General features: G+C 43.9%; 1 protein-coding gene across 2 annotated transcripts; it reads left to right on the top strand.

Annotated features, from left to right (window-relative positions):
- Nucleotides 1–1773: 1773 nt before the first annotated feature.
- Nucleotides 1774–56838, top strand: igsf21b (immunoglobin superfamily, member 21b). 2 transcript variants are annotated; one of them, XM_018750593.2, is made up of 10 exons: nt 1774–2066; nt 34570–34682; nt 37598–37719; nt 47948–48066; nt 50191–50306; nt 51907–52372; nt 53139–53224; nt 53855–54047; nt 55388–55426; nt 56415–56838. In XM_018750593.2, exons 1-10 carry the CDS (start codon nt 2000–2002, stop codon nt 56489–56491), a joined length of 1398 nt encoding a protein of 465 aa, XP_018606109.1. In that variant the 5' UTR covers nt 1774–1999; the 3' UTR covers nt 56492–56838. The 2 variants fall into 2 exon arrangements, with proteins under 2 accessions (XP_018606109.1, XP_018606110.1); XM_018750594.2 differs by lacking the exon at nt 34570–34682 and having other exon boundaries at nt 2026–2066.
- Nucleotides 56839–57778: the final 940 nt, after the last annotated feature.

Here is a 57778-nt window from a genome sequence, read left to right as displayed (position 1 = left end):
TAATAAGAGAAACACAGAGCGTATGAAAAGCACAGATAATACCAGTAAGAAAAGGGCCGTAATTACTTAGGAAAGGGAATTACAAGTAATAAACTTGAACTAGGTGAGAAAATTGCAAATGATGCTTGTTATTTTTTTTGACATGTACGGTATCCTTGAAGATTAATTCAGATAAATTAGCACCGCACTGCCGTACATGATGAGTCGAAAGAAAGTACAATGCAGCAGTTAATGCGAGATCAAAGTATTGACAAAATGACACTATTAGCGAGAGAGCAGCGAAGATGCTGGATAAGGGCTAAGAACGTCGGAGTGGAGGTGAACCAGTCCCGCGCTGGTGTGCGAAGAGGCAGGACGTCCACAGGTGCCTCAAAGTCAGGAAACGGGAAATGGACCCGATGTCTGTGAGGATGAGGATGAGTGATGCTTTTCCAAGCCCCTGGAAAAAAGCAGGCGTGAAGTAGACAGCCAGAGGCAGAACGTAGGTTCTGTGGAGGATGGTATGGAGAGATAAAACTTGAGGCGATGAGTAGCAGAACCACGTAGGGAGCTGAAGGTCAGGCGAGAGTCTTGAACTGCGTTTTAGAGGCAGAGAGAAGTCAACAGAGAGACCAGAGTGGAGGAACAGTACAAATGTAGCGAGGAGCAGGAATACACCAGACGGACAGCAGTTTTCTGGAGAGTCAAACAGGACAGATTGCAGATGTAGTTAGACCCGCCAACAGCAACTTGCAGCAGTCTAGGGATTTGAAAGTCAGAGAGAACAAGAGCCCGAGCAAAAAACCCGAACGGCATAACTGATGAGGAAAGCACGAATTTAGCAGATGTTGTAGAGGAAAAAGCAATATGACCTGGTCTGTGAAGAGATGCCCTGACTCTAGGTGTTTCTCAGGGTCACGGTAGGTTAAAATGAAAGGGTGATGTTTCAAGAAAAATGGTGAAAGTAATACATGGGGCAGGAGAAGGAGAACGGGGGGGGGGGGGGGGGGGGGGGGTATAGGGGGATCAAATTTTGGTGGGCTGATTTTGAGATAATGGTCATTCATCCATTCTGCAATGGAGAAGAGACCCCTGGAGTATCAAGGTCCAAAATCTGAGGTCTGAAGGAAGGAAACCTGATCTGGCCAAAAAGGTGATGAGGGATGCCCTGAGAGTATCGAAGAAACAATGTAAAGGTAGAATGGAAGCGGTCCTAGTACTGACCCTTGAGGCACACCTGTGGACAGTTTCTGAGGAGAGAGCCAAGAGACCACACAATAAGACCAGTCGAGCCTTACTTTCGAGTAAAAACTTTAAAAACAACCGGTGGCAGGGGGCTCGGAGGGGAACGGTTAGCGCCGTACGCCTCAGTTTTTGTGAGTTTCAATGAATCTCCTTCTTCTGCATTTATCTTCTTTCCTCTGACACTACAAAGTCCTGCTAGCGCAGCCTAGTAACATAAATGTTCTACATTCTCAATTCAGAAGAAATCAAGTAAACAATTCCTCAAGATAACAGTTTGCTGGCAAGGAAGCTTAGGAGAGGCTACAAGTTAAAAAAAGACAAATATTACATTTTTACAGGGAGCAATTATTCCTTAATATTGTAACTACTGCATGAAGCTTATTTGTGGGATAGTAGAGCAAAGGCAAAGTGGTTGCAATGGGATTAACTAAAATTCATTGCAATAAAGATAAACTGTCTATGCCAGTGTGGTGTGTGGTTAACAGAGAGGGGGGGGGAGAGAGAGAGAGAGAGAGAGAGAGAGAGAGAGAGAGAGAGGAGGACTAGCAGTGCGAACTGCTATACTGTGGTACTGCCGACTGTTGCAGGGAAAAATCTTCCAGCGCACTTTGATTCATCGGCCCGGATCACTTATGTGTCTCGATGTAAAAGTGCCCCCCCGTTATTCGAGCCGTACAATGAGCAGCTTGTGCGGACCCCCACGTTTCCCTCCTTCGCAGTGGCGCGCGACGCGCGGCCAAAGAATGGAGAGCAATTAAAGGATTGATTACAAAATATGGAGAGGATGATTGCCTGGTCTGTATGGCTCCTCATGTGTGCGGACCTGCTGGACAGCGCAGTCGGTGAGTGGAGCAGTTTTTTTTTTTTTTTTTTCTGTTTTTGTTTGTTTTGCGTTTTTTTCTCCCCCATTTTATTTATTTTTATTTTTAATTATGGTAATTCTTTTTGACTGTCGCCCGCGCCTTTCTTCCCGGCGAGGCGAGCGAGAGACGCTCCGAGAGATAATAAATGTATCCTTGGAGGCGAACGCGCTTTTGAAAGTCGCAAAGACGCGTCGCGAGAACAAGTCCGTTTTTACCCTCGAAATTTCCCGTCTTGTCACTTGGTCGCCGCGCCGTTTACGCGGACGTGTAGTGCCGTCAACTTTTACCCCGCTTTACAGGCTGGTAAAAGGATGGGCTGCGCTCGCTGGGCAGGGAGAGGGAGTCGCTGCGGGGATGCGATGCGCGGTGGGATCATCTCGCAGTGATGATGGAGAGCATCGCTTCGGTGCTCGTTATGTGCTGCTTTCGCAGGAGGAGGGAAGGACGAGGAGAAGGAAGGAGAAGGAGAAGGAGGGAGAGGGGGGCTCTCACTGGCACTGGGTCCGGTCACCGCGTACCATAGTATACCAGAGTGCGCCGCGATGGACCATACTGTACCATGATGTACTGTAATGTAGCACAGTGATGCACCCTAATGTAGCGTAATAATGTACCATACCATAGTTACCCACGACGTACTAATCGACCACAATTTACCGTACGGCGTAATGTGTCATGGCATGATGTGCCGCCCTGTACCATAGTGTACCAAACAAAGTGTACCGTGGTGAATGGTGATTTACCACGGTCTAACATAATGTACCTGAAGAAACCACGAAAACCGTGATGCGCTGTCGTGTGATGATGTACCACAGTACCAACGATATTATACCGTGGTGTGCCGTCACGCACCACACATCGTGTACCATGGTATACCATGATTTACCTTGGTGCACCACACAATGTTTAGTCATCCATCATGTACTGTTATGTGCCGCCGCGAGGTGTCCCGTGGTGTAGCCTGATACCATGATTTACCGTGATGGACTATAATGTACCTGAGCTAACATCATACCGTAATTTGCCGCCCCTGTACCACAACGTACCGGGATTCACCGCGGTCGACGTGTCCTGCCGTGGCGGGCTATACCACGTTCTACCGTGCTGTACCAGTGGCGAGGACGCGCTCGGCTACACTGCGGTACCGGCCGAGTGACGCTGTTGCTCCGCTGCTCGCAGTTCTGACGGAACCGCCACTTGGCTTCGTGAAACACATCGATCGGGCGGCTCCTTTGGTCTGGGCTGGTGGCGCTCGCTCAGCTGGGGGTCCGCTTTCGCTGAACCCCCCCCTTTGATGTGCGATCTCCTACGGGTTACACTTGTCGTGGGGCAGTCCGGGGACCGTCGCTGGGCTCCTGGCTACGGTGCTCCCGGGTCCGAACCCGGGGTGTGAGGAGAGAGGGGCTAAACAGCGCCTCCGGCCCCCCGGGGTGGTCCGCACCGGGGTTGCTCCCCCTCCATACACACACCCGTGTGATCAGCACGAGCTGCACGTGCTGGCGCTTCCTCCGTGGCCTGTGCGCCTAGGGACACCTGTAAATAATCGATCAGCTGTTTGTCCCACACCTTCATCCACATCCACGTGCTGTGGGTCACCTAGTGATCTTACTGGGTCAGTTCACTGGAAGTACCTTGATCATGGGTTCTGGAGCAGGAGTGGGATTCAGACCAACACACTTCAGGCTACCAGTCAAGGCCCTAACTGCTGCGCCATTCTTCAACGCCCACGCTGGGGTATCTTCTCAGCGTTTCTGTGTGTAACAGGGATAAAACAAAGTGAATGTGCTGTCAAAGTATATCAAGGGCTTATCAATGAGCTGTTTTTGATTAATTGCCAGTCCTAATAGAGGTAAAGTCATTTGGATGGATCAGCTCCGCTCAGCCCATCCCCTGTTTTCGTACCTGAGCCCAAGAGAGCATCCTTACAAAACGAGGATCTCGCAACAACATGTGTGCCCCCCCCCCCATTTATTTCCAGAAGTTTTTCTTGCAGCAAAGAGGCACTTTGCCCTGAGGAACAAGCTATCCTGCTAGACTTTGTGTTGTGCAAAACTAATTACCATAATGTCACCGTTTGTTTGAAAAAAAGAGAGAAAAAAAAACGCGCAGCTTTATTGTACTTTATTAATTTCGACATCACCGCCTTTGCTATTTTTTTTTTTAGCTCAACAAGTGTGAACATGTGGGTGGGGGCAGGGCTCCACAAAAGACACTTATTGTTCGAATCTATTATATAGTCATTTCCAAAACAACATCTATCAATACCACTTTTTATTTAAATTAATAAGAATGAAATTTGAAAGGTCACATAATTCTGTTCAATATAATAGAAGTTGCTTCATTTGCAGGACAATTTCTTTTGTCTGGACTCAAACTGATTTTTGCTGCATAAATGTCACTTTTAAAAGCAAAACACGTGGATTTCCTATAATGGAGTTTGCTGTAGATTTCGCAAGGGTGCGAGCAGCCTGGGGCTTGACTGACAGCTCCATGGTATCAGGCCTGGAAAAGCACTGCATGAGGTTTCCAGGACCAAGATAATGTCATTTTACCGTGTTTAATCAAGCCATGTAACATGTATAATCTTTAATCGCCCTGTGCCAGGTGTTTGTACCATTCATGTGTCTTATGTCAGGTGTCTGCATTGGTTAATCACCCCTTTTCGTGTGTTTGTTAATATTTATATTCATTCATTTACTGGATGCTTTTCATAACAACTTAGTGTTAATCTGGATGCAATTGTTTACCCATTTATACAGATGGGTAGTTTTTACCGCATCACTGTAGGGTGAGTTCCTTGATCAAGCGTGCTACAGCAAGAAGTGGGATTTGAACCTGAGTCTGTTGAGTATGAAAGGAGTGTTCTTAACCACTACGCCACCTGCTGACTAAATTCATGTGCTCTCTGTGAGGTGTGTGTAGTATTTTAGCATACATTGCCTGGTGTGTGTTGTGGAAGGGCAGATGGATTATTGCGCAAACCCACACACACATCATCTGAAACCGCTTGTCCCATATGGGGTCACGGGGAGCCGGAGCCTAGCCCAGCAGCACAGGGTGCGGGGGACACACCCAGGACGGGACGCCAGTCCATTGCAAGGCACCCCAAGCGGGACTCGAGCCCCAGACCCACCAGAGAGCAGGACCCGGTCCAACCCACTGTGCCCCTGCGCTCCTGCGCCCCCCACACCGCCCTATTGCCCAAACCTTTCCTTAAAATTGGTAGAGACTAGTCACTGAGGTCAGAAGCCGTTTTTGTGCTATTGCTTACTGTATTTCCACCAGATTGAGAAGTGACCCCAAAACATTCTGCTCTCTGTTTAGTGGAGGTCTGTGAATAGGAAGTGGCTCCCGATGCAGTTTGGTTGTCCTTTTCTGTAAGTCTTCAAAACTAAATCCACGTAATTTCTGCATTTAGACAAGGGATTTATGAACTCGATCAGCACACGTTCACATCCAGTCTTTTGCATCCGGCTGAACCTCTGTGTGATTTTGAGGAAACTTTCACATTTACATTTATTCCCCGGGGCAATGAAGAAGACTTACAATGTTAATACCTCAGTGACCTCCCCCTTTCACTCAGAACTGCTGAATCCCTGACCACATTTAAAAAGGGTCTTAAAATTCACCTCTTCCGGACTCACTTCTCCCATGATTTTTTAAGTTCTCCTAAGTAAGGTGTAAATGTTCATGCGCTATAACTTTGAGATAATAACTGTTGAACAACGGGTAAATCTTCATGCGGCTCCTCATGTAACGTCATGTAAATGTTTATATATATTAAAAAAAAATGTTATTAGGAATGTGATCAGGAATCGTCTATATTCTGATAACGTTTTATGCAACTACTCGTGATGAATATTGGTTCATATGGTGGAAAGAAACTAACTGCACTTTAGAATCATGCGCCTGCATCTAAGTCTCTCTTTCTGCTAATGTAACGAACACATTGTATTTTCTGAGATGGAGGAATTTAGGGTAAGTACCTTGATCAAGGGCACTGGAGCAGGAGGCAGGACTGAAACCTCTAACCGCTACGCCACCTGCTGCCCAGTTACCAGTTAGGTTTACCAGTTAGCAATGCACCAGTATCAATGTCACCCTTCTCACGACTTACATAAACAAAATTACTGCGCCCTTCTGGAAAGAAGGGCTGCGCTTTGTCCTTATATGGCAGTTCATACATAAAACATCGCACTCGCTGTAATTTTTAAAACCAATTAACAGAGTTTGAGGACTCACACAAGTGCGCAGATAAGAAGAGTGGAGTGTCACTACTGAAACGCACTCTGGCAGAAGTCTGAACATCCTAAATATGAGGCATTCACCATTTTTTCCTATTATTATTTTATTTCTTTCTTTTTTTTTATTATTATTATTAAGGCACCCTCTGCCCAAATAGAGACTATTTTCTTACCGATACGGAAACAGCTGACAGCAAGTTTCCCGAAAACTGTTGTCACGGGAAGCCGGGAGCAGTTCGGCGTGAGCAGAGGAATTCAGTGACTCACTGGAACAGCAAATTATCATTTTGAACAGCTTGTAAGCCCCTGACAGAATGTGGGCAAAGCTGCGAGGCTATTGGAGGCAGATATGACTTAGTGCTGCGAGCCGGCTATTCGTAGAAGATAAAAGATTCCGGACGTTATGGCCCGGAGTGGCGTAATGTAGCGCAACAGTTTACTGCAGCTGCAGTATTTTACATAGCCAAACACGGCGTCAGTCACAGTGCTCGGCGAATATTACCGCTGACGTTAACTCTTAGTCGGACGAAGGGATTCGGCTTCTTTGGCCCTTTGTCACCGTGCCTGTCTCATTCGGCGTACGGTATGAAGTGTGGCTATACTGATGGAGGGCAAAGTCGGGGACGGGTGCTGCATCAACAGGCTGTCTCGAGTGCCAACCGAACGAGGTGCGGGGATGTTTCCTCATGGGCTCTTTCCCTTACCGCTACTGCCTGAGAGCCACCCGTTCATTTTTGTCCTCTGGAGAGGACATATGTTTTCAAGCCGGTCTCCCAAACTGCACGTGCAACAATTGCTGAGTCCTGTTGCATCACATAGAGGACGTTCTGGGGAGCTGGTAGCATAGCGGTTAGAGCTTCGGACCTCAAGGTTGCAGGTTTAATTATCACCTCTGGCTGTAGTACCCTTGAGCAAGGTACTTAGTGTAAAATTATGCTGCTGGATAAATAACTATAGGTTGATTAATATTCTAAGTCGCTTTTTCGAAAAACGTCGGCTAAATGAATATAACGGTCTGTGATTTTGCATGGTGCCACTTTTGGGGCCGGGGCTTGGACAAGTTGCCTGAAATAATAGAAATAAACTCCAAGAAACTTGCCTTATTTTTTTTCGGGGTCTCCGGGGGACGCGGTGTTCCAAAGAGAGAAGAGGTTGTTGGCGAAGCCCGCTTCGAACAGACTTGAGGTATCATTTATAAAACGGTCGTGCGCACAGATCCAATGATAACTGCGCAGATTTGATCACTGCCACAAATCTAAGTCAGTGTCGAGCTTTAAAAAATGTTTGAAAGTGGTGTGGAGAAAGTGCTTACCTGTGCTCTAACCGCAGACTCACTGTCTAAACCCTGCCTTACTGTACTGCATGCTCAGCACTCAGATGTTTTCAGATGTGATGCTGAGATTGATGGGGGTTATACACAAGAATTTGAACAGGCTCGCCGCGGGGGTGTCCAGCTTCAGCAGTTCCGGTGGCTCCGGCTTTAGGTTGGATGGCACGGATCCCCCCGGCGTCAAGGCTGAGCCAAAGGCCTGAAACACAAGCTGTGATTGTTTGAGACCTATATTCAAACCCCTGTCAGATGACACGTGTTTTATCGGTGCTGTGATCCAAATAAATGAGATTGATGCCCATTGGCTGGCTCAGGGTTTGGCTGCGAGAGGCAAGTAGGAGCTCATTAAAATTGTGCGTCTGCTGTGCTTTTGTCAAACTCTGGAGGCAAAGCAAAAGTTCAGTGGACTGGTCAGCTAATTGTATGGAACGCCAGGGGACGGGAAGTTGACTGCGCCTGGATTCAAATTCAAATTATCTGTCCAAGAAGTGAAAGCTGTACGCTAAGAGGATCCTGCCACCGCGGCGCAGTTCTTGAACGGATCGTCCGTGTTACAGAGCTCTTCTCTGGGTTACAGGTCCACCTACTTAAATGTCCTTACTGGGTCCTTGACACCAGTGTGATGCTGTGATTTCAGCTCCCGAGAGCGAGTCCTGCAGGTATTTTTCATTACTGATGCTCCTGGCCTCAAAATACCCAGGTGCTGGGAAATATGAAAATAACTGACAATTATTTTGAGATTGCCTTTAGGATTAAAATCATTACATTGAGTAATACACACACACATTTTCAGAACCGCTTGTCCCATACGGGGTTACGGGGAACCGGAGCCTACCCGGCAACACAGGGCGGAAGGCCGGAGGGGGAAGGGGACATACCCAGGACGGGACGCCAGTCCGCCGCAAGGCACCCCAAGCGGGACTCGAACCCCAGACCCACTGGAGAGCAGGACTGTGGTCCAACCCACTGCGCCACCGCACATTGAGTAATAAAATATTTAAATTAATTTCATACCAAAAAAGAAGAAGAATACTGTATGTGTGTTGGCCGGTGTTAGAGATCACAGGGTACCTCTGGAAAACGGTTTCCACTGTACGTCAAGGGGTGTTTAACATCAACACATCCAATTTTGTAATCACTAAACTGGAAAATAATCACACGTAAGATTTAGTGTAATGAAGTCGCATGTTGTACTCCAAGCAGAAATTAACAAACAAGCAACTGAACGAGGGAGCGGCAAGGAAAAGCGTGGGAATGTGGGCATCGATGATGATCTTTTCCACCCCCATTAATATTCATAGACTTTGCTCATCAAGAACTGTTGGGCACCTGTGGTGCTTGGAAACTCTGGCGCTATCTGCTTATCCCTGTCTCCGTGCATTTTCTGCGACACGGTTCTTCTTCCCCCGCCGGGAGACGGCCAATAATCCAGTTATTCCGAAATCTTGAGCTAAATTAACTCCATGGGTCGTGTGTGCTGCGTGGAGGACAGCTTGACAGGGGTTGGCAAATTTAATAAAATATTCCTAATGTTTAATAAATCACCATATCAACATGGTGCAGAATTCTCATTGCAGTGGCTTTCAGAGTATTTCAGTTTGCTTTCGCCGAAGTCTAAAGGTTAATTGTCTATATGCAGCACATGTAGTATTTAGGTAGTCTTTATACAAATAGAAACCGATGTTATCTTGGAAGTGGCGGTGGCATAAATTAGTATAAAATCCCTTTTATTCATCATGGTTTGGCATAGATGTCTGACTATAATATTTAAATTTCAAGGACTGGTACTCATTAAATTGGCACAAATTGTGAGATTCAATAATTATACAGCAAATGTGACAAAAATGCTGTATGTAAAAATTCTGGAAAGGGACATTGTTATACTCTTGGGAAGTGACTTAAATGTGATCAGACGGAGCTGAACGAATCATTAAAATATTTATTCGCTGGGAAAGTTGATTTTAATGAAACTTCTTGTCGGAAAGCTGCAAATAGCGTCGCTGGGGGAGATTCCCCAGTTAAGGGCCCGAACGTAAGGAAACTTACATCCAACAAGATCCCTATGGCTGCCGATCCAGATGTGCACTGCGAATTCCGCTTTTGAGCAAATCCATATGACGGGACACACACAGCAGAGGTGACGATAACCCTACCAACGTCGCTTCGCTGTCTCTGTAGATCCTCTTTTCTGTCACGCACTTTTTCACTTCGTGCGGGGCGAGGTGGGGTGGGGTGTCTTCGGGTGGCGGTGGAAGGAGAACATCTGCACTGCGACTGGAAAAGGCCCGACGAGCCCGAAAGACGGAGATAATGACTGACCTGTGGTGCTTAGTGGCGAGGTTCTTGGAGCTCACGAACAAGGAGGCCGTGCCGTGTCCTTCCCACCATTGCACAATGCCTTCACGTTTACATTTACATTTATTCATTTAGCAGATGCTTCTCTCCAAAGCGACGTACATCCCATAGAAAATACAATGTGTTCGTTGCATTAGCAGGAATAGAGACTTAGATGCAGACGTGTGATTCTTAAGTGGAGGTAGTTTCTTTCCACTATATGCACCAATGTCCATCACACGAGTAGCTGTAGAAAACTTTATCCGAATATCAACGATTCCTGATCACCTTTCTAGTAATTTTTTTTTTTGAGATACATATTAACATTTACGTTAAACTACAGGAGTAGCTGCGTAAAGACTTATCCGGGGATGATCTTAAAGTTATAATGCATGAAAATTTACACCTTACGTGAACTTAAGAGATCATGAGCAAAGTGAGTCTGGAAGAGGTGAGTTTTAAGACCCTTTTTTAAATGTGGACAGGGATTCAGCAGTTCTGAGTGAGAGGGGGAGCTCGTTCCACCACAACGGAGCCAGAACCAAGAACCTTTGTGCTTTACTATTTGTGCGTAGGACCACCAAGTGGGCAGATTTGGAAGAGCATAACAGTCTGGTTGGGGTGTAGCGGTTGAGCAGGTCTTGTAGACATTGTAGCTGGGAGCAGCTCTATGGATGCATTTGTAGGCTATAACCAGGGTCTTAAATTTGATCCGGGCAGCTGTAGGAAGCCAGTGCAGAGAAACGAGTAGAGGCGATACATGGGAAAGCTTCGGCAAAACATTTATTAATTTAGTGGACATTTCTTTGCACGGCGATGCACATCTCAGAGATAAATACAATGATATACAATGAAATACAAAAGGGGAGATTTGGATGCAGACACGTGATCCTAGAGTACAGTCCATTTGTCCCATTCCACCGTATGAACCAGTGTACATCACACGAGTGGCTGCATGAAGGTTTATCCATTATTGAACAGTTTCTAATCACAAAATTACTAAACGTAAACATTTACACGTTTATCACACACTTAATAGATCAGGGGAGAAATGAATACGAAAGAGCTGAGTTTTGAGACCCTTCCTGAATGTAGAAAGAGATTCAGCAGTTCTGAGTGAGAGGGGGAGGTCATTCGACCACATCAGACCCAGAACCGGAAACCTTTGTGCTTTTGATTTTGGATCTTTTGTGCGTGAGACCACCAAGCGGGCAGAGGTGGAGGATTGTAGCTGTCTGGTTTGGGTGTAGCGAATGATCAGGTCTTCGATATTGGGGAGCAAATAGTTGATGGTCTTGTGGGCCGTAACCACAGAGTTGAATCTGAAAATACATTTGTTGATTTAGCGGATGCTTTTCCCCAAAGTGACTTACAGTAACGCCAGGATCCTCAGTTCTTCTTTCACGTCACCTCTGGAGAACCTCATTTTTCTCCCACACCTAAGTTAGGGCTGATGGCTTAATTTTGAAATGAGCTGATTACAGGTAGTGTGGGTGGTAGAAGGTGTTTCGCTGAGCACCCAGGCTCAAAGACGTGGTGTAAACAGACGAGTCCTCATCTAAATGAAATGCAGAAAACCGTGTCCTCAAATTTACATTGATTTCCTCCCATCTTTAATCCCCCCCACTTTTTCCTTCTTTTTATAGGAAATAACTGAGCGCTGAAGAGAAAGCATAAGGACTTATCTCGGATTCTCAATAGCAAACAAGTATCCGCGTGCGTGTCTTCCGTGAAGTTTGTAAACCCTCGCTCAATCGTCAACGTTCATCCGTAATTTAAGACCAATTAAAATGAGGCAAATCAAAAGTAGAGGAAGTATGAAGAAAAAGCAAAGAAATCTATCAAATGCATTTCTGGGCAAGTGAACTCACAAGAACCGGGGAGTGGAAGAAAAAAAAAAAAAAATCTGTGATCTAAACCATTTTTTCTTAGTTAAAACTTTACTTCCTCAAGCTTTTTCTCTTTTAAATTAATGTTCACCTAACCTTTCGCAGGCAATGCGCACGACAAGAGTTAAACTCCCTGAAATAGATCTAAGAAAAAGTGTCACTGAGCGTCATTTAAATATAGAAGTCATCCATTGTACGGGCAAAAGTGGGTTGACTCAAAATGTCAGAATGAAGTGACAAGTTTACTATACCCTTTCTTCACAGTGTCACCATGTGAGCGGGAAGCGAGACACGGGCAAAAGGAAAATGTCATATCTTTAAACCGTTGCAATTAGCAGTGTCACCAAAGTGCTGCGTAATTTACTTTCTTGAAGAACTTAAGGCGAAACACTGAGATTCTCGCAGTATTCGTCTTAAATTAGCAAGTCATTATATCAAACGCAGACGAATAATTATGGAACTTATGTTAAAATTTAATTCCGTATTGGCAAATATGTGGCATGCTGCGAAAACGCTGCTGTTATAATATTGATAGGCCTGTTGTATCTGCGCACGTAAATTATATTATCGTGAAGGAAAGTGCTGCTTCTGAAAGGCTGAGAAGGTTTCGCATGGGCTGCGATGATGTAATGAAATTATGACCTTGGAATTTACCTGAATTAAATAAAATGCCTGAAGCTGGTGATTTACCCTGCAGTCTTCAGAGTAAAAGCAGCCAGAAGAGCTTACTGTGCTTTTTGGCTTGGAGAAGCAGACAGCGCTTTCATTTCTTTTTTTTTTTTTTTTAAACTTACTTTCTTTTTTTTTTTTTTTTTTTTATTTCTTGCCACCACATGGTTCTGCTGAGATTATGAGCAAATATCTCCAGGGGCATCTCTCTCTGCGGAGACTTGTTGTGCCTGGAGCTCGTCTCTGGGAAGCGTGGCGCAAAGAAAGAGCAACAGAGGAGAAGAGCAAAGGCTCATGGGAGTGTGTCGGGATTCCCGCTGGGTTGTTTACACCTCTCACCAGCTTGAAATATGACTGCTGCGCCGTTGCAGCCCTGCCGCTCCGGTGCTGCGTGGGGCCCTTTCCAAGCAGTGGCGCTGTTGGGGGAGGCCCCCCCCCGCGCCAGCCAGAGGAGCGCGATCGATAGGCCTCAAGCTAAAAGGGCATCCCAAACTCTACAGGCTGGAACTTCTGGATCTTTCTAGAACCTGGAATTGTACCAGTATTTAGAGACATGTGGTTAAGCAGCAATCAAAATTTTGCATGCGCGATGTCCTCAATATTTCATTGGTCTCCCGAGCGGCAGAGCTGCAGGAGGAGATACCGGAGAAGGTGTCGGTGGCGCGTAGACGTCGTCGGCTCTGCCGGGCACCGGCGCCACGTGAAACGGAAGAGGAAAAATGCGTTCGCCGTGCTCCGAAACGCGCCAAAAACGCATCTGCGTCGAGCGCCGACCTGCTCGCTTTGGGGGCCGGATGCAGGCATGCGGTACGGTTGCTAACTACGGCAGCCAAACAGGTGTGTGCTCTCTCCACAGGTCAGAACGACACTGTTATCATTTCACGCGGCAGATTATTATGCCCCCCCCCCCGCCTCCATTGGCTCTCACCGTGACATTTAAAGACGATTTTTGCTGCCTGCGCTCGGACCATCATTCCTACCACTTACCCATTATGTTATCTATCAGCCTGAAACAAGCGGCCCAAAAAAGCCACATGATACCGAACACATCGAAGTCGCCGGAGTCTCATGTAACCGGTCGTGGATTATTAATATGTCGTACAATTAAACGCAATTGTGCGGTGCGAGAAAGGCTGCTGTACATTCTGGCAGCTGCGGATTTATCTGCCTGATTAGTTTTTAATTGCAGCTGGCGATGGCACCTCGGATGAACGGGCATCCTGTCGTTAGGGTGATCCATATGACCCGGGAGACAATGGCAGCCCGACGGCAGCGTGGCAGAGCCCCCCGCCCGGTCCCTCCCCAGTCCTCCCTACCCACGTGCCACGCGTTGGCCTGCCGCCAGGTTGCTAAGAAACACCGCAAGGTGTTCGAAATGATGCCCGGGGATGATCTCATAGCGCCATTTGTTTCCAGTTGTTTACCTACCAAAGCAGAAAGCACAAAAATGACAACTGCCTGGGGACACTGTCCTATCCCGCACTCATTTATGTTTTTGTGGGCTTTTATTTACCGGTAAGCCATTTCATATTCCGCGGAGCCGGTCCGCTGCATATCCATTGACAAGTTCCAGATCATTTTTAATCAAGCCAGTCCCCTTGTCGCAGCTTTATCAACATTACAGATCTAATTTCATCTCCTCATGATATTGTTATCTACACTGACCGTATTACATCTTCCCAAAATGACTTCATTTCCTTCCTGGTATTTAAGCTGACCTTACACATTTCATTAAATTTATGCGCAATTCCTGCACAATGATGTTTTTTTAATGACTTACATTCTGAAGATTACATGCTGCGCTCCGCTGGTGCCGGAGGAAGTGAGGCAGTGGCGCCCCCTACAGCGGAAAGTGAACCCCTCATTTATGTCACCCGCCCCCTTCCCCGAGCTCAATGTGAAGAAGTCGCTTTCCCTTATTTCATCTGCAGTAAAGAGTGACGGTGTGTCCAGAGTCCGTCCCGGATGCACAGGGTGTGAGGCAGGGTACAGCCTGGAGAGGAAGCCAGTCCATCGCAGGGCGATCACACACCATTCAAAGTCTCCAGTTCACCTGGAACATGCCTTTGCATTGTGGGAGGAAACCAGAGCACCTGGAGGAAAGCCACATGAGAACGGCAAGAACATTTACATTCCGCAGACTGAGCTGGATTCAAACCCATATGCGCAGCCCCACAGCCCTGGAGCTGTGAAGCACCAGCACTACCCACCGTGCCACCCTGAGAGCTCACTTGTACTTTATATGTCATGTACCCAACATCACTGGCTACAGTCAGTGTTTCGGGAGTTTCGGTAACCTGTCTAATTCATTAACAGTCCTTCAGGTGCACGGTTTGAGCTGTCACCTTGCAATCAGAAGACCCAGGTTCAAATCCCGTCCCCCCGTAGTACCTTTGCTCAAGGTACCTACCCTGAAGTGCTCAAATAAAAATTGCCCAGCGCCGCAAAAGTCACTAGAAGTAGAGTATTGCACATCCTCAACGTTGTAAGTCGCTCTACGTGAATCAGTAATAATGACCCCGGTGGTGCCGTTTCTTTAGCCTTTCCTGAAACGCACATTTCTGCTTTGACGGTATATTCCCATAAAAGAGCAGCACTTTCTAATTGATTAGGTGTTTAATTGAGGAGTGCTAACTGGGTGGCCTGTTAGTCGTGTAATTAATATGAATTGTTGTGAATTAATGTGCTTAGCTGTGTCGTGTGCCGATGGCGACGTTCCCAGTAGCTCTCCTTCTAATGCGATGCCGGGGAAGAACAACGCGCCACGTGTTCTGCTGTACGCATCCAGTGTGTCTTCCCTGACGGCAGTGTCGCAGAGCATGAAAAAGTGCTTTCTTTGGCTTCGTTTCTTGTCAGACACTGGGTAATAAAATGTGCAAACTGCACACTGGAGGGCCTCAAAGGCAGACGCGTTTCACGTTCGCGCTAAAGGCCATGGACGACTCGCACAATGTAAAACCATTCCGAGTCATATTGGCTGACATTTATTCATTTACCTGACAGTTGCGACGTGAGCATTAAAATCAGCCGAATGTTTCGCAGGTGTCCAGGTTACTGTAGCAGTAATACCGCCGATTTCCTTCAATTTAGCAAGGATCCAGTATTTTGTTTCGGGTGGAGGTCATACAGGTTGAAGTCAGGAGTCCTTGAATATAAAGTCAAGGTAATGCGTGAATCAGACTGTTGCATTTTTGTTTGTTCTGTATTTCTCAAATGTGTAAGGATATTCTACATGTTTTCTATATGACATGGATGCATGCATGTAAGGTGCCGAGTCAAACCTGATCCACGGCGACCCCTCGCGTGGTTTTCAAGGCAGGAACAGAGGTGGGGTGCCAGGTCCTCTCTCTCTATGTTGGGGGAGGCAAACGCAGGGAGAAACACGGAGCCGCCACACATCCCAAGCAGGACTCAAACCCCAGACCTACCATACAGCAAGGCACCGGTCAAACCTGCCATGCCACGACACCCCCCATGACATAGATAGTAAACCAAATATTTACAAGGGCTTATATGCACAGTCTGAAACCGCTTGTCCCAAGCGGGGTCGCGGAAAACTGAAGCCTAACCTGGCAATATAGGGCACAAGGCCAAAGGGGGAGGGGACACACCCCGGACGGGACGCCAGTCTGCCGCAAGGCACCCCAAACAGGAGTCGAACCATAGACCCACCGCATAGCAGGACCTGGCTAAACCCATCACGCCACCGCACCCCCCTGCGAGAACTAATATCAGGCTTTATATCTTTACATACTGATGAATTTCGAGAATTTAGCGCATGACGTTCATCTGCTTTCGACAGCACACGGTATTCTGTGTGGCAACACGTAAAATTGGCAGAATTAGTTCAAGGGATTATATAAACTCCGTTGGACTCTCATCACCGTGAATGAAAACGGCCTCTGAAAATAATTTATGAGTGAGAGAATATCACAGAAATGTGCACGGGCCCAAGCACGGGTCCTTGTAGGACACCGACTTGGATTTACGCATTTAGATTTTGTATTCCACTTTGTGTCAAAAACAGCATTTGTACCTGTGACATTAAAATAAAGAAGTAGAGACGGACCCCGAGTTACCATAGTCCAACGATTTTTTGAATTTACGATGGTGTGATAGCGATACACATTCATTAGAAACCATACTTCGAATTTTGAATTTAGATTTTTCTTTCCGGGCCAGCGATATGCGTTACGATACTTTCTTGTAATGTTGGGCAGCTGGGCAGTGAGCCGCATCTCCCGATCTGTCACACTGTGGGTAGTGTATACTGATACTCTAAAACGCCAGTATTTTTTTGGATACCGCCCCTGTTTCTACATTGTGTTTTGGGCATTCATTGTGTCTACGAAACGCCCATCCGTGTCTCCTGCTACTGGTGGAAAGAAGAAGAGGAGGGGCAAACAAAATGCAATTACTCTTGGAGAGAAACTCAAGATAATTCCCCAGCATGAAGGTGGCAAGTCTGTAATGGCCATCGCACGTGAACTTGGACGTTAGCATCGACGATCTCGACCATCTTAAAGGGTAAGAAGCGATGATGTTCGGTGGGTTGGGGTGTTACAAGTGGTCTCCTAATTACGATGGTTGGACTTACGATTTTTTCGACTTTATGTTGGCAAGCTGGCAGTAGACATTCGGTAAAAACCATACTTTAAATTTTTAATTTTGATTTTTTTCCCAGGCAAGTGATATGCGATGCGTTACTCCCTCTCGATGCTGGGCAGCGACAGTGAGCCACATCTCCCAGTCTGCCACGCGGTTGTGTTTTGTGCATTCATAATGTCAAAGGAACACCCACCTGTGTCTCCTGCTACTGGTGGGAAGAAGAGAGGAGGGCAATTACTCTTGAGGAGAAACTCAAGGTAATTGCCCAGCATGAAGCCGGCAAGTCCGTAATGGCCATTGCATGTATGCTAGGCTATGATGTTTGGTAGGTTAGGTGTATTGAATGCATTTTCGACTTACGATGGGTTTCGCGCAACGTAACCCCATCGTAAATTGGAGACCACCTGTAAATTCATTTTCGACTTACGATGGGTTTATCGGAATGTAACCCCATCCTAAGTCGAGGGACCATCCGTACATGGTTTTCAGATTTGATGTGCAGTGCTCTTGGTGGAAATCAGAATTCAATGGTTTCACACGCTTTCATGCTTGAATGGAGGGAATTTGATGGCAAATACCGAACCAGATTGGGAGGGCCTGTTTTGTGTTTCTGCTTTTCATATGATTCCACAGAGCTTTTCTTTTTTTTTTCTTTTTTTTTTTTTTTTTTTACATAAACACTGTAAAAAATTGAGTTAAAGTGCAAAAATTCTTGCAAAAGATTTTGTTTAGCCACTCCGGCAGAGGGAACATCCGTAATGGCTTAAAGTGCCGTGAAGGAGAGGGCAAAAGTTAAAAGAATAATCATGTTACATTTATTATTCTTTCTGAGATGCAAGGCACAGGAAAGTAATAAATATGAACCACAGATCATTTAAAACAGCACCACTTAGCAACAGCGCCTGTCAGGAACATATGAGGTATAAATAAATGGAGGGAACGGGGTTTGTGCACACCTGGGCAGCCCAGACCGATAGTCTTTTAGACAGTGTGATAAATAAGTTTAATCTTCGCAGGATGAAGGGAAAGTTACACTTGTATCCATCCTTATTCATTCCGTCTCCTCCTTCTCGCTCTGCTAAACTTTATTGTAATAGTCAAAACGGGCAAATTTAAGCTCAGATTGCATCCATTTGGATGACTTGATGAGCCATTATTTTATTTCCGGACAGGATTCTGGCAGTTTGCAAATAGCCCATTAAAGCAGAGTCACATTTTTCATGAAAACAAATATAAATATTGGAGCTGGAAAGGCCGATTGGTTGGGGTTAGGTTAGGAACAAGATGCTCATCTCGTGACGGGAAAGAATACGCATCAAAGATTTAAGTGCAAAAAATGGACTTGTTGGTTATTTATGTATTTACTTCTGCCTCTTATATCTCCTGTATCTCCGCAGCGTTGCAGATCCAGTTGCTGCAAGGCATGATATGAATTATAGCATCTCTTGTAGTTAATGGCATTCTAATCTACTGCAAATTTGCTGCTTAATCATGCCTTTTTGCCATTGAAGTAATTTATGGCCTAAATACATCATGGACCTAATGGTTGCATTAGGCAAACTGTGTAGTAGAGAAATATTTAGGAGCCCTCAAGTGTTACTCTGGAAGGCCTTGTTACTGCGTGCTCGGTCTGAGCGCCTGATATCTCCGTGTCGCTGGGCGATGGCTAAGATTAGAGCGATCAATTTCCACGCATGGCTTTCGACACGCAGAATTGAACTCCGAGCCGGCGAATTGTATCATGGCCCGAGGTCCGTATGTAAGGTCATTTTCTTTAATTTGGTGTATGTTGATTTGCTTGACCATTAAAGTGACCCCTTTTAATAATATTCATTTATGATAATTTATTTTGGCATATCAGTTTATTTTTTTTGTATAGAACTGTGAAAGTTAAATCTGTTTTTTTTCAGCGATCACAGTTGTGTACTGTATATCTTTTTCTTATATGAATATGAATATACTGTAGAGGCTTCCTTTATTTTTCCTCAGTTTGAGAAAAACAGTTGTTTGGACTCGATGCCACAGTAAACAGTAATAAAAAGAGTGAGGTAAATGCAAATGAATACAGCACCTGCAATTCCTGCCATGCACAGCAATAAGGGGAAATTCAGTATAATTGCCATATTCTTCTGGCTTTGACAATGACATGGTTTGCTAATCGAAGAGGGAGATGCATCTTCCGCTGTCAGCATTTATTGCATTATTTTCTCCGTAACATAAAAATTAATGTGGCTTTGAGTGAACATATTCCCCTTCATTTATCATGCACACAAGGATTTGTTCATAGATTTTTCAGAAGTCTGATGTAAGAATTTCAGGCGATACCAACTTGACACTGAGCCAAATAATATAGGAGTACATATCATTATATAGACGACTGAGACTAAATAAGATTGAAAATGTAAGAGGAATATGAAAATACTGCAGATGGCCCATATTTTAGCATCCCTCAAATGGTTTGTGCTTCCGTGAAGAAGTAGCATAGGTCCCGCAGACTCTTAACATCACAGCTACTGGTTCACGCCCCAGGTGGGGTCCTGCTATAGTACCGTTGAGTACCAGCAATGCATCCAGCTGAGTAAATGAACAAGAAATTGTCAGTTGCTTTCGATAGAAGCATCAGGTAAGCAGCTTATGGACATAAAAAAAAAAAAATCACATATTCCACTGAAAATTGTTGAGATGCTTCTTTCCGAGTGTGCGGCCTGCGTGTTGGAAATGTGCCCATTTTCCTCCGCTGAGGCACCGAAGGTACTTTCTGCAGAGCGAAAGCCAGATGCACGAGGCTCCGGAAGGGGCTTGCGTTTAGGGCTGATGCGGCGTTTCGGAAGTGCTCCCGAGCGCTCGAGCGCATATCGAGAAAACCTGCTGAATCACACGTTCCGACTGGAGGTCCCCGGTAATCCGTACCACGCGTGTGCAAAATCCCCAGGCGGATGTACCCAGGTGGCACTGTCATCTTACATGCTGTCTCATAACGTCTTTCCAATAGCAGGCTAGTGTCCTCTTGTAACCCTCTGTAACAGCAAATACCATCGTATCCCCAACGAGAGCTTAAAATTCAGTGCAAAACAGCAAATGTGAAGATGTGAGTGTGTGAGGAGGACACTACGGCACATTATATATTGATGTGTGTCTATGTTTGTATGAATAATTTAACAGTTTGCAGCTGTAATAGTGTGATTTTAAGTTTGATTTTGTCCATTTTTGTTCATAATTAATACATTTTTCACATTTTAACTGCAGAACTGCACTTTATTTAGGGCCGTCGTCATGTGATTATTACCCTGTACTCCCAAATGCGGTAATATACAGCAATCCTGACACTGTGAGTAATGCTGAACAACGGAATCTGCTCAGTTATTAATTATTTTTGTTGTTATTATCATTATTATTGCTACTACTACTACTGCCAATAAAAGTAATAATAATTCTCTCCTTGAGTGAACCATCAGGTAGGTCTAGGACAGCAAGTTGCACAGTTATTACGGAAACAGACTGTAATCTGATGGTTGCTAGTTCATGTTCCATAAAGGGTTATGGCAGTTCTACTGTGACTGTAAACAGCATCCCCTGGTCACTATTTGCAATGGGCTTTTTTTAAGGTAATGGAGTACTATATTACTGTATTATAGTACCCTTGAGCAAGGTGCTTAAATGACTTCAGAATTTTGTCTACTCCAGAATTTGAAGGCTTTCCTACCCATTCGTACCGCTCAACATTTTACCTGAGCTGGTCGGGCCTAAGAACCTCGCATTTACATTTACTCATTTTTCTCCTATACGACTTGCAGGGTGGAAGCATACAGATAAAGCAAGCGCATGAAAACAAGAGATTATGAACGTGCACATAGGCACAGAAGGTACAAGATTAATTAAGGTCAGATCCACGTGACACGGCGCCTCAAACGCCAACAAAAGCAGATAAAATAATCTGCGATTACAAGTACCGTCCGTAAGATTTATGCAAAGCATCACGCGTGAGATGCGGTGGGTTTCCGAGTCTTTCTTTTTGTGGAGTTCTGGCCGGTGCGGGAGATGGAGCCAGTACTCTGATCGTCGGCGCCGCAGCAAGCCCTCGTTTGGGACTCAAACCAGCAACCCTCATGTCACAAGCATGGATCCTTAACCGCTCTGCTCCCTGAACCCCGCTGCTGCTGTAAAATGAGCTCTGGGGGAAGGGCGGGGACTGGATGAGCAAGAAGAGAATCCATTTCACTGGGAGCAGGATATGCCTTTATGGGACAGGCTCCACGTTTTTGTTTACACTTCAGATAATTTCACCTGGCATTTACACACGTAAGCATTTCATTCCACGCCGACTTCCGAGCATCGCCAGCACTTAGCTCGGCTACAGAAATGAAATCGAAAGGCTGGACGCGTAATGAGCGAGCTCCGTCCATTTGAGCCATTTTCCTGCCTTGTAAACGTATTAATTTCGACCCGAGTGATGAGACACATCTTGGAAAGCCCTCGAACGAAGCCTCGCAGCAGCTGCTATATGAGGTAAGCAGGGGAGAGCCGGTTGTCTTTTAATTCCTGGCACAGCTGGGGGAAATCTGCGCGGGAGGTTCATTTTTATCCCGCTGCCTGGCTTCCTGTCCAAAAGTAATCAAATGCCCCGGTTCGCCTCGCAGCCCTTAAATATATAATCTAACCCAGGATTACCGTCCCTCCTTAAGGGAAAATTGCGAGGGGAAATTTGGGGACTGTCGGGTGACATCCCAGAGCTGGCCTCTGCCCCACGCTTAGTGAGAGAGGCCTCGGCGAAATTTACCTGGGAGGGGTCCGGCAACACCTCCCGGCCTTTATTGATCCAAGTGACCTCGGTCGGAGAGTCGAGACAGTAGGGGATTAATTTTTGATCCCTCCTGGTTGCTGCCGTGCACACAAACAATGCAGGCAGTAACCGCATCCCCTGGACGGGCCTCCTTCTCATTTTCCATAGTAAATCAGACTCGAGATGGGGCGTCTTACCGTCCCTAGTGCTCATGCTGCTACCTGTTTTTTAAATTAATCTATCCCCCCCCCCCAACGTTTATTCAGAAAATAAATTCGAAGGGAACAAAAATTCAATTCAGAGTGTGGCTCTTACACGGAGCCCAGGAACTCTCAGGGCAAGGCATCCATCACGATTTAAATGAAAACATAACCATTTAATTAAAGTAGCCTCAGCGATACGTTTTCAAATCGTTTGCGTCCAATAATCTCGTAGCAGTTTTGCAGGGAGCCTTGAATTCCAGCTCAGTTGTCCATTTGTATGGTTAATTTGCACTTATCTATTTATGAGTATTTCAATACACAGTCCCATTTCTCACTCGGAAATTGCCGGGTATTACATTCTCTGCAAATCCTAGTGGGCTTTTTTTTTTTCTAACGGTTGGTACACTCCAAACGTGTTTTAGAATAGTTTTATGAAAACCATAAAAGCGTACGCTTGCATATTAGATTTTTCCAAATTTGAGCTCCTTCACATCCCGCCCAATAAGGGATGACATGAGGAAGCTGTGGGATCTGGACTATAATCGTTTTCGGTGTCCATACATATTGGCTTTCATTCGCTTTACGTTGCCAAACGAGAAAGTGCTCTTCGTGGTATAACCTTTTAAAATGCTTTGCAGCCCTGCAAAGTGGACTAAGCCATAGTTTAACAATTCGGTGCTTTCAGCCAAATTTGAAGAGGGCAACTAATGTGTTGCATTAAACATCTGTTGTACCGGATGTTAACCGATGCACCTTATTTGTGTCAGCATTTCTGTTCGGTGCAGTTTTTGCAACGGTTAACTACAAAAAGGGGGGCAAGAGGGGTCACTTTCCTTCACCACTCAGTGGTTCCTTGATATTAATATCATATTAATGTTCTGTCTAGTATACGGTTGCTTACAGTTGTGGTGCTGGGTGAAAATACTGTGTTTTACATGTGCTGTGCTTTTATGACACCTCAACCAGAAAAGGCTTTTCTGTTTGGCCAGAAATTATTACAGAAATAGTTTTGTGAAAAAGAGCAGTATTACTACTTTGGTCCTAGATTCTAGAGTAAAATGCGGTAATGAGAGTGCATTAAGGCTTATTAAAGAAAGCCTAGGGGTGACTTACAATGAATTTCTAATGCTCATTTTTTTAATTTTAGGATGTGTAGGATATAATATTAAATATGTCTGCCACCAGTAGTCAAAAGAGTACAGTGTAATGAGGTAAACCCCTGCTTAGTGTAAAAAGAATCGTTACTAACTGCACTACGTACATATTTTTTGATAATGAAATGTTTTAGACATACTTTCATCCTGTAATGATTTTTAAGTAATAACATATGGGTAATAATATAAGATGTTTATTACTTTAGCCTTCCAGATGAATATCTACTTTAAAGTTACTTTATCAATATAGTGGAGCGGACACTCACCGGCCACTTTATTAGGTACATCTGCTTGTCAATGTAAACAGCAAATCATGTGGGTGGAACTCAGAATATATAAAACATGAACACAGGGTCAAGGGATTCAGCTACTGTCGGACAAGAACAGGCAAGATGTGTCCTCTAAGTCATTTTGAACATGGTACGATTGTTGGTGCCGGACGTGGTGTTTCAGGTATCTCAGGAACAGTCACATTTGGGATTTTTATGCTTCAGTGTCGACAGAGTTGACAGGGGCTGGTGCGATAAACACGAAACATCAACTCTGCAGTACGTCTGTGGGCGAAAACACGATGTAAATGCGAGAGTTCAGAGGAGCGAGGCCAAACTCATTACAGCTAACAGGAGGGCTGCAAGTAAAAGGTGTAAGGATCCGAAAAGCGTAAGGATCTCTGAAGTCTGAATATCTGACCATCTTCGAAGTCTTCAGATCTTGAAGTGGATGGGCTACAGCAGCAGAAGACAATGTCAGTTTATCTCCTCTGAGCTCAGAGCAAGAAGATGAAGTTCCAGTGAACGTCCAGCCCCAAAATCCAAAACTGGATGACTGAAGAATGGAAAAACATTGATCTGGCCTGTTGAATCTTGATCTGAGTTGTACTGTGCTGAAAGTAGGGTGTGAATTTTGTGACAAAGGGGAGAATCCATGAATCCATCCTGCCTTGTGTGAAAGGTACAAGTTAGTGTTAGTGGTGTATGGTATGGCCAACATTTTCTTGCCCCACATTAGTTTTTTAGTGCCAACCTATTCATAGTTTGCACAGTTTCAGTGCCACAACGTACCAAAACAATGTTGCTGAAAAAGTCCATTCCTTCATGGCCAATCTAGCTTTTCTGGAACTGATACTTCCAGCAGAATGCTGTGCCATCTCACATGGCACCATCATCATCTCTGGATGGTTCTACAAACAGGACTGGGCCTTCACTTTACTCAAATGACCTAAACAGTCCCCACCTCTCCAGCCAGTAGAGTGTAACACAATGTTAGCCAAATGGGTGTGCCGCCAAAAAATCTTCAGAAATTTTGTCAGGCCAGCATGGAGCAATAATCACGCTGAATGTGCCAGCACTTTGTTGCTAAATTTGCTTTTTTGACGCAAGAGAGTGTACCTAAAAAAGTGGCCACTGAGTATACGCTCGTACCGATATATTACGGTGTTGCTGCTTTTAGTACAGTATTTAGCAGTATAATTAAATATATAAATATTCATATTCTACACTATCTTTGGAGTTCTTTCTCATATTCAGTGCATTACATAATGTTTAACTCGAAAAAATATTTTTGTTTCGGGGCAAAACACAAAATGTATTTCTGGGAGGTATCCTGAAGTCATCATTTGCCAATATTGGGCATTTTAGAAAAGAAAGGAGATGGAAGAGGACTCCTGGAAGGGCTGCGCGCTCCGCCGCCAGCTCCGGCTTGGATATGCTCTCCAGCTTCCTAGTTAGTGACGCCTCTGCATCTCCCATCTGGCTCGGCCTTGTTATTCCGAGAACGAGCGGTGATTTTGCCTGCTCGCCATGATTAAAATGCCTTGTAAGAACAGAAGCCGGCAGAGCGTCTCCTGCTCGTCTCAGCCTGCGGTGCCCCCTTGCTTTACCTTCCGCCAAACTCATGCTGTTTCCTGCTTCTCGAGAGTGTCAATTAGCAGTAAACGTTTGCCGTCCGGGGGCACGTAACCCTTTAAGCCGATGCCTATGGTTGAGGAAATTGTGGAATGAAAAGGGTCTCTGACGTTCACCCGTGATCCCCCTGAACTTATGCCTATTATAATTACATCCTTTGTGCTTTGAGTCTAATAGGCTGCCAACAATACCTTTCAGTATGAAGGGCCACGGTGATCAGCAATTATGTGGGATAATGACAGTGACTGATCTGCATCTAAATCCTTCCACTCTGTATTCTTCTTAAGAATAAAGTGAGGTATTTTTACCCTCGCTGTCTCTGGCATGTGACATGCAAGAATACATTAATGCTTAACGTGCTGGAAGATACAGTCTTAATTCAAACTGGAAAAAACCCAGAGCTTCTCAAAAACTTCCACTGGAGCCGTAATGTTATTTTTCCAGACTGCTGAATGCTTCTGAAGGCCATTTGTGGCTCTTGACAAATACATGTGGTTTGAATAGTGAGGGTGGGGGGAAAGGTAGTGCTATGGGAGAGTGCTGTGGATTTACTCTTTAAGGAATTAATTAACTTTTGAACCTGTGGACTGGTGTAGACAACCCTCAATCCAACACTCGAAACAGACCTCCCAGCAGCTACTTGAAAAACACCTCTAAGGGATGGGCTCCTGCAGTCATGTACCCGTGTCTCATGTACACAATTTAATGTGGAAACCTTTGTGTGGGATGCTGAAGCTTGGCATCGACCCTTCCCGAGACTGACGGTCGCACCCGGCGCTTGTTGCGATGTCCGATGGACTGCTTAACGACTATTGTCAGCATGCTTTTCATTTAAAGATCCGTCACTGAAGGTTCGTCTTTAGGGCGCGAAGTTTGTGTTATTAGACTAGAAAACGATCAGACTCTGCGTTACCGCTTGTCTTTGGCCCTTAAGTCATTTTAAATTACTTTTTTTTTTGTTGTTGGAGTGCTGGAAAGACGTTTCCTTTACGTTGAATTAATTTGGCAACTGAGATTTGTGTCTCTGAGTTTGTTCGAGATGGATAACAGAACGCAATGAAAATTTTCACATTTCTTACCGAGGTCCATTTTTGCGTTGATCGGGGTTAGTTAAAGTTTACTGATTATAAAAATACCACCGGTTCTTCTAGAGTGTCACTTGAAGTCAGGTGCTTTATAGATAGCTTGTAGTGGTTAGAGTTACTGCCTTTGAATCCATTGGTTTCAGGTTTGAGCCCTGCCTCTGGCTGTAGTACCCTTGAGCAAGATACTTATTGTAAATTGTTCCCCTAAAATTACCCAGCTGTATAAATGAGTAAGTAATTGTAGCCTTAACGCTGCAAGTTGCTTTGGAGAAAAGTATCAGCTAAATGAATAACTCTACTCTAGAAAGTGTCAGGTCTTAAAAGGTACTGGAATATTTCGTGCTTGGAACCAGGGGCCAAGATTTGCTAATTTCAAGAATGTGGAATGTTTTTCTAATTTGCGCATCGCTGCTGTTCGTGGCGTTTCAGGTTAGTGTAGTTGTTTTGCTAGCGCTTCTTCCCGTCGCGTATTCGTATCGTGTTGCTGTGCTGATTGATAGATCGCACCGTAACTTCATGAGCATCCCCAGATACGGCCTTTATTCAACCACTACTCCAGCGTTGTATTTGCTTGTTTGTATATCTTATAATATTTAAAAATAAATAAATAAATAAAAATTAGTGGGAGGGTATCAGGATTTGTCTATCCTGTGTTTTATGGACCTACTCGAACGATGAACCTCGGCGCAACAAGTGGTAGGGAACAAACTAGGTTTGCTTGAGACTTTCATGTCTGCAGCTATGTCTCCTTCTCAATGTAATGCATAAATTGTACTTTTGCTGAGATGTACATCGCTTTGAACAAAAGCCTCTGCTAAATGAATAAATGTAAATGTAAGTATAACTATCAGGGACAGATGGTAGCATGGTGGTTAGAGCTACTGTCTTTAGACAGAGAGGTTGCAGGTTTGATCCCCACTTCTGGCTGTAATAACCTTGAACAAGGTACTTACTCTCAATTGCTCTAGTAAAAAAAAAAAATTACCCAGCTATATAAATGGGTAAATGATTATAAGTATGTAATAATTGTGACCTTAACATTGTAAGTTGCTGTAAATAAAAGCATCAGCTAAATGAATAAATGTAAAAGCAGACAAATAGTACAAACTCATAGTAAAAGTATGTTTAATGTAAGAGAACTGAATGGAAAATTGAAACAATAATACTTCTGTTATGTTGTGTAATGTTAATAAAATCAGTGGGAGGTCCAGATACTACCCTCTACAGCAGGGTGCTCCTTGCACCAGCACTCCCAGCATGTCACACTTTGTATTTAAGAAAAGTTGCTCAGGTGCTAAGGGGGGTGTGGTGGCACAGCTAGATTGACCAGGGCCTGCTCTCTGGTGGGTCTGGAACTCCTGCTTGGGGAGCCTTGATGGAGTGATGTCCTGTCCTGGGTGTGTCCCCTCCCCCTCCAACCCTACGCCCTGTGTTGCCACGTTAAGCTCTAATTTGCTGCGACCGCGCTTGGGATAACCAGTTTCAGACAGTGTGTGTGTGTGTGTGTGTGTGTGTGTTCAGGTGCTGATCACGTGGAGGCATCGGCCTAACGTGACAGATTCTCTTTCCCAGCCCGCATTTCACATTTATGTCCCTTCATCAGCAATTTCTCCCAAGTGCTCAAAAAAGACATTTAAAACACACAGGCCGTCAGCGCTTAGACAAACCACGCGCTGTGACTTCTCAAACACAATCCATCTTAACGCGCCGGCTGATGTTTAGCTGCATCTGGGGAAACGGATGAATCCGGAACACGTCGGCTGGTGCCTCAGTCCAATTTTTTGTCCTTCTGAGACCTCTTTTTTCGTTAGGTAAGACGGTGAGCGCAATACTAATGTATCTGATTTAGCTTTCTCGGTGCACCAGGACCACCCTGCCTGAACAATCAATACCATTCACCGAAAGCACAGGGCACGACTGAATGTAAGCCTGCCAGATGATTTTAAACCTGAACACATCTGTATTGTGCAGAAGCGACATCATCACGGCACTAAATGTACCCCCAGTGAAAGCTGCTAATTGATTCCACTACCAGTAAAAACAGGATGTTATCCCTCCGCAGACCCTCTGGCTTTATCTGCTTCCACATTTTGCAAATTAAGACCGAAAGTGTACTTCTACCTTTTTTTTATTTTTGAAGCAAGGAATTTATTTACTTAGCAGACGCTTTTCTCCAACGCGACTTCCAATTAACTCTATGTAGTGTTATCAGCCCACACACCTTATTCACCGCAGTGATTTACACTGCTAGATACACTACTTACACTGGGTCACTCATCCATACATCAGTGAAACACACTCTCTGTGTCACTCGCACACTGTGGGTGAACCTGAGCAGTGCAAGAGGACGTGGGTATGATTCCTCGCTCAGCCTGTGTGGGGGTTCTATGTTCTCCTTGCGTCTGTGTGGGTTTCCTCCAGATGCTCTGGTTTCCTCCCACAGTCCAAAGACATGCCACCCAGGCGCTGTGAGACAGTAGCGCTACTTGCTGTGCCACCATGTGGCCCAGATCTCAAATGATATTCTTATTCCTTGTTCAGAAAAAATGCATTCAGCATAAACGTGTTGCTCCTTACATGAACGTATTTCGTGATTACATTATTATTATGCATTTCGTGATTACACATTATTATTATTGCAAACATAGCATTGCTCTTACAGGGAATTGATTTTATTTTTTTGCCTGCCTTAAAAAAAACCCTTTGGATGTGTTGCATCGGCAAGGTCCCCGATGTGACGTCTGAAAGGTGACGAGGCTAATGCACTAATGCATACAGATCATAAACGCAAGAATAGAAACAACCCTTATTCAAACTCGAGCACAAAGAGGTAACACCTCGCACATGTGTGTGCATAAATTACGCATTGTTGGCTTTAGATTTTCAAGGGGCAATATTTGGTGTTAATTCCTTTGTTGTTTTAAGGGATTACGATTGTTTGCTGCAGGGGGTCTTTCATTTAGTGTCTGCTGGATCCTCTGCTTCAGATCAACGGTGAGAAACGCTCAGGGATGCGGCGGATTTGCTCATTTAGACATCAGCGGGTATGAGTGGGGGGGGTGGCTCGGCGAGCTTGGCTGGGTCCTGCTCGCTAGCAGGTCTAGGGTTTGAGTCCCACTTAGGATGCCTTGTGATGGACTGGCGTCCCGTCCTGGGTGCGTCCCCTCCCCTCCAGCCTTACACCCTGTGTTGCTGGGTTAGGCTCTGGCTCGCCGCAACCCTGCTTGGGACAAGCAGCTTCAGTCAAATTGTGTGTGGGTATGAGTGGGCACGGACATTTCCAGATGAATGGGATCCAGCTATTGTACCTTTGAGTAGGGCACATTTTCCAGATCTTTGGTTCATATCCTGCAGCACACATGATTCCAGTGCAAATTGCCCATTTAACTTAGATGGGAGTTTTTGCTTTGCCAGCGTTGGGTAAAGCATCACTTCTATAACACCTGCATCTTCGTTCTCGTGTTTTGTTTGTTAAAGACTGAAGCTTTGGCTCCTGCACTTCAAATAGTCCAATTGGCTTTTTTTTTTTTTAATTTTACTGACATTTTTAAATGAATCCCAAAGATGTGTGTGAGAGGCGGAAAAACACACATCATGTCCTTCGGTGCCATGCGAACCGAACGTTTTTTTTTTTTTTTTTCCATTTTGCAAAACCCTCAGAGGGACTTCAGAGGACAAATAGGAAATATATTACATTCTGCTGCAAAGAATAATAAGAGAGAAAAGGCACTAGTTATGTTCAGGTGTCACTGCCTCAATTACACCATGAGAAGTTTTCGAATGAGAGTCTGCTATAATGCGCAGAGTTGAGATTATGAACGAGGCCTTTCAGTCCTGTTCCCTCGAGATGTACTGATTTTAATGCATAGAGATGTTTCTTAATGTTGATATACATTTTCATAATAAAAGACCTGAACATATAAACACATTCAGTGTCACCTGCTCAATTCTTTTCTAACACTTGCAGCAGATCTGGTTAAAATGAAACTGTCAGACATTCTTACCAAAGACTTCCTCACATGTAAATTTTTATTTTTTTTTTAATTATATTACTGTACATCGACAGTAGAGGCGTTTGTCCGCTGAAACACCTTTTTTTATTTGCATTGTTGTTCAACTCCCTTGTTACATTTCCAGAGATGATGCAACATTACTCTCAATGACGACTGAATAGCTGAGATTTTTTTTTTTTTCCTCCCAATATGAACAGGATCAAAACTCTGCAGTATTTCAGCTCTACAAATTATGAGCATCGCCTTCATCCAAGAGAAACATTTGATTTCCTTGGATCAAAAAATGCGTCCCTCCCCACAGGGTGTGCAGTTGGCAAGCGGGCCCCGTGTATCTGTGCGTTTCGTTGCGTAAAGGGTTTACACAATCAGATTTGAGCATCTCGCTGAGTAAACCGCCGTCGCCGTCCAATATGAGAACACTTGGTTGGATGGCTCACGTTGTTGTGGAAACGACTTCAGAGTGTGCGCGCCCTGTGCGGTCGAGCTGCGTACCTTGTGTCTGAATCCACTTTGTGTTTCAAAGCGCTTTGAGCTTGGATGCATAGTCGCAGCCTCCCCGGCTCTTTTTTGACCGAGGTGTTCTGCAGCTCCAGAACTGTTTGTTCTGAACTGTTGCTGAATGGTGCGGTTGAAAGAGCCTGTCCTTGGCGCCGCGAGCAGATCTCATGGTGAAAATGTCAACGGTTTACGTTACGTGACTGTGAAGCACGTCGACACTTGTGCGTGTAGGAAGCGTTTTGGGGTCTTGGAAGGCCTTCGGGGAGCTTCGCTCCGGTGACACGGGGTCGGCCCGCTCGGGCACCCTGGGGACGGCGCCGACCCCATCGGTTGGTTCTCAACCCTCAGGTTGCATCGCGGTCAAATTTGTTCCATTTCGAACTTTTATGTATCATAAATACGTTTTCTTTCCTCTGATTGCCTTAGGGCTTCGAGGCATCTTCTACACAAGGCACCTGAACATATAAAATTAACAAGTTTCATTCGATTTTATGTGTGTTGTTCACATTTTGTACCTCTGTGGTGTGCCTGGTCAGAAGTGGTTGGTTACAGGAAATGAACAGGTGCGTATAATAAAGGGTGGCATGGCAGTACAGTGAGTAGCGTTGCTGTCTCACAGCGCCTGGGTGGTGCAAGTGGACGTGGGTTCGATCCCCGCTCAGTCTGTGTTGAGTTTGCATGTTCTCCCTGTGTCTGTGTGGGTTTCCTCTGGGTGCTCTGGTTTCCTCCCAGAGACTTCAGGTTCAGGTTCACCCATAGTGTGTGTGTGTTCCACTGATGTATGGATGAGTGACACATTGTAAGTAGTGTATCTAGCAGTGTAAGTCAGTGCAGTGAATAAGGTGTGTGGGCTGATTACACTACATACAGTTCATTGGAAGTTGCTTTGGAGAAAAGTGTCTGCTAAATAAATGTAAATAAAGATCAAAGAATTTCAGGTGCTAAACTTGAGTACACACACAACTGGTATTATATATAGCAGTATATCATACATTACAGATTGACTGTACTGTAGACTAATCTCACACACACACACCATCTGAAACCACTTGTCCCAGGTGGGGTTGCAGGGAGCCAGAGCCTAACAGGGTAGTACAGGGTGTAAGGCTGGAAGGGACACACCCAGGACAGGATGCCAGTCCATCACAAGGCACCCCAAGCAGGACTTGAACCCCAGACCCACTGGAAAGCAGGACCTGGTCAAACCACTGTGCCACTGCACCCCCCTTCTAGAGTCACATGCCTGCACCCAAATCTCTCCTTCTGTGATGTAATGCACTCTTTGTACATTTTCTGTGAGATGCACATCGATTTGAAGAAAAGCATCTGTTAAGTGAACACACGTAAATATAAATATCAGGTTAGAAAAAAAGGCCTATAAACCGTATATTCCAAAAAGAAGTATTAAATGTATCGATGACTAGGAATGAAATTGCTTGATAGGTGTAGCACAACATTTGCTCGTAATATAAGTTTTATAATTGCTTTACAAGAGCGCCAACACCAGAAAAAGAAAGCTGCCTGAAAGAAAACCCAAGAGCGGACAGAAGACTAAGGAGCGTCAGTGACACAGGTGGTTAGGACTCCGCGCCATCAGTTATTGCTCAGCTCAAACAGATTTATTTTCCTTCCTTCAAAACCACCATCTGCCTCCCAACTCTCCGTCCCTTCCATCTTTTTGCCTGCCTCTCCATCTAGCTCCGTCTACCCCATCCTTCTGCGTACTGTGCTTCACATCCCTCCACCAGGATGGCAACTAGGGCAACTTAGACCTGGGCGATTTCACTCTATTGTCGTAATACGTTTTAATAAGATTACATAAAACTGCCATCCACCCATCGTCCTATTTTCTGTCACCATTTATCCACTTAGGCTTGCGGTGATCCGAGCGACGGAAGCAAACGGGGTACAAGGTGGGGTACAGCTCAGACTCAAAGTGAAAACGTCGCTTTCTTGGGGGTGAAGCTAAACTCGTTGTGATTTATGTTTTTCGCCATGATGTCAGGTTGAGGATCGGGGTGGGTGCACAGAGACGTGAGTGAGGAGGGCGTCATCGATCCCTTGCGTGTGCTGCCGCGGTCCACGCACGCGATGCTCTGGGGTCGCGCGTGTGGGTTTCGATCCACACTCGAGCCCGTCAAGGGGCTGTTTGGACTGCGGATCTTTAGCCGCTTTTGACCGAGTGACCCTTCCCGGGTCTCGCTGCGCTCCAGCGTGTCCCAGTGGGCCTCAAACGCCCTCTGGGATTGTATCCCCGGAACGGCACGAACGCCGCAGGGGCGGCGACTGTTACCTCGCCGACGCTTGTAATGGTTGCACAGAGCTTTAAATTGAGCGTGGAAGTGGACGCTTCGCCCGTGGCCCCTATTGTCCTCGCTGTAGCGAGAAGGACGGGAGCTCGGCTCCTTGTTTGGGTACACGTGCAGAAAACGGTCATCGGCTCTTTTCCCGGCCTTTGTGTTCGGATCATTAGTTTTGCCGCGTGGCTCTTTGCCAGGCTAACAGGTTCAGTCTGACCGCCTTCCAACGCGCGTCATCGACAAGCACAACCTGCATTATCTCCAGGCAACAGGCGCGATTATCGCTCGGCGCAGGTAACAACCGGTGAAATTCGCCATCGCCGTGGAGCCGCCGTTCCAGATTCTACATGCCCCGAGCAGATGTACCATCAGTAACAACGGCGCGCTGCCCTCCGAGAAGACCCCCGTTGCCTGTGTATTGCAGCAGGGTGCGTAAGAGCTCAGATCTTGTATATTTAAGCGTTGTTGACTTCCTTCAAGTTCCAGATTCTAACAATCATTTACCTCCTGAAATCCACACTGTAACAATTGTACTAAAATGAAAATAATTTGCTTTTTTGCATTAAGTATTGAATCGCGGGGCGGTGGCGCAGTGGGCTTGACCGGGTCCTGCTCTCGGGTGGGTCTGGGGTTCGAGTCCCACTTGGGGTGCCTTGTGACAGACTGGTGTCCCGTCCTGAGTGTGTCCGCTCCCTCTCCTGTGTTGCCGGGTTAGGCTCCGGTTCCCCGCAACCCCGTATGGGACAAGCGGTTTCAGGTGATGTGTGTATTGAACTTGAGAAATACAGCTGACCGATACCCTGTGATGGAGTGGCGTCCCCTCCTGGGTGTACCCTACCGAGGTTTGTGGAGTGCCACCATGACCAAAGACCAATGGGCAAGCTGTTGGATAATAAGCAAAGGAAGAGATGATTGGCACTCGCATCAGTAATGATTTTGCCAGTTAGTTTAAAAAAAAAAAAAAAAAAATCCACCAGTGTTTTGTGAAATGTAGCATCTTGAGGCGCAATAATAGGTCCATATCCATGATCGGTAACTTTGGTCGGCGTGCCTTCTGTCGAGGCGCGTTTACCCTCGTGATGAACCCCAGAACAAACAGCACGCCGTCACACTTCTATTCAGTGCTTAATTGCTCAGTATAATTGACAAACTCTGCACCAGTAATATCCTTTTAATGCATTCTTTTCAAGGGATTACTTTAACATTCACATTTTCAGGGAAAGCAGTTGTTAAAAGGGGGAAGATCCATTATGTCGTGGTAATTGGCAGGAACTTTATTAGTGTTACGAGCGCGTTCAACCTTGAGATATTTTGACTTTGAAAAGAGAGCGGTAATATTAGGATTTCGAGACGCAGAGTGGAAATGACATGGGTTGAGAACTTCCGCGAGAGGTGCCTGCTCTGTGATGGCTGTTATGTCAAATGACAATCAAGGTGATGTGGTGATGTAACCTTCCCGGTGCCTTGGCAGGGTATCTGACTGTCACCATCGAGCCCATTCCTCCTGTCGTTGTGGGCGACACCGTGACACTGAAGTGCAACTTCAAGACCGATGGTAGGTTGCGGGAGATCGTCTGGTTTCGGGTGAGTAGAGCGCCAGCAACGGGTGTGTTCATATGCTTGTTTTATCCCGGTGCCACTCGCACAGCATGAGGGTCTGTTTTTTATTTGGTCGAACCCAGGAGGGGGCAAATCCGGCCCAGCACGACCAGGGGGGGTGCAGCTTTTTGTTTAATCTCAGCGCACAGCAGTGATATCGAACTTGTCCTTTTTTTTTTTTTTTTGCACGAAATTACCTCGCCTGGCGTTCCAGGTGTAAATCGGTCGCTAATCAAAGGATAAATTTAAATCCTGCAGGACTAAGGCCTGGGGGGGTGCAAATTGCCCACTCATGACCTAAACCATTTTTATTTGGGTGTACAGAACTTCCTGATGTGGATTTTTATTTGAATTCCTGAATCTTTAAAAAAAAAATAACAGTAACTCCAGATTCCATTTTTCATGGCCTTTCACCAAGTCAAAACACTTGACAAAAATAACTAGTGCTGTTTCAAACTCCACCAATTATGTAAAAAAAAAAAAAAAAAAAAAAAAAAGTTTTCCCCTGAAGTTTGGTTAAAAAAAAAGCAATAAAGACCTCTTTTTTTTTTTTTTTTTTTAAGCAGTACGTAATGGAGCTCTTGGAAGGACAGCAAACAATGATTTTTCTACTCAAACAAAATATAATCGTAGCAACAGTTGTAATGTTTTTAGAGTTTCTCTAATAAATTCTTAGTTTGCGGCTAGAAAACAAATCATAAATTTTTAAAATGATACTGTATACACTCTTAAAGGAAGTAGCATAATGCGGACAAGTCCTAAATAGATAATTTATAACCGCTGTGTGAAAAATGTCTTTATATAAATATAAAAAGAGGCAAGCAACTGATCCCTGGTGCAATATGCTTCTCATGTCCCTTTGTGAATTTTAATCCCATCGCGCTAAATGTCCTGAAGTTTCTATATCGATTATTGTTTGCCTCTGGAAGGGAGCTGTGATAATAAAGGCACCGCACATAAATTTTGTTCCCCCATGGGGAAAATATGATTTTATTATTATTATTTCTTCATTTTTCAAACTCTTTTCTCCAAAGTGACTTACAGTGTTCGGTTTGCGCACTCAGCTACTCAGTACCTTGATCGAGGGTACTGCAGGAGGAGCGGGGATTCAAACCCACAACCTTTGATTTCAAGGTGTTCCCTTCAAAGTCTCTTTATCTGGGTTGTCTTCTTTTGCTCCTGCACTGTGATACTCTCGTCTGGATTCTTCTTTCGCTTTGTCTTCTAATCCTACTGCTGCATGCAAAGGAACACATAAGGGTTTTGAGCAGCATTCATCTCTGCAATTTAGTTTACTTTACTGCATCGAGCTGTGACACCGCGGAGCACTGCTTTCAAATTTGTGCCAACACTATTGGGAAAAAAAAAAAATAAGCAGAGGATGTAAGTGATGACTGTATAGATTATTAAAAATGTCACATGTATATTTTATACAATGAAATTACAACAGTTAACATTCGCACTGGTTTCTGATATGTCCAAAACTGTACAGCTTTTTTTACTAAACTATTTCCATTCTAGCGAAGATGAAAGCTCTTGTTTATAATAGAATTTTTTGACTGTAGGTCTGTAGAATCATTAAGTTTTCCATTTGCATTCCTGTTTAACACTCAGCTGTTTGTTAAAATAATTACTTGCTTAATTAACATTGTCAATAAGCTTAGGTGACCCAGATTTGAGCATTAGTGTAATAAAGTTATTATATGAAGAGTTTTTGCATTTACTAAGAAGACACGATTCTTGATTTCTTCATCTTCCGACTCTTTTTTGTGTGTGTGTTTTAGACGAAATCACTTAGTCCCTGTTTAAAGCAGAGAACTTTAATATTACAATGCTATGCAGTGTTTTTTAAACGACTTTGAAACAGAGAGGCCTTCAACTGTGCTGAAAATTACAAGTTGTAGAATTCAAAAAGCCCAACCCTATTAATTTTAACTGCCTTTAATGGAGTCACAACAATTCTTATCGGCAACTTTGTCACAAGCAATTATGTACACATAAAAGTGTACTGTCTCGCACTTCAATATCAGTTACAAACTTAAAAAAAAACGAACTAATTTAAGTAAATGTTTGATTCATAGGAGCCGGCCAAAGTTTGTCGGCAGAAACTATGAGCAGATCTCCGTAACTCCCTTGTGAAATATTAAGCAGGGAACAAAAATGGGGGGAAAATAATAAAATGCTTCTACCCAGTTGATATCTACACTATCTTTCATTCTGTATATTAGAATTCTGTAGACATGCAGCCACAGTAAGAATTAATCCTGAGCTTAAACCTTCCTGTCCACATACTTTTCAAAGGTACATAGCCCTTGGATTTAATGAGAACTCCAAAATCCTTTCATTCATGGTCTGCACCATAATTTTTGCGGGATGCGGCGATTCCAGGATGTTCCTGGGGCTTCCATTCTAGCGGGGATTATAGATGGTTAGGGTAAATCCCCTTCCCCACTGATCTAATGGCGGTGACAACATGAGCATAGTAATGTAAAGAAATCTTTCCCTCTTCCGTAAAATCCATGGCCAAATAAACCCACACACACACGCGCTCACACACACATGCATGCATCAATGCATCAATGTCATAAAGGATTTTCTGCGGGCCCTGAAGTGGCACAAGGTGGCGCTGATGCTGCAGTCAGACATATCAAGGGACGGCAAGGGTGATCAGCCGCCGGGAGCCGTATCATTTTTGGCTAATAACTCAGCTCAGGTTCAAATCATAGACGCCGGGCATGACGGACCTGCTGCAGCTCTGCGCTTGGAGGAAGAAAAAGATATATTTAAAATGAGGAATTTTAATATTTCACACTTGAGATGTGTGCACTCCCAGGCATTTTAAGGTCTGTGCCGAAAAATTTGGCGTTCACTCATTGCCTTTTCTCTCTTTCTCTTTGCAGGTTACCGACGGGGGCAGCATGAAGCAGAAAATCTTTACGTACGACGCCATGTTCAATACCAATTACTCTCACATGGAGGACTACAGGAGGCGCGAAGACCTCGTTTATCAGTCAACCATCCGGTGAGAACAGGCCCAAACGTTGCCAGCCACGAACCGAAAACTGACACAACGCGTCTCTACATGCATGAGAGCCGTGGCTGTTATTTCGGCAGTGGCGATAACGCGGTATTCCCGGGGTTGACGCCACCATCGCGCAAGTTGTCTCTGTTGACAGCAAACAGAAAGCTGCTCTGTAGGTTATGAAGAAGTGGCTCTTTGCTAAGCGGTTAAGGATGTGTGTATACACACACACACACACACACACACTGTCTGAAGCTGCTTGTCCTGGTGAGCTGGAGCCTAACCCGGCAACACAGGGCATAAGGCTGGAGGGATAGGGGACACACCCAGGACAGGACACCAGTCCATCCCAAGGCACCCCAAACAGAACTCGAACTCCAGACCTGCTAGAGAACAGGAATCAGCCAAACCCGCTGCGCTGCTGTGCCACTGCACCCCGCAGGATATGTGTAGCTTGTAGTGAAATGCTGATGCATGCCAAAAAGGTACTTGTACTGCTTCAGTATAAATATCTAACTCTAGTGTAGTTCATAAGGATTTTTATTGTCTTAGTATGTTTACTTAACAATGGATGTAAATGAAAAAAGAGAAAAAAAACGATGAATGATATAAAAAACCTGGCAGATTTAATTACCAAAGATGGCAGATCTATAAAGAACAGACCAAGGATGGCTTTAAAAAAAGACTTGCCATTGTTGCGATGGACTGGAATCCCATCCAGGGTCCAGAAGTTACCCTGAATGGATGGGTATATTGAAAGAGAGAGAGAGAAAAAAAAAAAAAATGTATATATATATAGAGACACACACACACATCAGTAACCCAGTCAAGTTTTTAGAAACATACCTTTAAACAGCATAAGTCAACCAAGAAATAAGTATTTAAACAACAATAAATACATAGAGGTTGAGCACATTGTCAATCCATTCATTATGGAAAGGGTTTCACCTGCACAAAGAGGTCCCCTTATCTCACTGGATCAGTGGTTATTTAGTCGTTATTTAGAAATTCAAGACATTAAGAAACAATCAGCAGCAATGTGATGGAGAGTCATTTATTAGGAAGTAGTATAAAATGTCTTACGTCTTGAATCCTATCCCATTAACTCTAGAAAATTTCTTCTCATTATGAAAATGACAAAGTTGAGATGCAGTAGAAGTAATACCCTACTACAATGGATCTTAGACCCCCAAACCTGCAGCTCACTGTAATTAGTCAAGTCAGCAGCCAACATTGTACTGGTGGGTTCATTTCTTGAAAAGGACAAAATAAGATGATGTCCCCGTTGGTCCAGAGTGAATCAAGTTCAGGGACAGAAAGAAGGACATTCCCCACACTCAGCTGCAATTCATCACCACTCAACCTTTCCAGATGGTGGCAAAGGTAGAAGTGAGAGGAACAAAGGAGGCCAGCTCTCCTTGATATTGGCTGCACCTATGTCCTGCTGCGGTGTAACATATGGCAGCAGATCTGAGGGCCCAACAGACCAAGCTGATTGAGCCAACTATAGCCCACAGCTTCACATTAGCTTCGAGAACCTACTGAGTCAAGTGGGATTACATGACTCACAGTCCATCTGGATGGAATCACTAGCTCTCCCATGTTATTCTTGCAGCCCAGTGAAGATTTTACATGGCATTCTCTCCAGGGATTGGCCTTCATGACCAAAGCCTAAATAAGACTTGACTGAGCTAATCACCCTACTAAAGCGACCAGCTTTTTTTGAACCTTCTTAACTTGCTTGCTTTTTAAAAAAAAACTTTGCAGACGAGCTGCTGGTTTCTGCTGTCCTGTAGGATCCACGTATAGACAAAGAAATGAGGACTGTTTGGTATTTCTTGCCATTTGTTCTGGTAGAATGGGACATTCTACTATCACCTGCCACTATATCAGCCTCATTGACTACAGTCTTTAGACATATAAGCCTTGTAGGATTTCTCCGCAGAGAGAAGCAAGTTGTTGAGGTACATCCAGCATATGTCAGAAGGTGGAGTGAAAGACCCTCCTTTACAGAGGCCTCCCTGGTGGTCTTAGGGGCCAAGGTTGATGGGTCATGAAGGTGTTGTGAGAAATATCGTTGATTCAACAGCTCATGCTCCTTATCTACAACATTTTGGAGTCCATTCAAGGGGTTTCAGTTCACTGGACCTACAATTAAGATATTAACAGATAAGGATGTGTTGACAGTGTTCGGATCAAGGTCATGGCCTTTGAGTGATGGAATGCCTCAAAACATTTGCCAGAAGAGTTTTGTAAAATCTGAGAAGTCACTCTTGCTTTATGCACATCAGTGACATTGTTTTCCTGGTGTCAGATATCTGCATGACTTCAGAAATATGCTCCAGAAACCACAGACTAGCTTCATGTGAAATTTGAAAAGGCATCTTCAGCATAACCTCCATCGAAGTTCTCAGGGCACATTGTGCCTCGGGAAGGGATTGCAGAGGGTGTTGCAGTTGTATGTGTTGACAAGCTGCAGTGCCACCGCTTAGGAGGAAGAGCAGTTAGAAGGAGTCTGAGATCACTGCACTCTGACCCTAGGCTTTTAAAATCTCCAAAACCTTCTCAAGGCCCAGTTTCTGGTGCATTTCAGTTTCCAAACAAAAACGACTCTCTTCACAGTCCCAAGTGCCCAATCCAAAATAACCACCTCTCCAACCTCCATGCTAGGCCTGCCTTCCTCACTGTTTGACATATGTCCCTCATATTGACAGGTGTAAAACTTGTGCACATTCTGAAGGTTCTTCTAATGGCCCGCTGTGGGACAGAACACATTGGAGTTGGTGAAGGAGTGTGTTTCAGTCAAAAGTACAAGGCCTCTAGTGTGCCACCAATCTTTTTCTGCAATCTCTTGCCCTGTCAGAACCAAGAGATGTTGTTGGCATGGACCTAATGAACTCATTCCCACAGAGCCATGGTGAACTACTACACAAAGTGGGCAGAGTTTTTTTACCCATTCGCATCACTCCCTGGAGCACTCCAGAACATGTAGTCTCTGACAGGGGCAGTCAGTGCATCAACCAGCTCCTCCAGGATCTGTGGAGGCATTGGGTAGATGCCAGCAAGCCATCTATCTATCTGATGAAGCAGTTGTTTTGCATCTAAAAAAAAAAAAATCACTTTTTTCCTCATGCACGGACAAAAATCATGAAGTTTTGTGACATCGCACACAGTGGGTACAAATGCGTTCGAACCCAGGAAGTGATTGTTGCAGGTTCACTCGAGTACCACAGGTTTCTCCAAAATAACTCCAAAGGTTTTGGCGGTGCTGTGGCCATGGCTTCGCTCTTATACGTACATTTACCCAAAAGGTGAACTTTTAAGGGAAATGTGGAGAAGACGGGAAGGAGGCGGTTGTGTGTCTGTTAAGTTTGTTTGCCTCTCCTCTCTGATCCAGATCCCTGTGTGCATAATCAGTCGCGTTTATTTTATGTGCTGCTCCTGTCTTGTTGTGTTCATTCTCCTGTTCAGCAGAATCTCAATTATATGTAAATATCTACAAAAACAACTTCATGGAGTACAGACTGCCACTTCCTGGCGCTGCTTCATTATCTTGTAAATGCATTTGTGTGCTTTTGTCTAATGATGGTTTGGTTATATTTTTCGGACCATATTTCAGCTTAATCATTACCGAGTACTGTTGTACATATTTTGGTGCAGTTCTGAGCACTTAATTCCAGCTTTGTTAAAATGTGTGTGTGTGGAAACTGTGCCAGTCACTCATTACAACACAGCAGGTGGCGTAGTGGTTACAGCTGCTGCTTTGCACTCAAAGGTTCGAGACTGAATCCCACCTCCTGCTGTAGTACCCTCAATCAAGGTACTACACATGAATTGCTTGAGTGAAAATTGCCCAGCTGTATAAATGGGTAAATCATTGTTGCTTTGGAGAAAAACATCAGCTTCAATTAATATAAGCACTTACTCTATAGCACAAGTGGAACGGCTAGTTACTTACTGGAGCATTTAACTATAATATCCAAAGTGCAGCCACATTTATTTTTAGTGAGGCATTCTTACAATTGCCCAGTACAGACCTTGTGAAAGTAAATGCAGTTATTAATGAGTTAAAATTGCAGAGAGATTTTCAATATACCCTTAACGAAGGACAGGAACCAAAATTATTTCCTATTTCAGATACATTTACTATAGAAAGACCTGTGCTCTTTGAATGAACTATAAAGTAGGCCTGCAGCATCAGTGTTGGGCTGGCATCGTTCTCTGAAGTCTACTTTTGAGTCTTCTTTAATTCTTAAAAGTATTTCATCCCCATTTCTGCTTGTATAATGCACTTGGGGCCTTGCTAATTTAGCTCTAATTAAATGTATGAATATTACTTAAAGCTGCATTTATTTGGTATTACTCCACCAACCTCTTGAGTGAGGACGAGGGTTTTATTATTTCCCATTGCAGCTGACAGAGATTGTTAACGCGCTAAGCCAATTACCGCTCGACTAAACGGTTCGGCTGCCCGTGGTATTTTAAGTTGGTTTACGTATGAGCCAGTTCAGCACCTGCGAATCTGGTACCATGACCAGTTGTACCGTTGCTGTGTCACGTCAGTTTACCCGAACATATGCTGAAGCTCCGCGAGTGTGTGGTTGCCATGGATGATGGCGGTCACGTTTCAAAATGTTGCACGTTGCAAGAAAAGTCCTCATTATTCTCAGCAAATCCTGTTACTCTGGAAAGGTTATGTGGACCTTCTAAAAGCACCACAGCTGACAGAAGTAATGTGCGTTTCTTTTAAAGCAAATTCAAGACTTGAGAGGTTTAGTTTGTTATATGGAATTAATGCATTTCGTGCATGAAATATGCAAACATTTTCCCTTTGCTTCTGTATCAGTTATGTACAGTAACTAATGACTGCTGTTAGTATTTTTGTCCCGCATGTATTTGGACATTAGAGAATTGAAAAAACCAAATACCACAGATTACCTGGGGAGGAAATGCCATTCAAGCAATAAATTAAATTTGATCTTTCTTTTAATCTAAGCTTTGTGATTAAGACAGCAGATTCAACCTAAAGCTTTCACCAATGTGTCTGTAGCTCAAAGGTATAAACAGCTATTTTAATGAAGGTTGATCATTACAGAAATGAACTTGTTTTTTTATATAACTATTTATGTTTTAATAATGCATATATTTTATGAAAAATATATATTTTCATCTAGTTATAAACCAACTTTTCTTTTAGAAACGATTCACACAAGATCTAAATCATAATGGAAAACGAAGGACACTGGAGACTTTTATTAAGGGCAGATATTTATGTCTCAATTAATTATTTTCAGCACATTGAAAGAGTATTTCTGTCATCTGAATACTGTAATGTGTATAGACATAAAACTGTTGAATGTGCCTTTGATCGTAGTGAAGGTGATGACCTAGTTGGAAAAAAATGTAGAGGGTTCCAGATTCCGGTCGGTTTCCAACCAAGAGAATATTGCGTTGACTGAACCATGAGAAGACTATCGTTGCATTGTATCGATGGCATGAGGTCACTACAGTACTGAAACCACAGTGCACAATTCTGTGGCCTACACAAAGCAGCTTGCATCACTTAATTTTTACCGGTAGTACACTATACCAGTGTTACTGTTCACATTCATTCAGATGATACCAGAGTTACAGTGATTTACCCATTTATGCAGTAGGATATTCTTAATGGAGCAAGTTACAGCATGTACCTTGATTAATGGCACTACATTATGAGTGGGATTCAAACACAAGACCTTCAGTTTGCATGATGACAGTCCCTACTAGTATGCTACATCTATCATTCGTGAGTGAAACAGGAGAGGCCATCGTCAGAGTTGAATAAGCAACATTTTGATGGTAAGCCCAGTTTTGTGAATGCTGTAACGTTTTCGGTCACGTTTATGTCACCAGTTTTTCAAAGGGAGTCTATCGATCCCTTTGTGTCGAACGTAGCCAGTACAAACAAATACGCTCATTCCTTATTTAACAGGGTTAATTCGTTTGGTGAAATTTCCATTAGGCAAAATCCCGTTGTGAGGGGATCGAATTACATTAATTCTTATAGGAAAAAAAAAATCATGGGTTCCTGGATGATTTGTCATTTAAAATAAATTAAATAAATTAAAAAAAAGTCCTAATTTGTTTCTGAAAACGGATTGAATTTCGTGAAACCAGATAATGAAATTACTTATTCCTTTAGTTTGTGTGGAAAAAATTCCAACTGGCTCCCACTCCATTCCAGGTTCACCCCCAAATCACACTAAACAACATATAATATCATTAGTAAAAAGTTGTGTAACCTTAAAATAGAATGAATAACAAATAATACAGTTACATAAAATAAATTTATAAAGCAATGACTGCATGAAGACAACTTACTGTGACTGTGTGTGGCTGCTTGGAGGGGTGAGAACAGCAGTGTTAGGCATAGGAAGGATAGGCGGGTGGTGAAGAGGGTGTGAAGTGAACGCTGCACAAAGACTACTTTCATATACGGTCTCGGTTTATCGCACTGGAACAAATGTCACGAGCCTTCGCGAGATGTCACAAACCGGATGAATGAAAATCCAGTTACCGATTAAAGATAAGTGGTGTTAAAAATGTCAAGACCAAAAAAGCGAAAATTCAGACAGCGGGAGAACAAATTATGTGGGATGAGCACAATGGTACCTACCTTAATATACAAACCCAACAGCTGAGATGCCATACAGTACACAGCATATTGGTTGAAGAAGCAATTGGTGTCATCAGTAGGTCACAGGTTCAAGTCCTAAGAGAGGCACTTTTGAAGGTACCATTATTTAGGCAGCTTATTTGATGTGTATTCATTTCAATTATACTTTTTTCCCAAAGTGACTTGCAATGTTGAGTTACATACAATTAGAGGATTTACCCATTTATACAGCTGCGTGATTTTACTGAAGCAATTTAGGGTAAGTACCTTGCTCAAGGGTACTACAGCAGGAAGTAGGATTTGAACCTAGGACCTTTGCATCCAAAGGCAGAAGCTGAAGCCATTACCATACTAGCTAAAGCTTAGGACTGCTTCTGGAAAATATTCGGTTGCATTTATGGTTAAACGGCAAACACGTTGTAAGAGTAACGTCAGCAAAGCAATGACGTGCCCAAGTGCTTGAGGCCCACCCAGTATTTCATTGATCGTTACAGCGGTAATGAGTAATTTATTCCTTTTCAAATCAACGAGTAACCGACAGACTCTTGTAATGAATATTTTGCAATTGATCCCCAGTAGACAAGAGTCATCTTTGATGGTGGCTGTTTTGTGTTTAACAAGTAAGACCAAGTTTGGAAGCGAAAAGTTAGCCCTCCTAGGAGGCTGCCGAGGGGGACCCGACGAATTTACGGTGTGGCCTCAAGAAATGTTGTTCAGCTCCCCTGTCATCCAGGTTCGAGTGCTTCTTTGTTCTCAGTACTGAAACAAACGTGTAATTGATGCACTCAGCCTCAATTCTTTGGCCTAACAGGCCAGAAAATGGCCCGGCGGCGCGCAATGGCCGATTCCTGCCGCACCATTGTTTTCATGTCGCACCGCTTGTCCAATTAATATGAGGGAGGTCGCGCTCCGCAGATGGGCCGAAACCCTCCGCGTCCTCCAAAAAGCGCCAGGAAGGAGCCTTAAACTCTAAAAGGGTGTCTAACGGCTTTTATCGATCCGGCGCTGCCGAACACCGCTGCTCACGCGGCTTCCGCGCGCATCGATCCGCCCGCGTGCGCCTGCGGAGTAAAGCGGAGCGAGTGCAGGAGGCGGGAATCCAGGTTTCACGAGAGCGGCGCGCTCGTACATGTTTTGTGTTGTTATGTTTTTTTTTTTCTTTTTCTTTTAAATTTTAAAATAGTTATTGAAACGAAACACGCAGGCATTCAGAAAGTATCTCGAGTGCGAGGACAAGTTGCTCTTTCCGACAATGACAAACACATTTAGAGGTCTAGACGTGTGCTGCCATTTTCTGTTTGTCTTTTTGTGAGATGACATGTGAGGCGTCTTTGTGCGTTTCTTTCCAGCTGTTGCATCAAAGTGGCCAGAACACGTACAGTACGGTGCCATAAGGAGTTCTTTTCCACTTTTTGAAACGCATTTGATGCGTTATTAATGTTTTTTTTTTTTCTTTCCTTTTTGAAAGTCGTGGTAAAGAAAATTCCTCCTTTTTTCATATTCTCTTTGTTTTTCCTGGTTCTCTGATGTTACCATTTTGCGCATAACATGACAGTCAATAAAAAATACATTTTCACATTTAGCCTGCGCCTTTCTCTGAGGCATCTTCCAGTGTTACATTTCGATGAAGTGCTACTTACAATCATTTATACAGTAATATACCCATTATACCACTGGGTAATTTTTTTACTGCATCAGGATAAGTATTTTGATCAAAGTTCCTACTGCAACAGGAGGATTCAACCCCAGCTCTTACCTATTTGCTGCTATTATTATTAATTCTTTTTTTTTTTTTTTTTTTTTATTGTTCTTATTGTTATTATGTGCATTTCCATATACAACTGGAACAATTCAGGTTAGGCACCTTGCTCAAGGGTAACTACATCAGAGCCCTTACTGGAATTGATACCAAAAGCATGTGACCTTTACCACTACTTAGTACTGATGTGCATCGCTTCGGAGAAAAGCGTCTGCTAAATGAATAAATGTAAACGTACTGTATCTATATACAGTATTCCACAACGGAGTGATGCAGCCATATAGTAGCTGTATTGTTTTTGATTCCTTGAAGGTGAGGAGGATTAATTATAATGCCATTCTGTTTTCTGTATTTTCTTTCAAACCATTGTGTTTTTTTCATGTTCAGGTAAAAGAGGGGGCTGCAGTGTAGTAGGTCTGGGGTTCAAGTCCTGCTTGGGGTGCCTTGTGTTGAACTTGTGTCATGTCCTGTCCTGTCCTGGGTGTGTTCCAGTGTCGCCAGGCTAGGGTCTGGCTTGCTGTGAGCCTGCTTGGGATAAGCAGCTGTAGACATTGTTTGTGTGTGGGGTAAGATGTTCTCTGTGGTTAAACCAGTCTTTAGGACTGAGCCCACAAGTCTAGGGTCCAGTGCCCTTCTCCTTTCCAAGAGACATGCTGAGTGAACTGTCATAAAACACCTACAGAAAGTCCTTTTTCATTTTGAAATGACTGGGCCAAAGCATGCTTACTTTTATTTATTTATTTATTTTTTTCTTTTTTACATAATTTAGCACATTGAAAAACTTTCACCCTTCAAAGTTTGATTTGTATTTATCCGAAAGGTTTCCATTCACTTGCTGTCTTTTGACCTTGGGTATATTTTTCAGAGGAAGTAATATTTCATGGATGATTAATTTTTTTACTGCCATACTTTGTTAGTCATTAGCAGTGGCAGCTAATAGTGTAGTGGATAGCGCTGCTACCTTTGGATCCAAAATCTGGAGTTTTGAATCCTACTGCTGTAGTACCTTGAGCAAGGTGCTTACCTTCAATTACTCCAGTAAATAAACAGCTATGTTAATTGGTAAATAACTGTAGGTAGTTTAACGTTGTAAGTTGCTTTAAAGGAGAGCATCAACTAAAAAATAAAATGTAATTTGAAATGATGAACGCTAAGCTTGTTTCCTTGAAAAATTATCTGTCCGCGTTATATGGTGTTTTGTTTTGACATCTGAGTTCCATTTAAATAACATTGAAAAAATTATGACATACAGTATAATTAATTATTTATCAAGGATTTCAGAATGTTTTTTCAGCTTCGGTGTAAATCTACACAAGAGGTCTGAATTCATATTTTCAAAGGTGCCATAAATAAGAACATTTTCCTGTTTTTACTTACCTGTATTCATATTCAGTATAAGCCGAAAAGTAATACACACAGGTCAGTGTATGGTGCTCCATCAGTTGTTACCTTCACAGGTGCAAAAATTTCCATGATACAAAGAATAATTAATACTTTACCAAAGACTTCCCATAACCTCTTGAGACCGAACTAAAAAGTATTTGAGATGGAGCTCTATGATGTCTAAGAACCTAAGGAAGCTCCATCCCCAAACAAATAATGTCATCTGTAGCATACATTTGGACTCAGCACTGTAGCTTGTTCTGTTTGGGATGTACACTTAAAAACATGTTCTCCAGAGTGAAAATTAATGTTTCAGAATGTTAAGGTACTTACAAGGTATGCACTATAGCACCGTCCAACGTATACTGTGATCTGTCTACCCAGGATGCATTTCATCATTGCCTAATGTGAGCTGTGCTGCCTCTGTGCAGGCTGCCAGAGGTGCGAATCGCGGACAACCGGCCATACGAGTGCCATGTGGGCGTCTATGACCGCTCCACAAGGGAGAAGGTGGTCCTTGCTTCAGGAAGCATCTTCCTCACGGTGATGGGTAGGTCACCAGTACATGGAGTGTGGCAGCAGCCTTGTGAAGCTCTCTGGGGACACACCCCATGGGCGGGGAGGGGGGTCAGATCTACTATTTCTTCAATGTTTATTCAACTTCAGCTCATTTTCCCGGCATCCCGACCTCAAATAGTTTTTGCAGGAGGGAAAAAAGAAAGAGTTTCTCTAGAGGTATCTGACTTTGACTGGGTTACAGTACTTTCTCCCCCAAGTTGATATCCCAAGAACACAGAGTAGATCCACAAAGATCACACTAAATTTAGGAATTTAGTATTTTTACATTTTTTTTAAATACGTTCATCCTCACTCATCCGGTATCAGTAACTAACTTGTCTAGTGCAGGGTCATGGTGATCCAGAGACACAGGGCATGAGGCTGGGTACACCCTGGTCAGGATGCCAGTCCATTGCAGGGCAATCACACTCGTTCACTCACACACACATACTAAGGGTAATTTATCATTTCACCTGTCACAACACGTCTTGGGTTTGTGCAAAGAACCACACACACACACACACACACACAGGGAGAACATGCAAACATATTCAGCCCACACATATTCAGCCACATACAAATGCACATCAAACCCACAGTGCAGAAGCTGTGAGACACCATTCACCATTACTATTATTATTGTTACATTATTAGTTGAAGATTGCTTTTTTATTTGTTACTGTGGTTACAGCAGTAGCTTCTGTGTCTCATTGCTACCTTAGTCCCTCTCCTGTCATAACACTATCATATATCATTTAAATTTTTCACCTTGCAAAACACACACTGGCTGAAGCTGCCTGTCCTAGGCAGGGTTGCGGCGAGCTGGGGCCCAGCCCGGCAGCGTGGGCCGTGGGAGGGGACACACCCAGGATGGGACACCAGTCCGTTACAAGGCACCCCAAGCAGGAGTTGAGCCCCAGACCGGCCAGAGAGGAGGACCTGGCCAAACCCACTGCACCACCACACCCCCCCGCCCTTGCAAAACACATACGTACACTACATTTAACTGACGCTTTTCTCCAAAGCAACTTACAGTGCTAATCTACCTACAAGTATTTACCCATTTATACAGCTGGGTAATGTCACTAGAGACATTTACAGTAGGTACCTTGCTTAGGGGTATTACTGCCAGGCAAGGGGATTGAATCAGTGACCTTTGAGGCCAAAGGCAGCAGCTCTAACCACGCATGCACGCACGCACGCAAAAATACAGTGTATACTAACAGTACACAGACTGATGGTGGAGTAGTTTGCATTTACTCAGTGGCAATTTTCAAAGAATCTTGTCACGCTTTGTTTTAAGGGTTTAGGTGCCTCAAGTCCTTAATACAGACCCCTTTCAGAGGATCCAAGCAGGACAGACGTCCAATTGCTTCAATCTTGAAAATGGAGTTAAAGCCGAAATCCCTCCAGTTCAGTATTTCACACAGAACCCGGTTTAAAGACTGTTAAGCCGGTGTTGCTATCGCTGCATTTACGAGCAAGGATTTTACATCCACAGAGTTTGAATTTAAGGAACTGGCAGAAAGCCCACGAGCAGTGAGCGGTTAAAGTATACAATGACACATGTACAATGAGGGGTTTCCTTTTCAACGGTTAAACGAGAGAGAGATCACAAATTGCCTAGGAGACCGTACTGATCAGCTCTGTAGCTTAGGTACAATGGATAGAGTTCAAACATTAATTCTCTAAATATTTACATCAAGATTATGCTTTATGCATTGCATGCCTAAACCCAAAGGCTGCTGGTTCCAGTCCCAGTCTCAGTCCTGCTGCTGTCCCCTCTAAATTCACCTGATTGTGCAAATTAATGTGTCCTGTTTTTTAACTCCATAAAAATAACATTTCTTTTGATAAAAGCATCAGCTAAGCAACTGAATAAATTTATGTGAGAAAGGAGTCTATTTAAAGGATGCTCAGAACAAATATTTTACTGTCAGCATTAAGAAAATTGATATTTTTAATAACTGTGCATAGTTAATGACACACAATACTAAATTGGACTTTAGTGGTGTAAGCTCTGAAATGTCACGTCGCGCTTTTATTGCAGTTATTGTTGACTTTGCTGCAGTAGCTTGTCAGTAATCCTGCTGAACGGTCCTCCTCTGCTCCACAGCCCCTCCGATGTTCATCTCTGTGATGGAGGCGGACACTCCATCATCATTCAGTCGCTACCAGGCCCAGAACTTTACTCTAAAGTGCATCGTGTCTGGCGGGAAACCTGCGCCGACAGTAAGTCAGAGGTCAACGAGGAAGAAGAAAAACCATGTAAAGCTCTATACCAGAAAAGTGTGTCTGTGTGTGTGTGTGAGAGAGAGAGGGAGAGACATCATGTTAAAACAACCTTGAGACAACAATTTTGAGGAAAATGTTTCTGCAAAGACAGTAAATCTTGAAAGCGGTCCAGCTGACTGTTTAAACACTGAAATGCTTTTCAAAACATTATCTATCTTCATAAAAGTCGAAATGGAAAAATGGGGCGGCACGGGGTGCAGTGGTTAAAATTTTTGCCTTGCAATCCAAGGTCCCAGATTTGTTTTCCACCTCCTGTAGTACCCTAGATCAAAGCACTTATCTTGATGCGGTAAAAATTACTCAGCTGCATAACTGGGTAAGTCATTGTAAAAAATCAGCTTTTTGTACAAACCTAACGCTGTAAATTGCCTTAGACAAAAGGGCATATATTTTTGAGTTTCACTGGAGTATAGTTGGGATTAATTTACTATGGTGAAGAGGGAGTCAATGTGGAATTCTTACAATGATAGAAAAAAGATCAGTGTGTGTCTGCATGTGTGTATGTGTGTGTGTACGAGCAGTCATTCAGCACGGTACCAAGGTGATCTTATACCTTCCTGATCAGTACACAGTTTGCATATCCACAGATAAAACTGCACACGATTTAAAAGCATCTTGAGTCTGGTGTCTTAGTCTTGGTTTTCCAAGCCTAAGCTGAGAGACTGAGGATTTAGCTGTCAAATCCTCCACCGGTGGGTGGGCCGAAACATTTATTTTCTGCACCAAGCTATGCAACCTCAGAAAAACACACAAGCTGAAAGTGATGAAGAGGACAGTGGCCCACTGCACACCGACTGATGACACATAATGACTACCTGTTCATGGACATGGTACTTACTGTGTTTTTGCTGTGCTACATTACTGGAGTTGATTTCATATGCAGTATTTAATATAAACCTAAGCAAGCCAAAGTTATATCATAACATGTAATGTGGCTGTGTCTCTGTATGCAATGTGATTGTTGTTTGACTCTTTCCCCTTGGCACTATGGGGAGAGGAGGGGGTAGGATTAAAAAAAAACTGCTGCAATGTTTCATCTCCTTTGTATGTTGTTGTTATAAAGCTAACTAGTAAAAAATTATTAATATTATTAACATTATTTAAAAATCGAGTGGATAAACCTTATTATCACTGTTTCATCACTGTGTGTTTGTGTGCATGTTGTGTGTATGTATTGTTGCTGCAGCCAAGCGGAAATTCTCCCTGGAATCATCCATTTGATTGATCCTACCAGTGCAGGCAGATCCAGATTTGTTGATTCAGATCTAGATTCCAGCTTCAGATTCATTCATTCATTCATTCATTCATCTACTGTTAAATCAAAAAATTGTCAGCTTTTCATGTGGAAATATTACATCCTTCCTTTTTCTTAATTTGCCCTTTGAGCACCTTTAAAGTTTTAATACTTTCAGACTTTTTTTTTTTTTTTTTACATAAATGAGCCATATGGAATATAAAATCTGTCCTGTTCTAACAGGCAGGTGAGTAATTGTGTTTACATTTTGATTGTGACTGACTTCTGCTCTGTGTCTCTGAGGTGTTTTTCAAACGGGATGGCGAGCCAATCAATGTGATTCCCTACATCCAGCCCACTGCCGGTGGGGAGTCCAAGGCCTCCACTGCACTCAGGAGCTCCAGATCGCTGAGCAGCCGCGCCCTCAATACTGACTCGGAGTATCTCGAGTCTCGAGCCCTTGCAGACCTAGCCCCCCTGTATGCAGGGAACTCCCGGCAAAGCCATGCCTCCAGGTCAGAGGTCACCCCCGTCCCCGAGATCGGTCCGGCCATGGCTGTCCGCCGAAGCTCCTCCCACTGGTCGCCCCCCAGCAGCCACCCGGTGTACTATTACCAGCACACACACGTCCCCTTTAACAACGGAACCACGGAGGTGCATGCCCTACTCACATGGAGACTCAACCCCCAGCTGGACAACCACGCCCAGTTCAGTTGTGAGGTCAAGCACCCCGCCCTCTCGGTGCCCATGCAGGCTACAGTCAGGCTGGGTGAGTACTGAGCACCACTTTGCCCCGCCTCCTCCTGGCCTGCGTCCATGAAACATAGATAGTACTGCTGTGACAAACAAGCGGTGTGTGCTGAACGCACAAGGTGCCAGCGAATGCAATGGATATCCGTAAGGTTGATTGACGCTGGATTGAGTTAATTCAGAAGGTTTTCAAGATGAGAAAATTAGCAATCCGAAATGAGAGCAATATAATCCAGTGTGCAACTGGATAAGCGCCTTACTGTTTCCGTCTGCAGGCTAAATGGAAATAAAGTTGCGTGCGGAATCCCATGGTACCCCACAAAGCGAGGACACGGCTGCTGTCTTTGCATCAGCACTCGTACCCAAAAACCAAATTAAACCACTGGGGAGTCTCATTCCCTGCTTTAAAAACCAAGGGATTTGGTTCTTACAGCATGACGTACACCTGCAGCAAACAGCGTCTTCTTCTTCTCCCCTTTGAGTATCAACCCAGTTTAATGCAACGCTTCACTACTTGTCTTTATTGGAAAGAATGGCTCCTTATCCGTGACCATATTTGACTCTGTATGCTTTAATGTCTCTGGAACAGCACCAGCTAGGTCCATGCACGATTCCTATTTACTTTACTCTCATTTTTGCTGATGCACAATTCTACATTTTATCCATTTGCATATGAGCATATAATTGTCAAGGTGCAAAAGCAGAGCCTTTTCTGCTAAGCAAAGCACGGTTCTTTAATGACTCAACACATCCCGCTCTTCTTTGTTTACTGTGTTTTCTCCAAGCGGCTCCCAAGGGCCCCAAGCTCTTAATGACTCCAACCAGGGCGAAGGTAGGAGACACAGTTCGCTTCACCGTCCTGGGTTTCCAGGTAGGATCACCTGGGGTAGGTGTCTGGGTGGGAAGTCTTCAATGGGGGACGGTTTCCTGTGTTATCTGGTGGTGCTTTGCGTGGTTCAGTGGGAAATGCGAGGGTTCGGTAGGTTAGCAGAGCCATTGGCAGTCGGCCTCGTCCTCAAAATGTGTAATGCGGGCAACGAGGTGCATAGAGGGTGGTTTATACTCGAGGCTATTTGTCTGCTGATACTACCAAAACAAGGGTCTGCAAACACAGATGCACGTCTGGTTGAAGAAGCACCGTTTCAAATGGAGAATTGTGGAAACTAAGAGCAGGTCTGTTACGAGGAGTGCCAATTTCAGTCCATTGCATCATTTATTTGCACCTTCCATCAGTCATTCGCTGGTGTGTGTAAATCCATCACAGCAATCTTGGGTTTCTGTACTTTCTTCCTTCAGCCATACCCTTGGGGACACATAGTGACAACAAAATTGCTGGTCAAGTTGAACAAGTGGATATTATCCACGGTTATCCATAGTTGTAGCATGTTTTTTTATATTTCAGTATTTTCACTTGATTTATTGCTCATACACCAGTTTTTTTGTCCAACTGTCTGAATGGCTTTTCCCCAGACATGGATGGATTTTCCCGGTTCTTCTGCAGAATGAGGTCTTCCCTGAGCCCATGGTCACCTGGAGCCGAGTCGGGGGTCACCTGCTGGACGGCAGCGCGGAGCATGAAGGGAAGGAGTTGGTGCTGGAGCGAGTGCCAGCTGAGCTCAACGGTTCCACGTATCGTTGCACAGCGGAGAACCCCCTGGGCTCCGCGGACTCGTACTCCAGGCTCGTTCTGCTCCGTGAGTTGAGACAGTGGAGAACGGGTTATAGGTGTGATGTGGAAATGCAAGTATCATAGAATATAACATAAATTATTTTGATAGTGGTTTGGGAGGGGCATAAGGTGTTTGTGGAAGTGTTTATGGATACACTTTGAGTGTGGTTTAAGGAGGAGATTGGTCATGAGGGCTGAACAAAAGGGTTGTGGTGTGACTCTGAGATGGGGTTGGACAATGAGGTGTAGGTAAAAGGCTTGCGTGGTGCTTCAAGGAAAGGCTTTGTCAATGAGGTCTTGGGAAAGCGCTTAAGGTGCGTTTTTCAAAATGACTTGATCGTCCAGGTCTAGGCAGAAGGCTTGGGGTGTGACTTACATTTGCATGTATTCATTTAGCAGATGCTTTTCTCCAAAGCAATGTACATCTCATAGAAAATACAGTGTGTTCATTACATTAGGAGAAAGAGACATAGTTGCAGATGTGTGATTCTTAAGTACAGTTTGTTATTTTCACATATGCACCAATGTAGCTGCATAAAACTTAACCAGAATTCCTAATCACCTTCCTAGTAGTTTTTTTTTTTTTTTTTTTGAGATACATATAAACATTTGCTTTATGTTGCAGGAGTAGCTCTGTAAACAATTGATCTGGGAATGACTTAAGGAGAGGCTTTGTCAGATGGATCAAGGGAGGGGATCTGTGGGTATGGTGAGGCTTAGCCAATGAAGTCTACACAAAAGGGTTGGGTAATGGTTTAGAAAGGGCCGTAGGGAACGTCGCATAGGGAAAGGGTGTAGTTTGAAATGGGTCCATGTCTAAAAGTTTGTGGGAAAGGACTTGGGCTGTGATTTCGGGAGAGGCTTAGTAAACTAAAACTATGGAACGGATCTTTAGGTGTGAAGGGAGGGGCTCAGACAGAGAAATTAGGGAAAGAGTTTGGGTGTTGTTTATGGAGGGGTTTAGGAAATGAGGGACTAGGGAAGGGTTTTGAGGTGTGGTTTAAAGAGAGATTTAGTTAATGTGGTCTAGGGAAAGCTTGACGTGCAGCTTAGACAATGTTTTGGGATGGGGTGTGGTTTGGGGTTATTCCTTGCCTTTAAAAGGTAGAAAAAAGAACAACTGAGCAGCGACCAAGCCAATCATGAAAGACGGACAATATCCACTATACCATAGTTGTCTCAAAAATATCTAGTTGGAGACTACCGACTAAAACATGCCAAATATCACAATTTGCATTTGTTATATAAGTGTTAGATTTAGGTTTCACAAATGGAGCTGGATGTGCAGTCTCTCGTATTACCTGCAGTATGCCCTTGACATGTTGCATAAATGAGGGCTAAATCCATTACCTTGTTTTCCAACAGAAAACCCAAGCATGATGAAAGGCACACAGAACCGAAACAGTAAGTACTTCTGCTCTTTAAATTATAGCTCTCCAAGGTTAATCAAGTTCACGAAATGTAGCATAATACATTAAAAAGGATCTCCTTGTCGGTTTTTAAAGATGTTGCTTAATATATTTCCGGAGCTTGAAATGTAAAATAACTTTGCAGTAATAGTCAGAGTGCTACTAATATTAATATGAAAGCGTGGTGGTTAAAGAAATGGGCTTGAAGGTTGGCGTTTGACGCTTTTGAATGGCTCCTAACATTGTACCCATGATCAGAGTACTTAAATTGAATCAGCGAGGTAAAACTACTTTAGAAGTTACAGTAATAACAGGTTTAGATGTCGTAGGTTGGGACTGCGGCAAAGTGTGAGGTGTTCGTACCTTTGAGTCCAACTAAGTTGGTTTGGACTTAAAAATAAATTTTTTTATGCAGTCAAATAATTTAAAAGGTAATATTTGATGTTCATTAAGTGTGTTGTATTCCTAGGCTGTTTTTACCATGATGGTGGTTTGTACCCCCGGAAAACATGAACTTATCGAAACATGGAGATAAAAGGCACAGCGAAGCTTTCAGCTCGTGTGACAGAATGAAGCTGTCAGTGTGGTCATACACATTGTATGAAAGCACAATCACTGTAAAAATGTGCATGGGGGCTACACATCTTCATCATAATAATAATAATTTCCCCCATGAGGAGACAGCAGCAAGGCCTTTTTATAAAGCAGAACTAGTACAGGAAGTGCAATATATAGGTCAGGTACTGATTATAAATGCTGATGTATCAAAGTGCGCATGGAAATATTTAAAAAAAAAAAAAATAAATTTTCGATGTAAATGATGTAAGTCGACACTAATATTGCATTGTTTTGTTAAGGACTGGTTGATGTAATATGAAGATTAAAGATTGACACTTCCCAGCCAAGTCCCAGAAAGGGATCTGTCATTAAAAAATAACTTGCACAAAAGGGTAAAAGTTTAAGTTGCACCCGCTCCTCCGCAGGTGTTGCCCCCCACAGCAGGTCACTGCCACTCAGGCTAGCGATGTTGCTCCTCATGATGACCCTGGAGGTCACTTGAGCACCAGGATCTACCAAGACCGTGCTTCGCCCTTTCCGAGAAGCCCGCCGGACCCTTCCCGTTCCGCTTGACCGTCGGACAAGGCCGTCGGACCGCCGTAGAAGAACGTGAAAGTTGGCTACAAACCTTCAACCCCCCCCCTCCACCACCACCAACCACCACCTTGGTCACATGCCTCTCCAGCAAAGATATGTTTAATTTTATTTCTTATTCCAGCGCTATGATACTGCGTGTCTTTCACAGATGTCTTAAGAATCGGATTGACGTCGCGTGGGCAGGCCCACATCATTAATCTCCACTCCCTCATTCTGTTATATTTCTGTCCCTTTGTACGCGCCGACGGTGGCTGTAGGCACAAAGCATTGCTTTGAAGAACACTATCATTAGGTTTTTGTGTGTGTGTGTGTTTTTTTTTTTTTTTTTTTAAACACAATTCTGGGTTTAATAATCAAGATTTGCATTTTCAAACAAAAGCAGTTGTATATATTGTTGTAAATAAAATATATAAATATATAATTTAATACAAAGAAACTGTTTTAAGGGAGGCTGGTGAGGGAGAATAGAAACACGGGCGAAATAAGGGACATTTGAACAAACGCACTTTACCGTGTCCTAGCTCACGCTGCTTTGCTGACAGGTGTGGGGCTGCAGGTGGGTCAGCCGACGCCTGTGCAAGACCTGCACCGGGTCATTTTCTCTTTGCCGGAAGCATCTTTACATCCTGCAGATTTTTTTATTCAAGTGCAGGTACCAAAATCAAGCGTAAGCACCGGAGGAGCCATAATCCTTGTCCACACACGTGTTTTGTCTCACCAAAACAACAAAAAAAAAAAAGCTTTTTTTTTTCTTTTTTTTTTTTTTTTATAAATCCCTGTTACCTTTTTCGTTTTCTTGATCAGCGGGACTCATGGTGCTTGGTTGGTCCAGGGCGTCCAGTGTGTTCAGTATTTGGTTAAACCATTGTGTCAATCATTTTCCACAGTTTCGGCCTGGGAGGAAGCTTCCAGAAGGCAGGTTGCGTCTTTGCATCTCACAGTTGTAACGGAAGTCGGCTTTTGGAATGAATGGACTGAGTCATTGTTTTCATGGTATTTTTTTCCCTGTGCAAATCAGTTATGTGGCTTCATAATATTACAGGTATTGTTATTTTCTTGGCATCTCATGAAAAAGGGGAAAAAAGCGCTTTACCAGATTTTCAGTTACACCGAAGTAAATGAAACATTGCTTTATTATTCAGTGGACAGTACATCTGATATAGTTTGTGATTTTCCATGAAATACCTGTGTC

Source organism: Scleropages formosus, chromosome 2 (genome assembly GCF_900964775.1).
Source record: "Scleropages formosus chromosome 2, fSclFor1.1, whole genome shotgun sequence".
NCBI lineage: Eukaryota > Metazoa > Chordata > Actinopteri > Osteoglossiformes > Osteoglossidae > Scleropages > Scleropages formosus.
The sequence above is the reverse complement of the archived record's forward strand: the minus strand, read 5'-3'. Positions and strand labels throughout refer to the sequence as shown.

Excerpts from the sequence above, each read along its gene's own strand:
- igsf21b (XM_018750593.2), top strand. The coding sequence starts at position 2,000 with ATGGAGAGGATGATTGCCTGGTCTGTATGGCTCCTCATGTGTGCGGAC. Across the intron at positions 34,683-37,597 it reads GGGAGATCGTCTGGTTTCGG|GTTACCGACGGGGGCAGCAT; the intron begins GTGAGTAGAGCG and ends TTCTCTTTGCAG. Across the intron at positions 37,720-47,947 it reads GTTTATCAGTCAACCATCCG|GCTGCCAGAGGTGCGAATCG; the intron begins GTGAGAACAGGC and ends GCCTCTGTGCAG.